Source organism: Malus domestica, chromosome 02 (genome assembly GCF_042453785.1).
Source record: "Malus domestica chromosome 02, GDT2T_hap1".
NCBI lineage: Eukaryota > Viridiplantae > Streptophyta > Magnoliopsida > Rosales > Rosaceae > Malus > Malus domestica.
This window is the reverse complement of record NC_091662.1, coordinates 10,202,956-10,274,826: the sequence shown is the minus strand read 5'-3', so window position 1 is coordinate 10,274,826 and position 71,871 is coordinate 10,202,956. Positions and strand designations below refer to the sequence as shown.

At 38.5% G+C, this 71,871-nt stretch overlaps 4 protein-coding genes across 6 annotated transcripts; 3 read left to right on the top strand and 1 right to left on the bottom strand.

The window, feature by feature from the left end:
- Positions 1 to 36,499: 36,499 nt before the first annotated feature.
- LOC103400016 (calcium-dependent protein kinase 28-like) lies at positions 36,500 to 41,025 on the top strand. Its single transcript, XM_008338699.4, has 12 exons — positions 36,500 to 37,271; positions 37,898 to 38,028; positions 38,217 to 38,258; positions 38,373 to 38,484; positions 38,584 to 38,662; positions 38,802 to 38,971; positions 39,128 to 39,254; positions 39,503 to 39,618; positions 39,714 to 39,821; positions 39,930 to 39,992; positions 40,249 to 40,422; positions 40,557 to 41,025. Exons 1-12 carry the CDS (start codon positions 36,900 to 36,902, stop codon positions 40,731 to 40,733), a joined length of 1,671 nt encoding a protein of 556 aa, XP_008336921.3. The 5' UTR covers positions 36,500 to 36,899; the 3' UTR covers positions 40,734 to 41,025.
- An 8,486-nt stretch (positions 41,026 to 49,511) lies between these two features.
- On the bottom strand, positions 49,512 to 51,672 carry LOC103400005 (transcription factor bHLH121-like). Of its 3 annotated transcripts, none has more exons than XM_008338688.4 (5): positions 51,315 to 51,672; positions 51,026 to 51,147; positions 50,660 to 50,787; positions 50,093 to 50,560; positions 49,512 to 50,007 (listed from the first exon to the last, which is right to left on the bottom strand). In XM_008338688.4, exons 1-5 carry the CDS (start codon positions 51,413 to 51,415, stop codon positions 49,855 to 49,857), a joined length of 972 nt encoding a protein of 323 aa, XP_008336910.1. In that variant the 5' UTR covers positions 51,416 to 51,672; the 3' UTR covers positions 49,512 to 49,854. The 3 variants fall into 3 exon arrangements, with proteins under 3 accessions (XP_008336910.1, XP_028946410.1, XP_070664284.1); XM_029090577.2 differs by having other exon boundaries at positions 50,660 to 50,850; positions 51,315 to 51,632; XM_070808183.1 differs by having other exon boundaries at positions 49,512 to 49,991; positions 50,660 to 50,850; positions 51,315 to 51,632.
- A 629-nt stretch (positions 51,673 to 52,301) lies between these two features.
- On the top strand, positions 52,302 to 56,712 carry LOC103456392 (DNA-(apurinic or apyrimidinic site) endonuclease 2). The gene is made up of 9 exons (XM_008338677.4): positions 52,302 to 52,577; positions 52,698 to 52,907; positions 53,005 to 53,090; positions 53,219 to 53,334; positions 53,445 to 53,525; positions 54,010 to 54,210; positions 54,401 to 54,552; positions 55,111 to 55,790; positions 56,388 to 56,712. Exons 1-9 carry the CDS (start codon positions 52,358 to 52,360, stop codon positions 56,457 to 56,459), a joined length of 1,818 nt encoding a protein of 605 aa, XP_008336899.3. The 5' UTR covers positions 52,302 to 52,357; the 3' UTR covers positions 56,460 to 56,712.
- A 7,294-nt stretch (positions 56,713 to 64,006) lies between these two features.
- LOC103456382 (chaperone protein dnaJ 11, chloroplastic-like) lies at positions 64,007 to 65,033 on the top strand. The gene has a single exon (XM_008396099.4). It carries the CDS (start codon positions 64,114 to 64,116, stop codon positions 64,579 to 64,581), a length of 468 nt encoding a protein of 155 aa, XP_008394321.1. The 5' UTR covers positions 64,007 to 64,113; the 3' UTR covers positions 64,582 to 65,033.
- The last annotated feature ends 6,838 nt before the right edge of the window (positions 65,034 to 71,871 follow it).

Genomic DNA, 71,871 nt, shown 5'->3' with positions numbered 1-71,871 from the left:
CTTTGGAAACATTATAATCCCTCGCCGTAAAACATGTATAGTTTCCAAAATATACATACTACGTATAGTATGAAAATATTTACCGTAGCCTGCAAAACGTAAATAAGGCATGACATCCCAAAATTACAAAACCTCAACAGTAACATACGTAAAATCATGTGCTCAACAAACTATGCTAGCACACGAGTTGGAGTCGCCTAATGCGACCCGTACGACAGGACTGGGTGTAATCATAATATACGCTCTAGTGCTACGATCACATGAAGATTGACGATTATTGCGGTTACCTACGAGTCGGAATCGCCTAATGTGACTTGTACAACAAGAATGACACCTACTTGGATCCAAGGCGAACATGTGGTACAGAGGTGAGCATACATGTGAAAGACTGACTCTGGCCCTAGGCGAGCACTAACACCCAGGTGCAGCAATGATGAGCAGACTTCATAAATATAAGCATGCCATAATAATTCAATAATTCTAATCAACATAATAAACTTACATGTGCATCCCGTAGGATTATTTTGGCATTTCACAACAGTGCAACATTTCTTATAACGTTATTTAATCATGGCATCAAAGATTATAAGCATACATATGCATCCCGTAGGATTTATGATATCTTCATAATTTTTCGTTATTTCACTAATTCTTATAAACTTTAGCCTAAACCAGGCGTACGTAAGAATTTTTTTTCCAAATGCATAAATGGAAACTATCAATCATATATATAAAATATAAAAAAAGAAAAGACCCACTCACCTGAAGTCCACGTTATAACTCCCTAGCACAAATATCAAGGTGTCACTAACGATCGTCGCCTAGAACAAATATCAAATCATGTCTCATAATTCTTATTGATAGAACATGTAACTTACATAAAACACATCCCCAATGACGTTCTAAAATGATTTGAAACCCATTGACCAAAAGTCAATCGTCGGTCGAATGTCGATAGTAGGGCCCACAACCCTACGTAACTCAAACCGGAAGATCCGCACCTCGGATTTCTGATCCGAAACTTCCAAAGATCTAAATTATACTCTAGAACAACATACTAAAATTTCATTACGATCCAACAGTTGGATCTCCACCAACTGCAAATTCAAGTGGCGGTCAACGTTTTAGATTTACAAACTTAGAAAATCCATCCGGGAAGATTCATACGTCAGATTCCCGATCCATCCATTCCTAACATCCTTAAATATTATATACTACAATGTATTAAAGTTTGGTGACAATCCAATGGTCGGATAGTCGAATCATATAATAACCAAGTGGCGGCCCTTAACTGAAATACAACCAAACAACATAATTTCATCAATTGGATGTCTAATATGGAAATCGGGGCACCCATTTTAGCCTAGGGAGGTCAAGTGGTGTGTCTGCCTGTGTGCCGCCGCTCGGGCCGTTGGCCGTCCCGACTCGCCGGAAAAATAAACTATTTCTGAAAATTACCAAATTTCACAGAAATGAAGATCTCAACGATTTGAGCAAGTTTTATACTTGTGGCCAAGTCGAATTTGGCCGGGAAAGGCCTCAAATCGTCCTCGAACCGCCGGAAACCCGAGAAATGGTGGGATTCGATTCGACTCCATTGATGTTCCGATGCCTCTGCTAGTGCTTGGGCCTTGCTCCTGGGCTCAATGGGAGTCAATTGGAGGTGGTGGTTGAAGGAAATCGTTGCAGAAAATGCGGATTCGCCGCCATGCACCCGCGAACCCGTACGATTCTTTCTTTGCGATATGGGGTCAAAACCCCACCAATCTTGGGTTTAAAATGGAGAGGGGATGATGGTGATTGATTTATAGGTGGTGGCGAACCTTAGATCGCCGAAAAAAGGCCAGAAAAAATGATGGAAAAGTCGCCGGGTTCCATGGGTCAGTGGGGAAGAAACAGGTCATGACCCGGGTCAAAGGGATCTGGTTCCTCTACTTTCTCCTTTCCCCTCCTTTCTCTCTTCTTTGGTTGGTCACTCTCTCTTACTCTTCTTTCTAGTTGGGCAGCAGCCGCCTCTGCTTTCTCCGTTTTTTTCTTCTTCTTTTTTTCGGTCCAATAATCTCTCTTCCCTCATTTCTCACAAATCCATTTTTAAAATAATAATATAACAAATAGGAGAAATATATCAAATAACAAATAGTAATCTTTACAAAAGTACTTTTCGGATTTGTGGTTCCGTAAAACCTTTGTCGTAGTTCCGATTTCAATTCTGCTTGCGTCTACACATTCTCACCGTCGAGTACTTCTGGAATACGGTAAAGTAATAGTTCATACACGTCATGAACTAACGGTCAACGAAAGTTAATATCCTCGCACCGCCACATACGATGGTTAATCAAGGTGGTTCTTGGGTGGGTTTTGTAAAGGGGAGTGAGAGCTTTAAATGGTGGTGGTGGTGTCGAAAAACTCCACCGTAGTTGGTTGGAATCTGCGTCGGAAAATGGGAGGTTGCTGGGGTCAATTGGGTGGGTTTCTGGGCTTTTGGGTCAGGTTTCCAAAAATGGAAATTTGCTACTTTTGGCAGATTAGGCTTTGGCAACTTATTACTAATAGTAAGTCCACATGTCTAAAAGGTCTCGCTACTTTCGAGGCTAGTAGCTTCTCTGTAAAAATTTATCGAGACGGGTTGTCACACTCCTCAAAATACTTTGTTGCTTGCTCACAAATTTTTGTGTTTATGATTGAAACCGTTTATATTATAAGACACTATGTAAAGATCATCTTTATAAAAAATCAATTAAAACTAAGATCATTTGGTCAATCTTTAAAGAGTTCTGATTATAAATACGAAGTTCTGTGAATAAGTCACGTGGTATCTTAAGCGGGAGTTGCTCCTCAATTCTTAAGGAGCCAAGTCTTTCTTTTTAAAAAATACATTTTCTTATTTTTGGTTTAAATTTTTATTTTATCCCTCAACTTAATTGAAAAGTTGACGGAGTTAACGAAAATGACTACTTGTGGAATAAATGACATAGTTCGAGAACGAGAGAAACTATTAGTAGATTCATATTATTCATCCCTTATCTTGTTCTCTAAAACTACTAAAAATGCAAACCAATAGGCCTATATTCAGATTAAAAAACCTAAATCAAATTTACTTAATACCATTCATCATCTAACGGTTAAGTATGCAAACTAACGATGAATGTATAAAATAAAAGGAAAACTAATGAAAATGGCTTGAAAACTTTGAGTTTTAATGATAAGGACAAAATAAAGGGTAAAGTGAATAGTACCAGGATTGATTTTTTAATGTAAAAATGTGGTTTTTCGTTAAAGTGAACAGTATCATGTGTTTTTCGTTAAAGTTCCCTAAAATAAATGCATGCATGTGTACAGTAACCAGTTTTCTAATGTAAAACGTTTTATGACTACAGTCGAGGTTATTTGTTCGACTCTCTTGGTTCGTTGTACAAAGAAAGGGCAATAATATCCAAAAACCCATCAAACTAACTCTAAAGTCTAGAAAATTTGATGAAGTGGTACTGTTGACAATTTAGAGTGGAAGCAAAGTTGAGTCAAGATTACTCATCAGCCCAATCCCAGTCTTGTAGGGCTTAGGAGCTTAATTATGGACTGGACACGAGTCATCTCCAAATTCACAAAACCTGAAGCAAAAGGACCAAAAAAAAAAAATAGAGAGAAGAAAAGTGTTTCGGACCTCTCTGAGTTTCTTGTCAAGTCTTGAAAGCAGGTTAATCTTTGAAAAGTGACAAGATAAAACCTTTTTTTGGGACCCTAGAGCACTAATTGTTGTTTAAAGTTTAAACACATGCTAAATTTGTGAAGCACGCATAACACACAAGTCATAACTCAATCTCTTTCTCTCTTTTAGATATTTTATCAAAATTAGTTACAAGAACTCTGCTTTCAGCCTAGTTGAATTTCAAAGCTTATACATAAAATTCATTTCTCAATAAGGATATGGGGTATGCCATCCTACCTTTATCAAAGAACGGATAGAACTTGCTATAACGGATGCAGGAAAACCCTAGCTTCTGATATGAAATTCAGATTAAAAGTTGTTGTTAGGACAAGTAAATGAGGCAAACCCTAGTTTTTTCTAAAGCTATACAGAGTATTTAAGAATAGGATTCGATAAAGTGTGCAAGAGCTTTCACTTTCTACTTAATTAATAACGCGCTTCCATTGTTTGTTTTTAATGTGAAGTAATGGTGTAAAAATAAAGTAGATGAGATGAGATGAGTAGTAGGGCAAAATCTTCAATAAAGTCATCTCACGACATGAATGATCTTAACAACCTCACAAAAGTATGTGACCCTAACTTATATAATTTATCTCATCAACCCTAGCTTATATATTTTATTTTATCAATTAGTTTCACGATGATTCCACTCATATAAAAAAGATGATGTGTGCAAGAACCCTACCAAGGTTGGTGAGGATCCTCTCCTGAGCTCAGGATGGGGATTCTCCAGACCAGCCCATTTGGGATGTTCAAATTTAATCCAACGGCTCCAAACAAGGATGCCTTTAAAAGTTATAATAATTGCAACCATTAGATTAAATTTGAATGATCCAGATAGGTTGGTCAGGAGGATCCCCATCCTGAGCTCAGGAGGATCATCTTCCTATAGAATCATTACACAAGTGACATGTTCCAATCTCTTTTCCCAAATCACACTCAAAAGCTATGTGAAAGAAGAGGAGAATATTACATCCATCACATGTTTATAATGTGTGTGCATCTATAATCTATTGCTGCAAATTCTGCGAGATTGAGAATAAGAGGTTGATTTATTTATTTATTTTTGGTCAAGGAGGTTGATTTGTTAATGTTTAGGTTCCAACACCCAAGTGCAACTTTTGCAGCAGAACCGGAACCTGCTAACTTATCTGAACGTACAGAATCGGCACCAGACAACTGCATTGGTCTGTGTGTCCAGGTGTAAAAATAATGTTGGCAGGCTAGTCCACTTCCAATAAAACGTGATTCTCACCTTTACAATATTGTGATTGTGAAAGCCACCTAATTGTGTTCATACTGCATAACAATTCTTACTTCTGTGTTTCTGAAGTTAACCATAATCACACAATTTCATCTCTTAACTTTGCGAATATTTACTTTTTGATACAATGAAATATTCTTATACTAAATTAACTTAAACTGCAAAAAGAGCGACGCAAACTCGAGTACAAAATGAAACTTTCAAAATCATTAACATAATAAGTATGAAAAACCAAAGTAGTAGCACAAAAGCATTTAGTTCAAGAAGACAAGTAAATTTCAGAAAATTATCAATATAAAATTATTATGAAGAAACCCACAGTTAGATATCACAATTTCAAAGTATCTTGTTGTAATTCCATAACAAGTACAAAATATCATGGCATCAATGAAAAACAAGTATAATTGGAAAAGTGGGTATAACACATAAATTCTCAATAAATCAGGTGTGGTATGCTCATCAATAATGCAGATAAACGAATCCATGCAAAGAGACTCTAACATGAACATGCTCTATGTTTATATAAGTTACATTCATATACCACAATCACATGAAACTAGCGCTCAGAGCATCACACCAAGTCCTAATTGCCTAACAAAACTAGTACAGGCTCACACTAAGTGGATTCATTATGAGTGTAAATGCAATGTGAACATACATATGAAACTTGTTTCGACTGTAAAACAGGTACTAACACAAATGTAAGCATCCTAGATGAGTCGGTATATCAAATGAAAACATGTCATGGCTAGTCTCCCGAATCTCATATAACAAATCAAGTAATTGCACAAAACATTGCATTTCTAAGAAATGCATAGCCATAAATCGTTCGATAGATTAGTTCACAATGCTCATAAATCACATCATCAACGCATAAAACATTTGAATTTCTAAAACAGGGCATGATACACAATTTCATCTCATCCCTTTGCAATTGGTTTATATATGTTTTGAGGATTTTTTTTTTTGGATACAATGAATATTCTATACTATATTTATTTAAACTGCGAGAAGAACGATTCAAACTCGTGTACAAAAAGAGAAGCACAATACTTTAATCAACTTTTTCTTAAAGTAGAAAATTAAATTAAACAAAAACCCATTGGGCAATCAGTACAACTGATGAGAATGAATTTCATATTGATGAGAAAATGAACCTTACAAGGGCTTGTAAGTAAGTTCGACTCCTATATTGCCAATTGGTTTTATGATAGAACCTCAACTTTATTCGTGGTATCAGAGCACTCATGTGTTGAATTGAATTGTACCAATCTCTACTGGTGGTTATTACTCATTTTTGTACTTGCTGTTATATTTTCCAATTATTTCTTTAATTAAAATAAAAAAGAAAGAATAGATAGTAGAAATTAAACTGTCACATGTGCTCCACATCACCATATTTGTGTTATATATGTGTTACGCTTAAAATTTCATCACGCATGAGAGATCATATTAAGAATGAACCCACAATGATTGGAGAAGGCACATTGCAACCCACATTTATGGTGAAGTCTCAACTTTCTTCCTGCAACAATTGTCAAAGTGTAAAGCATTCCTTACACTATTACTGATAGAATCAAACCAAATACAATTTGAAGAATTAGAGTGCCCTGTAACAACTAATTTATCCATCGTGCTCTAATCATCCCGATACCAAATCCACAAGTTTTTTTTTTAATACATTGATATTTTTACATTAGGGGAATGAGGAATTCGGTTAAACTACACAATGGGCAGCCTAATTTGGTGTCAAATTCACCGCCTACGAAATTCGAACCTAAGACCTCTCACTTTTAAACGAAGAAGAATACTATCATACCGTAGTACTGAGTAACCCAAATCCACAAGTTTTGGAGTGAAATCTTAATCCGAGAGAAAGATTAGCGCAAAGAAAAAGGGAAAAATCAATAGAAAATTATTTTACGAATATTGGATGGATTGGTTTGAACTTTAAAGCATACGCTTCACCATCATGGACATAGGTAGTGTAAACAAGATTGGTTAACGGTGGTCGTCCATGTGCACGTGATGCTGTTGATTGATGTAGAACAAGGGTTGCCCTCGGATTATTTGATCGATGAAAAACTAATTTTAATGGCCAAAATCCAAGTTGGAAGTGTAATTCATCACTCACCATCACAAATCCAAATTTAAAAACATGGCTGTGTCAGGCATGTGTCCGGCGGCTTCTCTTAATTAATTACTCAAAGTTGATTATTTTTTTTTTATTGTTCTTTAAGATTTGTTTTTTCTAAAGTAATAAACTCCATGCGACCTGTTCAATTGTTTATGTTATTAAATTTCTTATAACATAATAAAACCTTTCTACAAAGAAATATATTCTTTGTAATCATAAAAAATTTCGGTCTTAATTTTAGTTAGTTATGTATAAGAATAAATTTCATTTTTAATTAGGATGAAGTGTTGATTTAGTCCATGAACTATCACCTCAATGAAAATTAGGTTCCAGAATTATTTTTTTGATAAAATGTCCCTAAATTCATTAAAAATTGCTAATTTCATCCCTACTATTATATTCAAAGCTATTTTATCTAACTTTTCGTTAACTTAGGTCACTTCACACACTATAAAGTGTAATACTGTCATTTTCTTGCTTATAAGCCCTTAACTTTTTGTTTGAAAAATTAGAGTCTACTTGCTATATTAAATCACATATAAAATCAAGAAATAATTCATGCAATTATATATCACAATAATGCATGCACATGAGTAACCAATGTTAAATGAACATGACATAATGGATTAGAAAAACCTAGAAAATACGGTCGAGGCAAGTGTTGGACACTTTGTCCTTAAGACAAGTTTATGCCCCACTACGGTGCTCATGATTGATCGGCGCATGTCTCCCAAGATACAATGACCCCATCCTTGTAATAGTAGCACTCCAAATCACAAGGCTCCACGAACCACGATTATGTTGAAAACTCTCTCATATGGACTCAATGAGACTCTCTAATATTTGATACACTCTATGTATGATTATGTAAAACAATGAACAATTATTTTGTGATTATATGGGGCTTCCCTATTTATAGAATGTGAGATATCTCTTTGGAAAAGGTACACTTTTCATATAAGTAGCAAATCTAACGTCTAGTTTACTCTCTAAAGTTAACTTCATACACTATTTATTTATGATAAAATTATCAATTTACCCTCCAATGTGTATCACATGCAAGCAACGTGACTTAAATTGATGGAAAATTGAAAATATTAACTTCAAATCTAATAATAAGGATGTAATTGGCAGATTTTATAATTCAATGAATGATTTTTCTGGAAAAAAAAAAAGTTTAGGAATCTAATTTTCACTCAAGTGATAATATAGAGACTAAATTGGCAATTCATCATTTTAATTAAATTATAAAATTCCTCTGCTCCTTTTAAGAAAACCCTCATCCACATGATAATAATTGTCCATCAGTATAATTTTGTTTCGGACAACCCTTTAATTTTTAGAGTTAATACTACGCTTTAAGTTTGGGGGTACGTAATACCTCATCAACATAGACATCTTCTTGTTGAAGTCAAAACATTTCTCATTTCTCAAGCATGTTTACAGCTTCTTGGCATGAAACTTTTGGTAGTTATGTACTGTCTCCTTCCCCTTCTTGCCTAATTGCAACAATGATTTCTTCTTGAGTTAAAGCATACACAGCTTCTTGCATAACTCAACATGAATATTTTCAGTTAGATGACTTCACATATTGACCTTGAGTGTCATGGCTGATTTGGTAGAGGAGAAGGAAAAGTATTCACTTGAATTAGTTGAAGATTGCATTGGATGTATAATATGTATTATAAAATTTACTTAGTAATAGAAGAATTAAAGAGAGCATTGCATACATATATACACTAGCCTTTAAATTTTGGGAGATTTTTGCTCACCATAATAAATTTTGGTGTATGATCACATATAATTATCTGTCACGTGTCTTTTCACTTAACTTTGGTTGATTTTTTTTTAAATTGAAAAAGTAAAATTTACTGTGAAAGTTAACTAGAGTTGAGTGAAATGACACGTAACAGATACACCATAATTATGTAGTGAGCAAAATTGCATCACTAATGTTGGAAATTAGCAAACTCCATCACTAATGTTGTTCTTTGTATCCATACAACTTTTATTAAGGATAACTAAGTCAAAAGTAATATTAACATTTTGACTATGTAGACGTTTTACATGGCTCGTTTGAAAGTGATTTTAAAATGACTGAAAGCACTTTTAGTGAAAATATTTTTGGAGCCAATCGTTAGTAAAAATGCAAGTGAATCTTAAAAAAAAATACTTGAAGTGCTTCTTGCAAGATGCATCTTGCAAGAAATACTTTTAAGTGTTTTTAGATCCCAGAACTATTTTCTTTATTTTATAGTAACAGCACATAATACAGTAGGAGGATTCGAGCATATAATCTTTTGTAATAATACGAAGAGAAATACCTCTAAATTATCACGGATTAGGTTGATTTAATTACTTTATTAGAAGAATGGACTAGAAAATTAGAAATGATGGAGATAAAGCCATAGTTGACAGGCCACTGTCTATTGTTTCCCATTTTGTTTATTACATTAGTCAAGCCAAAGGTTTATTCTCTCTTTTTTTTATTTTTGTTCTGTCTCCATTCTTTCCTACCAGTTTCCTGGAACTTAAACTCAACATTGGGCTTATTCTAATTCCAATAAAGCATTCCTTTTAAAAAAAATTCAGCAGCCTATATTGCACAATTCATTATCTTTTTCAAATTTTAATACCATTATATTATGAGAAATGCTAAGAAGGCTTTTCTCAAAAGTGAGATCTCTATTATCTCATGTTTTTTACACAATGTTTTATGATGTTGGCGCATAAATTAACATTAATGAAGTGGAAGAGAGTTCATGGAGAGTCTCACTTCGAGCGAGTCTCCTTAGCGTTTATCATATATTATTTACACCATGCTAAGTCACACATTAAACCAACCATATTAATATAGTACTAAACTTGTTATCTACAAAAATTAAACGAAAGACTTTCTATACTCACAAGTGGAGAGAAAAATGAAGACCCAGTTTTAAGAATATTGAACATTCATAATAATTTTCACAAGGTTAAGACCTTTAAATAAAGTATATTTAGGATTTAAGTATCTAGGGGTTTTTTTTATATTTTTTAAGGGACTAAGTGGTGACTTTGTCACGGTAATCCTTTTTTTTTAGTCGAAAAGACTCACAAAGACATTTCAATCTCTCCATAATCACTATCATGTAATTCACCATCACCATAAACTCTTCTCTTTCGTAACTTTTTATTTTGCCAGTGGCAAGAGGGTAGAGCACTAAATCATTCATTTCATTGACTAAGTCATGCACCAAATACAATTTAAAACCAGAAGATAATTCTCCAACCAAGCAAAAAACGTCACTTTGTTATCCAATGTAATCTGACTTTTTGTTTCTTATGAAAAGAAAAATGCAAGCAAAAAAGTCACTTTATTATCCAATGTAATCTGACTTTTTGTTTCTTATGAAAAGAAAAATGATTGTTTACTGGTTAAGTTGGAGAACTAAATTGTAGATGCATATATGAGTCATGACAATATATCACACAAGTATAGAACAAAATAGTGAACATAAATAACAGAGAAAAGTGTTTCCACAAAATTATTTCATTGCCTACTGTCAGGCATCGGCTATGATTTAAAAAAAAAAAAAATTGTAGTGGCTTCGGGGACGAGGACACAAGTTGCGCATGGTTGTCGTCAACCAATGAACATGAGTGGGATAAAATGTTAGATATAGATAGGTCTTTATTTTGATTGAAGATTAAGATCGCAACGTCTTACAGTTTAAACAAAAAAAAATCTACACGTTTTGATAATTGAAATAAATTTTCCAAAAGTTGACAAATTCCTTTTTCCTTAGAAAAAAAAACAAATTGGAAAAATTCTTAAAGCAAGAAAGATAGAAACGTGTTATGGTAGTTGTGACAAAATGAATATCAAATGATTGAGATTGAAGCATTATTATAAAAATAATGTGAATGTACAAATATGATGTAAAAAAAAACAAAATTAGTTACGTGTCCAGGGCATGCTAAAATTGCTAATAATAACAAAGAAAAAAAAAATCAATAAATAGCTGGTTTGCATAGCACATTGACATTTGACTTTATCGAGGATATCCAAAGAACAAGCCAACATTCCGCACGTCCAGGAAGAAGTCGGACGCGGACTATGTGAAATCTCCATGCAGCTCATGACAGTCACAGACCTTGACACCATTGCTAATTACAATTTAGCCTAAGATATTATGATTAATTTAGCCAAAATAGTCTTTAAGATTGGTATAACTTTGCACTTTGGCTTTTAAGATTTAAAATTGATAGAAATGATCTCCGAAATTGTCCACCGCCAATCATTTTGGTCATTCCGTAAAAATCTCCGTTAAATTGAGGTTATTTTTGTCAAATCAACCTCTCAACTTGAACTTGTGGTTTCTTCAATTTAACGTAGATTTTCCACAAATGACAAAAATGATTAACAGTGCACAATCTTAAAGACCACTTATATTGAATTTAAAATACAGAGACCAAAGTAAAAGTTATACTAATCTCATAAACTATTTTAGCTAAAAAAAGCTTTTTCTTTTTGTGTTTTGTTATGAAACGTTGTCTCGATTAGGATGGAAAATGTTTACACTAGTTCTATCTTTTTGTTGTTAAATTATGTTAAATTATTGTAACTTTATACTTTTCACAAGTAATATGTCAAACCACTTTTTGAAAATTGCTGGCTTAATCCAATTTTTCCCAACACATGCTTAAGAATGTTAATGACAGTGTGGATGCAAATTTCTTCCTTCTTGATATTGGACAAAATTGTACCTACAAAACAAATAACATCTTAGGTCAAGGCCAAGAGCCTCACGCACCCACGATAAATGGGGAGGGGGACTTTGGCCGAAGAACCTCTGATGCCAAAGTTAGAATTTTGAGAGAAAAATGTTTGAAAGCTTTGGAGAATTTTAGCATGAGTGAGGACCTAGGTTTTTGGTGAGAATGAGAGCCTATTTATAGGGATAGAGTTCTTGATTTAGGTTGAATTTAAGAGTTATGGGAATAGTTGACTAATTAATTTAGCAAATAAAATTATTGCCAAATTAACTAGCTAATTAATGTGATAAAATAGGTAAATATGATGAGATCAACAAGGGTGGCCGGCCCTTTGGGATTTTTGGGTATATTTTGTGAGTGATTTAATTGGTGATTAATGGATTAATTAGGAATTAATCCATTAATTAGCCAATTAACCTCCACTTAAATGTAATGTTATGTGGGTTATAAAATAATTACCTAAGATGAGGATGGATGAGAATATCTTTGAATTGGTTACCTATTTTGGACACTTTTGACTTGGTTGACGGATGATTGTCCGCTGCTCGTGCGTAAGAAGCCCGGTATGCCTCAAGGGTATTTTTGTCATCTTTTACCCAAAAATCCACGTGTCGCCTTGTGTTTATTTTTGGCTCCACAAATGCCTCCACACCTGTTGGGCTGCTCGTAGGAAAGGGCAGCATGTGTAGAGATCATCTTGCTTTAGGAAACATATAACTGCTTCCTATTTTGATGTAGATTCTCTGTTTAATAGGAAATTATGTCATTCTAGGAAAGGGAAATAAATTTCTCTCAAAGCCTATTTAAGTCCACCTTAAGTGGGTTATTAAATCAACTTGGGAAAGTGATTTATTCTACCCTACAAGAGAGAGAGAGCTTAGAGGATATTTGTTCCCTCTCCTTTAGCAATCTTCTACATCTTGCCCGTGCAAATGACCGTCTTTCATTGATTTCTTTGTCTTCTCCGTGCCGCTCCGATGTAAGAAAACTTTAATTTTTCTTGTCTTCTTCTTGGATAGTGCTATTGCGGGGTAGTCATCGGGGTGGTGCAGCACGTCGGCTGGCAGGGGCCAAGAGTCGACTCGACATGGGCTGAGAATGCGTCATGGCAGGGGCCACTGCTTGGGCTGTTTGGCTTGGCTAAAGCCAAAGGCAAATTGTGCGGTCGGGGCCGCGAATTGTAGTGTTGGGGCCCAGTGCTAAGCGAGCCACATGGCTCATGTCTTTTGGGCTCTTAGACCTTACTTGGGCCAGGCTGGCGACTGAAAGAAATGAAGAGGTCGTGGGCCTCATGGGTTGCTGGAATGCTGGGCATGTAGGCCTTCTGCCTGCTGAGTACCGTGAATGTCGTTGGTTGCTTAGTTCTCTTCGCTGGAAGTAAGGTGGACTGCTCCCAAATATGATTTAAAGAGGATCAAGGCGGATGCATTGGCTCATCTGATCGTTGTCGTGGAGCTTACTATGAATAAAGGTGGAAATAATAGATCTTTCTCGCCTACTCAAGAGATGTCGGTTGAGAAAAAATTGAAGATTTCCTCCGCTGCTCATGATGATCTGTCTGCTGTCGAGAGGCCTGTGATTGGCATAACTTCTTCCAATGGGAAGAAAAATGAGGCTGCTAGATCTGAGCATGTGGCGCCTTCCATGTTGAGAATAGCTAGTACAATTGTTGATAAGATTGCTCAGTGTAAATGTTTTATAATGCCCCCAATGCCGAAGTCTGTACCAGGACGTTCGTTGGGAGCCAAGTTTGGTTCACCTTTGGAGATACTTGCTATTATGAAGAGTGGTAAGGTGGACTCTGCTGCTAAAATGGTGCCAAGGCCTACTCCCTTTACTGCTGAAACTGATTTGCCTGCTAGGAAGGAAGATATTGCTTGCATGGGCAGCTGTGAGAAATCCACTAAGCCTGTTTCTGGGGAAGCTGTTAAGATTTGTGTGCTTTTAAAACTAGATCTGCTTGAAGTCATGGACACTTGTGCCAAGTTTGTTGATAGCAGTATAAAGGTTGTTTGCCCAAGTTCCTTTGCGAAGCATACAACCCAATATAGAATGACTGCTCTACTTGCTATGATGCATATATAGCAAGGCTGTCAAGGAGGTGGCGAAGATTATGGCAGCTGAAGCTTATTCCTCAGCCGAAGAGATCAAGAGGTTGGATTTTGAGCTTGTTGCTTTGAAGAGGTCTAATATTTCTGCCCCCACTTCTTTGCAGCTTGAGACCGCTCACCACAAGATCTTTGACTTGAAGACTAGGCTTGACGCAATCCAAGTTAGGTATGAAAGTGCAGAGAAGGAGATTGAATGTTATATACCTCAGATTCAAGATCTTGAGTTTGCAGTTTCTGAGCTTTGTTTCGCTGCTTATGCAAAGGATGAAGAGTTGATTTTTGTTTATGCTAAGAAGTGAGTGGATGAGCTGTAGCGCGTCCGTGTTAATCTTCTTGAGAAAAATGAGCAGCTGAAGGGTGAGAAGGATGGGCTTGAGGTTTCGAGACCTTCTCTATTTCTCTGGAAGACTTGCTTGCTTTTACTTTTGAGGCTTCCATTGGTGAAGTAGTTGGAGAAGTTAGTGCCCATGTTGGGGCAACCGGAGGTGAAGCGGTGGATGATAACGCTGCTAAGAGCATTATGGCTGCTGAAGGTGTGGCGACCGAGTAGTCGTAGGATGTCCAAGCTGATGTAGTGTAGTATTCTAGGTAGCCTTTAGGATTTTCTTTGTTTTTCCTTGTAGCTCTTGTTTTGCTTGAACTCATTCGGCCTTTGCTAGTTGTTTATAAACATGTTTTCCTTCATTTTTCTTCATCTTTGCTTCTTTTGTTCAGACCCTAACCTTTAGACTTGATAGACCAGTGGTAGGCATGCTATTTTTTTATAAGCAGATAAGCTCGCATAGCCTATGCAGCCGTAGGTGTTGGTGTAGAACTTTGCAAAGTTGTTAGCCATAGGGTTGGCAGCCGGATGCCTTACTTACAGAAGCAGACAAGTCCGCGTAACCACTAGGCTGTTAACCTTGACTTTTTCCAATTCGGTAGGTTGCGTAGCAAGTATCATAACATTTTAGGACTTGGTGTAGGCTGTTCCGCGCTTGGTAGAGGTGAAGCTTATCGACTATGTAACATGTCAGCAGTGGATAAAACTTTGTATATGCGTGCTAGCTTGTTTAACCTTTCACAAGAATGTGCGGTTGTATAAGTTTAGCGTGGCTTTACTGCTCGAAGGGCAAGCAGTAGGTAGTCTTTCGGAATCTGTAGGCTACCTTAGTGCACTCGGTAGCAGCTTTATGGTTCCAAGGCAGCCGTCTGTAGGGCGTACTGTGTAATGTGCCCCCTCCGTCTCTAGGGCCTGGTTCCCCGCGGATTAGGCCAAGAGACCTAAAATCCTTCAGTTAGCTAAGCCTTGAAAAAGACCATTGTGGCTACTTCTAGGAATCCCGATGCAAGTCATCGTGCATCTAGTTATACTAGGGCAGCCAGACTCATCCACGTCTGGATATTCGGAGTGTAAAGTTTATCCTCTAGTCTTGGAGAGCTGACCCATATGGGTGTTGGGAAATTGGTTTACCCTCTTGCACTGGAGAGCAATTAGTTTATTCTTTCGCACTGGAGAACATGGTTGGTCCCTTGGGGGGTGCAATTTTTGCGATGAATCCCTAAGAAGAGCGCAATCTTCTTTTGAAGTGCCGGAGTGATAAGTTGTTCTAAGCATGCAGCCGAGCCAAGTTGTGATTGCTTCTGAATTTCTCATTGAAAAACGAGTGAAACGAACGAGAACTTAGCTGTAAGGTAGGAACTGCATAATAACTGGATAGTCATCGACTTGTGAGGTGGTGCCTGTCAAGCTTCTTGAGTCTTCGGGCTTTGATGTAGTGGGAGGTCACATATGTTACTTCTTCATATTGTAGGCGCTCTACTACTTTTCGATCTTTTTATCGTTTCATGGTGGCAAGGGTGTAATTACTCTTGCCACCTATTCTGCTGATCTTGTACGGACCTTCCCAGATGAGATCCATCTTTTTGGAGCCTTCTTTGTGGGCAATGATGAAGGCTTTTCTTAGGACTAGATCTCTGCGCTGGAACTGCCATATCTTAGCCCTTTTGTTGTAGCTGGAAAAAAACTACTGCTAGTAAGCTGCGATGCAGGTGATAGTCTGCTCGCATTTCTCCTCTGCCAGATTTAAGCTTGTGGCCATCTTCTTTCGGTTGCTCGTCTTTTGGTGGTGCGATATGCCCAGAGACATCCAGGGAGTTCGTCTGGCCATTTTTTTTTTCTTACTGGTAAGGGATTTCTTATGGCAGTCGAGGATCATCCTGGTGGATACTTTGACCCGCCTATTACCTTGAGAATATCTTGGCGTAGACATGTACTGCTTGATGCCATATTTTTTTAAGAACTTCGCCAAATCTTTGCCCACGAATTGCAGCCCATTGTCGGTGATGATGGATTAAGGGATGCCAAATCAAAAAATGATGTTCCTCCATATGAATTGTTCCATGTCCGTCTAAATTGTGGTCGTCATGGGCTCTGCTTCTACCTATTTGGTGAAGTAGTCGGTTGCCAAGATCATCATGCCTTTGCCCCTAGTAGTCTGGTTGGTGATTAGCTGGGAATCGGAATGAATTGAAAGTTTTTTCACCGCCACGTCTTTTGTCATTCGAAGGCCTGTTAGTGGGGCTTCGTACTCTGCTTCGTTGTTAGATGCTTTAAAACCTAGAATGATCGCCTGCTTGGGCATCGAATCGTCTGGGGTGACAAGGACCACGTCTGCTCCTGAACCTTTGTAGTTGGATGCGCCGTTGACATGCAAATGCCAGAAGTCTCCATTAGGTGGAGTAGGCACGGCTAGAGTGTGCTTGGCTACTTTCGGGGCATCGTTGGGCCGTTCTGTTGCGTCATAAATGCGTGGTAGGGAGCTGTGGAGCTAGAGCCATGTTACACGAAGCAGAAGATGCTCAACTGCTGGTGTTGGACCACTCTAAAGTTGAATTATGGAGCAAGGGTCGGCTAGGACCGTGTGACACGTACTAGGAATTGGTGTTCGATTGCCAGTACATGTTGCTCATATGTAGAATCTTTTGGGGGCGACGAGGACAAAACTTGCTTCTAAGTGTGTCCTTCTAGTGTTCGTTTACCCTTGTCGTGTCTTTTGGGTCGAGTTGTTGTGTTCGTTAGAAAACTTTACATTCGTCAGGATTTTACGCCTTTATCTTCGCGTGTCTGGATTGGGCGAAATAGTGCGTCATGAGGATAACTGCATGCATTTGAAGGTAAAACTTGAGCTTCTAGGTTACAACAACTATCGTCAAAGTTAGCTTTTGAATTTTTAATAGCATCGAGGAAAGTTTTTGAACTGTAGAATATAGGTAGTCGGGCCCTCAGCTCTTTTCGTATGATGGTAGAGCTTATTACTGCTTCAGATGCAACTATTCATCCAGTCAGACTTTGAATATTCTTCAGAGTAGTGGGGAACTTCATATTCAAGATCGCTCGGATTTGCCTTAAATGGGCATAGGCGAACTTTGTCCCAAAGTGCATGCTTTTCTGCCAGAGCGAAAAAGTTTGCCAGAGTTTGATCTTCTTTCATTATCAGTTTTTTGAACAGTGGGTGGTTTGCTGGAAGTCCTTTTTGGAAGGCTGCTCTAGCTATCGAGTCGTTGCATCCAACTATCTTTGCCTTCTCTGCTTTGAACCTCCTCATATAGTCACGAAGCGACTTTTTTGGGTTCTTCTTGACGTCAAACAAATGGTCGGACTTCTTTTTTATAGAGCGATAGGATGAATATTCTTTGGTGAAAACCAGAGAGAGTTCGTCAAAATTTTGGATAGATTGTGGCGGCAGGGTGTAGAACCAATCTTGCGCCTCGCCTTGTAGAGTAGTGGCGAATATTTTGCACATGAGATCATCGTTGTTTCGATAAAGGATCATTGCGCTTCGGTAGTGCTTTAAGTGTCTCTCCGGGTCTTTATCCCCTTTGAAAGATGTGAAATGTGGCATGTTGAACTCGCGTGAAGGCTCTGCCTGCTCGATCTCGTCTGTGAAGGATGACCTGTTTATGTTGGTCATGTTCCATCGTAGTGCCTCGTCAATGACCTCGTTGCGTTGGAAAGTGGGCAATCGCTTGGTCAATAGTCTTTATACTTTTTCTAAATTTGTCTTTGTTAAGGTAGCGGAGCTCTTGGCTGCCCCAACCGTGACTTGCTGGTCTAGGCTGCTCTTCCATGTGTTTGGCTCGTCTATGCCGTGGATGCGGTGAGTGTAGCGCGTTCCTAGCAAGCGAGCGAGTTCTTCGTAGGCTGCCGGTTGAACTTGAACCGTATTGAGTAACTGTTTCTCTTCGTCCGTCGTGTTGCCTACTCCGATGTGAGGTGGATGATGCTCCTTGTGAGCTTAGCCGCGAATGAACACTTCGCCTGGAAGGTTGCTTATGTTGACTATCAGAGTGTGACTCTAACCGTGAATGTATGCTCGTTTATGGGCTTAGTAGAGAGTGCACGCTCATTCGCGCTCTAAGACGGGAGTATATGCTATCTCGGGGGCCCAATCGGGAGTGTAAACTGCCATAACGCTCAAATCGTGGCTGGTTGATGGGCTGCTTGCCGGGACGCTGGTGGAAAGGTTTATCTGCCCTTGTTCTAGTTCGAGACACCTTGTCCGAGGCATGTTGGATCTTGGTGCGTTATAAGAGTTGATTCACCAAGGTTGTCTGTTGTGCAAGGATGTTCGTCAACTCTATGACTTGTCGAGACAAGTGTTGTTCGTCATTTAGATTGGAAACGCTTGGAAGGAATGTGCCTCATTGAGCAGTGGAATTGTGGTAGGCTCCGGGCGCGAGATTTAAGTTGGGAAATATCAAATCCGCGAAGAAATGTGGTGAAAATACCCCTGGCTTGATGGTAGGTCCGGATAGTTGAGATAGTCTTAGGTCGACTTGGGCTGCTTGGAAAGCTACGTGAGCAGGCTGGGCCACGAGAACAGGCTGGGCCGCGAGAGTGGGCTGCTCAACGGGAGCAGGCTGGGCCGCGAGAGCAGGTTGGGCCACGATAGTGGGTTGCTCGGCGGGAGCAGGCTGCTCAGTGCATGATGCATGCGAATGCGAGGCTTGGGCTCGGGCCCATGCAAGCTTGGATGGCACGGCTTGGGCCATGATGGAACCTCGTAGTGGTGGTACCACTCCGCCTATGACCACATTTAGCCTTGTGGATCGCCACGGTCCCATTTCTTAAGTATTAGAATTTTCACTTGTGGAATTTTCTAAATTTCTAGCCATTATATTTTTCTTATACGTTTTATCAAAGAACCTTTGCAAATAAAAAAATCTAATAATAAGAACGTATGAAAAATATTCAAATGGACTAGAAAATAAAGAAAAACCTTTTTATGCGAGAGTCTTCTACGAGTATGGATCTCACCTCTCAATGAAAGCACCAATTTGTGGATGCAAATTTCTTCCTTCTTGATCTTGGACAAAATTGCACCTACAAAATAAATAACACCTTAGGTCAAGGCCAAGAGCCCCTCGCACCCACGATGAATTAGGGGGGACTTTGGCCGAAGAACCTTCGATGCCAAAGTTAGAATTTTGAGAGAAAAGTGTTTGAAAGCTTTGGAGAATTTTAGCAAGAGTGAGGACCTAGGTTTTTGGTGAGAATGAGAGCCTATTTATAGGGATAGGGTTCTTGATTTAGGTTGAATTTAGGAGTTATGGGAATAATTGACTAATTAATTTAGCAAATAAAATTATTGCCAAATTAACTAGCTAATTAATGTGATAAAATAGGTAAATATGATGAGATCAACAAGGGTGGCCGACCCTTTGGGATTTTTGGGTATATTTTGTGGGTGATTTAATTGCTGATTAATGGATTAGGAATTAATCCATTAATTAGCCAATTAACCTCCACTTAAATGTAATGTTATGTGGGTTATAAAATAATTACCTATGATGAGGATGGATGAGAATATATTTGAATTGGTTACCTATTTTGGATACTTTTGACTTGATTAACGGATCATTGTTCGCTGCTCGCGTGTAGGAATCCCGGTATGCCTCAAGGGTATTTTTGTCATCTTTTACCCAAAAATCCACGTGTCGCCTTGTGATTATATTTGACTCCACAGACAGCACGTAAAATAATCTCGTAATTATGCCTATAGACTCTTTTCTCTAAGTCTGCCATTGTGGCATTTTCGTTGATTGACAACGTCGCATTGTATTATTGATTTATATATTATAATATGAACAAACTACAATGTTAATATTTCGTTGAATAGTATAATACTGATAGACAAAAACATGTCATTTGCTTGTGTGATTGTCACATTGAAAGCCTACTCCTTATCAAAAAGCAGAATATAAATTCAAGAACGACATCTTTATTTAGAGCAACAGATATTAAATATATGGGTCATATATATTTGGCAAAAAGTAGATTATAACATCAAACTACCCATGTTTGCAGTACACGTATGCCATCATCAATTGCTGGTCCATATAAACACAGTTACACAGTTGCCATTTTGGAGGGAAATGGATCTTCTTCGGATCCATTCCATCAAATCCACCCAATCAATTAATCCGGACTCTTAAAATTTGATCTAACGGCTACAAATATGAAGCTCCTTTAAAAGTTATAATAACTTTAGTCGTTAGATCAAATTTCAAAAGCTTGGATAGGTGATTGGGTGGATTTGATGGAAGGGCTCCAGAGATGATCCCTTTCCATTTTGGAGCATGTAAGATTGTGCTATTAATTGCATGAAATAGTATATAATTGTCTTCAACAAATTTATGGTTCAAATATTAATTATTGAGGGTATAGACCTACAACCAATCAAGGTATAAAATATCGATAATATCGGAAATATCGGTAGTCCAAAAACATGGAAATATCGATGGAAATATCGGGATATTATTGATATCGATAAAAATTAAATAAAAACCACGGAAATTGTAAGAAAAACTTGGAAATTTTTATTGAAACTTTGCAGGATGTTTATTTAGTCAATTATCTATTAGTTTATCACAAAAAAATTGGAAGGAAATACATTACATGATGGATTTAACTGATTTAACTTGATTATACAACGAGCTGACAAACACTGTGAGTGTAGAAAATATGTAGTAATTAATGAAAAAAAGATTAAACACACCATAATCATTTATATATAATGATTTACTACAACTTTCGAGTAAAACTCATATTTTAGTTTTTAAATCTACCCTAATCCTGACATACTGCCGCACCCCTCATTTCTCTACTACCTTTCTTCCCTCTTCACGTGGGATGTACCTCCCTCATTTTCTATTATTTCTTTCCTTTCCACACACACACACACGCACAGACACACCCCACTCCCTCATTTTCTATTATTTCTTTCCTTTCCACACACACACGCACAGACACACCCCACTTCCACACACACACACGCACAGACCACTTCCTTCTCCCTCATTCCTCTCCTCATTCATCTCCGGTTCTCCCCCCATCTCTTCTCTGCAAGTCTTATTCCCAGAGCAGACAAACACACACACACCCCACTTCCCCGTGTTTCCCCCTTCCCCAATCCTTCGAACCTTCTCCCTCATTCATGTCCTTGTTTCTTCTCCCCTGGTGCACAGACCACCACACCCACACCTGCCAAGCACCACAGTGGCGCACACTCCGGCGAGCACCATCACCACCTGTGGACCATTCCTCCTCCATTTCCCACCTCCCGGCGACCACCATCAGGCAAGGGGATCCATCAAAGGGTTTGATTCAAACCCGAGCGGGTTTTGGGATCCGGAGAAAATGGATTTTTCATTTCCGACGACAGAGGCGCAGATCTTGGGTCTGAGCTTGGATTGCAGAGAGAGATATGGGCAGCTGCGACGATGCAGCCTCGGCTGCCTTTCCGACGACGGAGGCACGACGATGTTTCGATAATATCGAATATATTGCGATATTATCGATAATATCAAATATATTGCGATATTATCGATAATATCGCAATATTTTGACGACAATTAGGAGGATACGTTGGAAAATATCGGTCTTTCTGAAAAACGATAATATCGGCGATATCGATATTTTAGTCATTGCAACCAATCGACTTTGTTAGAAAAAAATACTCTTATTTTTTTTATTATTTTTTTTTATTTTAACAAACAACATTACCTACATTAGGGGTAAACTTAGTCTCACAATGAACTAACAATAATATGGTTTAAATTCGTCTTTGGCGAAAATCAAACCTAAAACCTCTCACTTATAAGTGAAGAGGAATACCATTAGACTGTAGTACTAAGTAGCAAAAGAAAAAAAAAAAAACTTAGGTCTTTGTGATAACCACGTTTGAAATCCTGCATTTCAACTTTAAGATTCAATTACCAATTTTATATTGGAAATCTAAATCTTAGAATAGGTCCCTAATCTATACCACGAATTTAGTTTTCATCTCTGAACTCTACTAATAGTTTCTCTTGTTCTTGAATTATGTCATTTGTTGCACTAGTAGTCCTTTACATTAACTCCGTTAACGTTTTCGTTAAGTTGAGGGATAAAACAAAAAAAATCATCTAAAAAATAAGAAAATAAAATTCTTATAGAGAAAGACTTTATTCCTCAACGATTAAGGAGGAACTTCCTCTTAAAATACCTCATGATTTGTTCACATAGTTTCATACTTATGATCGGAATTCTTTAAGGATTTGACTAAATGATATTAGTTTTAATTGATTGTTTGAAGAGATGATCTTTGTTTATACCATATTTAGGGCCTCGTATATTTGGGCCTTGGGCCTTGTATTTAGGCCTCACACTAAAGCCCATACTTTGTAAAGGAGGAGGAGCCCCTTATTCTATAAAAGGGGACTCCTACCCTCATTCTAGAGAAGCAAAAGAGCCAAGCCTAAGAAGGCTAAGAGAAGCTATCATTACATTCAGGAGAGACCTCACACCACCGAGGCTCTCCTCTCCCTTCTCTTCTTTCTCCGGGGACTTCCCCCAAACACTTGTATCCATACACTTACAGAGAAACATAATCAACTATCAGTGTGGACGTAGCCCAAACCTTGGGGTGAACCACGATAACTCTTGTGTCATTTACATTACTTGCAGATTCACAGTCGGATTTACGTTGTTCCAAGACCATCCGGTTTTGTGCATCAACATTTGGCGCCGTCTGTGGGAATCGATACAAAAAACTATGTCGGTTCTCTTTCATTTTTTCATCAAATCTCACCACTTTGAATCTGCAAAATCCACCCAAAAACCCAGAAACAGAAAGATCCAAATCTCTGTCTCCTCCCTTCACTCTCTCTCTTTCTCTCTCTCTCTCTAATTCACAATTAATCTCTCTGCAACTACTACTTCCTAGATCTGAAAACTAGAGATGGAGAAAACAAACAGCCCTTGTTAAATGGGTAACTTGTCAGAGAGGTTCTGAAAAACGTCATTACAAAAGATTGAAAGAGAAAGAGCTAATGGAAAAAGAAAAGAAGGAAGAGAACAGAAGAAAAAGGAATCGATCAGGTGAATATGATGATACTGATTGTGAGGGGAGCAAAACAAGGAGAAAAGAATCCCTATCCGAATCAGCTGCACCTCCGATTTCTCCACCGAACCATTGCTTTGCACTCTTCGCTGTCTCCGTCTCTGTTCTCATCGCCAGTCATCTTCTCTCATTCTTTAAACCTGCAAAATTTCCAAATTTCAGCTTCCGCCTGCAAATCGCTAGGGTTTCCATTGATTTCGCTGCAGAAGGAGGTTTCTGGTTCCCCGATCGTCCCCTTCCTCTTTTTCTCCCTCCCGCGAGATTTTCAATTTTTCAGATCGGGCAGTGGCAGATCGCGTAATTTTTTCGAAATTTCGGCGAAAGTGTACGGATGAGCAAGGGAAGAGGAATCAAATCTTTCCTCTCTCTATCTTGATCGGTGAGCGAGTGATCATCGCCTCTCTTCTCTGACTTTTACCTTCTTTCTTCGACACTACAGAGAGTTGACCTTCATCGGAGGAGAAGAGCTTTGCCAGTGCTCCCTCTTGTGCTTGCTTATGTTGCTCGTCAGATTTCTAGTCGCCGACTTCAAGTTTATTGCATACAGCACTTCCCAAGGCATAGTCCCCGACCAAATCAATGTCCATTTGGGTTTTGGATCCAATAGTTTGTTCAGCGATGGCAGGATTCCAGTTGGGACCAAATGCATCGGGCGGTCACTGAAGAGTCCCCACGGCGATGTCTCTCGACTCACCCAGTCACTCATTCTATCACCGAGTCACTCACTCACGGTGCGTTGGGAGATCTGCGAAATTTTGGTTTTCTGCGGAGTCGTGGTGGATAAAGATATTGAGAGAGAAAGAACGAGAAAGAGGAGCGACACGACGCCATAAATGACATGGAGAGAAACCTATAGGAGCTGCACCAGGTGTTCCTGGACATGGCAGTGCAAGCGCAAGGAGCAACAGATCTCGAACACGTGGACTGCAATCCAACCCAGATCGCCGAGTCGGGTTTCATGGGGGCTTCACAGAAGGTCCAATAACCGGGAACCACCCAAAGATGGGTCTCTCCAGGGGTGATTTTTCTCGGCTGGGATTTTGGCGTTTTCGAGGATCTCGGCGCCGAAGACGTCTTGATCTTTGACCTGAAACCCGAGGTTAGTCACGGATGAGCCAGCGGGATAAAGAAATGTTCATTCCACTGCGGATTCTGGGAGTTCCGCATGGCACGTGTCCGGGCAACGTGCCCCTTCATTTTTCACCTCAACAAAGGCAAGCGCACCAGAAGATGCCCCATCATTTTGTCGGCACCAAACGTCTCCACTTTCCAGTGTGGGAGAATATTATGGAGCCTTGGGGTGGATTCGTGGACCATGCAGCAAAAAAAAAAAAAGAAAGTGGAAAGCAAAAGCAAAGCAAAGTAAAAGAGCAAAGCAGAAAGCATGGCTACCCTTTCAACATGAGATTTGCGGTGGAAAAGAGCAAAGCAGAAAATATGGCTACCCACTGAGATAATTACAAAAGAAAAGTAGAAAAGAAAGAGAAAAACAAAAGTAAGGAATAAACATTCTACCAGAATGATGTAATTTATTATCTTTCGGAGACATATGTATAAACCCCATCCGAGGGTAATATGTATAAACCCCATCAGAGGGTAAAAAAAAAAAAAAAAAAAAAAAAAAAAAAAAAAAAAACAACGACAAGCCCAAAATAAATGGGTTGGACTGGAATGTTGTGGAGGGCGAAGGCCCATAAGCCCAAAATCGCTCCAACCAGGCGATCAAAAGTACGCCCAGTATTCCAAATTATACATGAGCATTACTCATGTCATTCATACATAAACATTCATGAGCATCACTCATGACAATCATACATAAACACTCATGACCATCATTCATGTCAACATTCATGAGCATCACTCATGTTAACATTCACGAGCATCACTCATGACAACATTCATGAGCATCACTCATGTCAATCAACATAAACATTCATGAGCATCACTCATGTCAATCAACTTCAAAAGCTTCATTTACAGAGCTCTAGCTTCAAAGTTTCACCTGCAAAGCTTCACCTACAAAGCTTCAGTGCAGGGTATACAAATACCGCCTTCGAACAACCGCCACTTCGGCCCATACATGGATTCAAATTGAAGTCTCCAGCCAACAGACTCTATTGACTAAAGACTTGGGGGACTACATTATGTACCATATATTGGGCCTCAACTGGGCCTCATAAAAAATACTTGGGGGACTCTAGCCCATCACTTATGTATTGAGGAGTGAGCCCTTATTCTATAAAAGGGACTCCCTCACCTTCATTAGAGAGAAACGCCGCCAGCTGAGCAACCGCCTCGCCGCGAGCATCAACTCTAGCCCATCATTTATGTATTGAGGAACGAGCCCTTATTCTATAAAAGGGACTCCCTCACCTTCAACGCCGCAAACCGAGCTAGCCAAGGCAACATAAGCCACGAGCCGAGCAGTCTCGCAGCGTGTGCTACTTCTAGTTGAGCGTCATTTCAGATTGAGCACTGCCTCATATCGAGCATCAGTTCAAGACAACATTTAGTTACTTCGGCCCACACATGGACTGAATTTCAAGTCTCCAGCCAAAAGACTCTCTTGACTGAAGACTTGGGGGACTACTGTTTATACCATATTTAGGGCCTCGTATATTTGGGCCTTGGGCCTTGTATTTAGGCCTCACACTAAAGCCCATACTTTGTAAAGGAGGAGGAGCCCCTTATTCTATAAAAGGGGACTCATACCCTCATTCTAGAGAAGCAAAAGAGCCAAGCCTAAGAAGGCTAAGAGAAGCTATCATTACATTCAGGAGAGACCTCACACCACCGAGGCTCTCCTCTCCCTTCTCTTCTTTCTCCGGGGACTTCCCCCAAACACTTGTATCCATACACTTACAGAGAAACATAATCAACTATCAGTGTGGACGTAGCCCAAACCTTGGGGTGAACCACGATAACTCTTGTGTCATTTACATTACTTGCAGATTCACAGTCGGATTTACGTTGTTCCAAGACCATCCGGTTTTGTGCATCAACAATCTTTACATAGTGATTTATAATATGAACGGTTTCAATCATAAACACGAAATTATGTGAATAGGCCACAAAATATTTTAAGGAGGAACTCCTCCTTAACCTCAAAGAGTCGAACTCTTCTCTTTTTTAAATTATTAGATTTTTTTTTGTATGAAAAACAACTATACTTTTAAATTTAACGGAAAAGAAGACAAATTTAATGAAAGGACCACTCATGCAATGCAAAGTTAAGTTAGAGGATGAGATAAACTAATATGAGAGTTTAGAGACAAACACTAAACATGGGGTAAAGTTCGGGGACCTTTGCTACCACGCAGTCTTATTGCAATTATACCGTTAAGAATAACATATAGATGATGACATATAAAAAATTTGGTCATGTGTGAAGAAAGTTAAGGTTTCATCGTAAAATTAATGGGCTATATGGAAAGTAATCCAATTACTTATAAGCACATACTATGGAGCCAAAAATAATCACAAGGCGACACGTGGATTCTTGGGTAAAAGAGGACAAAAATACCCTTGAGGCATACTGGGATTCCTACGCGCGAGCAGCGGGCAATCATCCCTAAACCAAGTCAAAAGTGCCCAAAATAGGTAACAATTTAAAACCTATTTCATCAAATCCTTTCTATAAGGTAATTCCTAAAACCTAATTTATTCTATATATTTTGTATTCCATTATTTAGCTAATCAATTAGCTAAATGATATTTTCCTTTCATATTCCCTAAAAATTGATTAATTAAGGGATTAATTACCTAATCAATCCCTTAATTATCAAATAAAACACCCATTCACACCTAAAACTACTAAGAGGCCAGCCACCTCCCTTTTCCTAACCTTTTTCACTTTTCTCCATTTTATTACCCCATTTATACAAATAATCAATTTTGTAACTCCTAATTAAACCTAAATTAAACCCAAAAAACCCTAGCCACCTCCTATCCCTATAAATATACTCTCATTCTCACCAAAAAAGCCAATTCCAACACTTTGGCAAAAATCCCAAAATTCTCTAAACACTTTTTCTCTCTAAATTCTAACTTTGGCATCAGAGGTTCTTCGGCCAAAGCCCCCCTCATTCATCGTGGGCGCGTGAGGCTCTTGGCCTTAACCTAAGGTGTTAATTGTTTTGTAGGTGCAAAATTGTCCAAGATCAAGGAGGAAGAAATTTGCATCCACAAATTGGTGCTTTCATTGAGAGTTGAAATCCATACTCGTACAAGACTCTCGCACAAAAAGGTTTTTTCTTTATTTTCTAGTCCATTTGAATATTTTTCACACATTTTTATTATTAGAATTTTTTACTTGCAAAGGTTCTTTGATAAAACGTATAAGCAAAATATAATGGCTAGAAATTTAGAAAATTCCACAAGTGAAAATTCTAATGTTCAAGAAATGGGATTGCGGAGATCCGTGAGGCTAAATGCGACAATAAGTGGAGCAGCACCACCACCACGAGTTTCCACCATGGGAACCACCACGGTGGCTACCTCGGTAGCCATCCGTGGCGAGGTCCATGGTGCATTCATCACAGTTCGAGCAGTGTCATCCAAGGCTCACGACACCAAGGCCACGACCCAAGTCGTGCCATCCAAGTTTGCACGGGCCCGGGCCCAAGTCGTGCTATCGAAGTTTGCACGGGCCCGGGCCCAAGCCTCGCATTCGCTTGCATCACATACTAAGCAGCTTGCTCCCGCCAAGCAACCTACTCTAGCGGCCCAGCCTGCTCCCGCCAAACAACCTGTTCTCGCGGCCCAGCCTGCTTCTGCAAAGCAGCCTGCTCTCGTGACCCAGCTTGCTCCCGACGAGCAGCCCATTCCCGTGGTCCAGCCTGCTCCTGCCAAGCAGCCTGCTCTTGTGACCCAGCCTGCTCCCGACGAGCAGTCCACTCCCGTGGTCCAGCCTGCTTCCGTCGAGCAGCCCACTCCCGTGGCCCAGCCTGCTTCCGTCGAGCAGCCCACTTCCGTGACCCAACCTGCTCCTGCCAAACAGCCTGCTCTCGTGACCCAGCCTGCTCCCGACGAGCAGCCTACTCCCGTGGTCCAACCAACTCCAGTCGAGCAGCCCACTCCCGTGGCCCAGCCAGCTCTAGTTGAGCAGCCATTCTCACGGCCCAGCCTGCTCTCATGGCTTTCCAAGCAGCCCAAGTCGACCCAAGACTATCTCAACCATCCGGACCTACCATCGAGCCAGGGGCATTCTCACCATATTTTTTCACGGATTTGACATTTCCCAACTCAAATCTCGTGCCCGGAGTCTACCACCCTTCCACTGCCCGAGAAGGCGCATTCATTCCAAGCTTTTCCAATCCAAATGGCGAACAACACTTGTCTCGACAAGTCATAGAGTTGATGAGCGTCCTTGCACAACAGACAACCTTGGTGAATCAACTTTTGCAACGCATCGGGATCCAACGTGCCCCGGACGAGGTATCCCGAAGTAGGACAAGGGCATACAGACCTTTCCAGCAACGTCTCAATAAGCAGCCACTCGACCAGCCACGAGCTGAACGTTTGGGCAGTGTACATTCCCGTCTTAGCGCGCGGAGGAGCATGCACTCTCGACTAGGCCCACGGATGAGCATACATTCACGGTTGGGGTCATACTCTGATAGTCAACATGAGCAACCTTCCGGGCAAAATGTCCATTCGCGGCTAAGCCCATAAGGAGCATCATCCACCTCACATCAGAGTAGGCAGCATGACGGACGGAAAGAAGCAGTCACTCAATCCCGCTCAAGTTCAATCAGCAGCCTGCGAAGAACTCGCTCGCCTGCTAGGAACGCACCACATGCACTGTATCCGCGACATAGACGAGCCAAACACATGGAAGAGTAGCCTAGACCAGCAAGTCATGGCTAGGGGCAGCCGAGAGTTCCGCTACCCCAACAAAGGCAAATTCAGGAAGAAGTAGAGAGACTATTGACCAAATGATTGCATGATTTCCAACGCAACGAGGTCACCGACGAGGCATTACGACGAAACATGACCAACATAAGCAGGTCACCCTTCACGGACGAGATCAAGCAGGCAGAGCCTCCACGCGAGTTCAGCATGCCACATTTCACATCTTTCAAAGGGGATGAAGACCCGGAGAGACACTTAAAGCTCTATCGAAGCGCAATGATCCTTTATCGAAACAACGATGATCTCATGGGCAAGATATTCACCACCACTCTACAAGGCGAGGCGCAAGATTGGTTCTACACCTTGCTGCCACAATCCATCCGGAATTTTTACGAACTTTCTTTGGTTTTCACCAAAGAATATTCATCTTATCGCTCGATCAAAACGAAGTCTGACCATTTGTTCGACGTCAAGAAGAACCCAAAGGAGTCGCTTCGCGACTATGTAAGGAGGTTCAAAGTAGAGAAGGCAAAAACAGTCGAATGCAACGACTCGATAGCTAGAGCAGCCTTCTAAAAAGGACTTCCAGCAGACCACCCGCTATTCAGAAAATTGATCATGAAATAATATCTAACTTTGGCAGACTCTTTTGCTTTGGCAGAAAAGCATGCACTTTGGGATGAGGCTCGCCAATGCACATTCAAGGACTTGAAGAAGTACCCGACATCACCTCTCTAGAAGCAGCGGAGGATTTATTCGCATGTTTAACAGTATCTAAAGTAGCAATAAGCTCTACCATAATGCGAGAAGAGATGGGGGCCAGACTACCTGTATTCTACAGTTCAAAAGCTCATCTCACTGCTATTAAAAATTCAAAAGCTAACTTTGGCGATAATTGTTGTAACCCAAAAGCTTAAGTTTTACCTTTAAACAGAAGCAGTCATCATCATGACGCACTATTCCGTCGAATCCAAACCTGCGACAATAAAGGCATAGACCCTGGCAGATGCAAAGTTTTCTGACGAACGCAACAACTCGGCCCAACGACGGCCCGAAGGCAGCCGAGCACACTTTAGCCACACCTGCTTCCTCAATGGAGATTTCTGGCATTTGCATGTCGACGACGCATCCAACTACGAAGGCTCGTGAGCAGCCGTGGTTCTTGCCACCCCAGACGTTTCAATGCTCAAGCAGGCGATTATTCTAAGCTTCAAAGCATCTAACAACAAAGCAGAGTACGAAGCCCCACTAGCAGGCCTTCGAATGACAAAAGACTTGGTGGTGAAAAAACTTTCCATTCATTCCGAGTCCTAGCTAATCACCAGCCAGACTACCAGGGGCAAAGGCATGATGATCATGGCAACCGATTACTTCACCAAATAAGTAGAAGCAGAGCCCATGACGATCATGGTTCAGACGGACATAGAGTGCTTCATATGAAGGAGTATCATTTGCCGATTTGGCATCCCTTAATCCATCGTCATCGACAACGGCCCGCAATTCATGGGCAAAGATTTAGCGAAGTTCTTCCAAAAATATGGCATCAAGCAGCACATGTCTACGCCAAGATATCCTCAAGGCAATAGGCAGGCCAAAGCATCCACTAAGATGATCCTCGACTGCCACAAGAAATCCCTCACCAATAAGAAAAGAAAATGGCCAGACAAACTCCAAGGATGTCTATGGGCATATTGCACAACCAAAAGACGAGCAACCGAAAGGAGATGGCCACAAGCTTAGATCTGGCAGAAGAAAGGCGCGAATAGACTATCACTCGCATTGCAGCCTAACAGCATCAACTCCTCTCCAGCTACAACAAAAGGGCCAAGATCCGGCAGTTCCAGCCCGGAGATCTGGTCATAAGAAAAACCTTCATCACTGCCAGCAGAAAAGGCTAAAAAAATATGGATCCCATATGGGAAAGTCCGTACAAGATCAGCAGAATAGGTGGGAAGAACAATTACACCATCGCCACCATAAAACGACAAAAAGATCGAAAAACAGTGGAACGCCTACAATATGAGGAAGTACTATGTGTGACCTCTCGCTACATCAAAGCCCGAAGACTCAAGCAGCTTGACGGACACTACCTCACCAATCGAGGATTATCCAGTTGTTATGCAGTTCTTACCTTACATCTAAGTTCTCGTTCGTTTAACTCGTTTTTCAATGAGGAATTCAGAAGTAATCACGACTTGGCTTGGCTGTATGCTTACAACAACTGATCACTCCTGCACTTCAAAAGAAGGCTGTGCCATTCTTAGGGACTTACCGCAGGAATTGCGCCCCCCGAGGGACCAACCATGCTCTCCAGTGCAAGAGGGTAAACTAATTGCTCTCCAACACGAGAGGGTAAACCAATTCCCTGACACCCACATAGGTCAGCTCTCAGAGAACGGGAGGAGAAACTCTACACTCCGAATATCCAGATGTGGATGAGCTGGGCTGCCCTAGTATAACTAGATGCACGATGGCTTGCACCGGGATTCCTAGAAGTAGCCGCAATGGTCTTTTTCAAGGCTTAGCTAACTGAAGGATTTTAGGTCTCTTGGCCTAATCCGTGGGGAACGGGGCCCTAGAGACGGAGAGGGCACATTACGCAGTACATCCGATGGACGGCTGCCCTGGAATCCTAATGCTGCTATCGAGTGCACTAAGGTAGCCTACGGACTCCGGAAGACTGCCTACGGCTTGCCCTTCAAGCAGTAAAGCCGCACTACACTTATACAACCGCACATTCTTGTGAAAGGTTAAACAAGCTAGCACGCATATACGAAATTTTATCCACTGCCGACATGTTACGTAGTCAATAAGCTTCACCTCTGCCAAGCGCGGAACAACCTACACCAAGTCCTAAAGTGTTGTGATACTTGCTACGCAACCTACGGAATTTGAGAAAGTCAAGGTTAACAGCCTAGTGGTTACGCGGACTTGTCTGCTTCTGTAAGTAAGGCATCCGGTTGCCAACCCAATGGCTAACAACTTTGCAAAGTTCTACACCAACACCTACGGCTGCATAGGCTACGCGAGCTTGTTTGCTTATAAAAAGTAGCATGCTTGCCACTGGTCTATCAAGTCTAAAGGTTAGGGCATGAACAAAAAAAGCAAAAATGAAGAAAAGCTAAGGAAAACATGTTTATAAACGACTGGCAAAGGCCAAAGGAGTTCAAGCAAAACAAGAGCTACAAGGAAAAACAAAGAAAATCATAAAGGCTACCTAGATGACTACACTTTAGCAGCCTGGACATCCTACGACTATTCAGTTGCCACACCTTCAGCAGCCGCGAAGCTCTTAGCAGCGGCATCACCCTCGACTGCTCCAGCCTGGGCACCAACTTCTCTAACTACTTCACCAATACCAACATGGACGCGCTGTAGCTCATCCACTTCTTTCTTCAAACTTTCGTTGATCTTTAGTACACCTTGAAGTTCCAACACTTGGGGTTCAAGCCTATCGACGATTCTCTTGAAGTGGATCACTTGATTATAAGCAGCAATCAACTTTTCATCCTTTGCATAAGCAGCGAAAGAAGTCTTTTGTTTTTTCCTCAGCCGGCATCTCTTGAGCAGGCAGGGAAGATCCCTTTTCCCACCTTCACTTGCAGCAGGATCTACAATGGTGATTGGACGAGCCAATGCATCCGCCTTGATCCTATTCACCTATTATTTTGGGAGCCACCCACGTTTCTCCTGATGAAGAGAGTTAAAATAGCCAACGCCATTTGTGGTACCCAGCATGGGAGTTCAACCCAACATTCCAGCAGCTCATGAGGCCAGCAACCTCTTCATTTCTCTCAATCACCTGCCTAGCTCGCGTCATGTCCAAAAGCCCAAAAAGACATGAGCCATGTGACTTGCCTAGCACTGCGCCACATCGCTACAATCCGTGGCCCCAGCCATACAAGCTGCCTTTGGTTCTAGCCAAGTCGAGCAGCTTAAAGCAGTGGTCCCTGCCACAATACCTCATCGGCCCATGCTGAGCCGACTCCTGGCCCATGCCAGCCGACATGCCGCACCACTCCGACGGCTGCCCCGAGGTAGCCCCATCCAAGAAGAAGACAAGGAAAATTAATTTTTTCTTACCTCAGTGCGGCATGAAGAAGACGAAGAAAGCAACGAAAGACAGTCCTTTGCACGGGCAAGATGTAGAAAATTGCTAGAGGAGGGGGAACAAATATCCTCTAAGCTATCTCTCTCTTGTAGGGTAGAATAAATCGCTTTCCAAAGTTGATTTAATAACCCACTTAAGGTGGACTTAAATAGGCTTTGAGAGAAATTTATTTCCCTTTCCTATAAGGATCTAATTTTCTATTAAAGAGAGAATCTACATCAAAATAAGAAGCAATCCCACGTTTCCTAAAGCAAGATGATCTCTACACCTGCTGCCCTTTCCTACGAGCAGCCCAACAGGTGTGGGGGCATTTATGGAGCCAAAAATAATCACAAGGCGACACGTGGATTCTTGGGTAAAAGAGGACAAAAATACCCTTGAGGCATACTGGGATTCCTATGCGCGAGCAGCGGGCAATCATCCCTAAACCAAGTCAAAAGTGCCCAAAATAGGTAACAATTTAAAGCCTATTTCATCAAATCCTTTCTATAAGGTAATTCCTAAAACCTAATGTATTCTATATATTTTGTATTCCATTATTTAGATAATCAATTAGCTAAATGATATTTTCCTTTCATATTCCCTAAAAATTGATTAATTAAAGGATTAATTACCTAATCAATCCCTTAATTATCAAATAAAACACCCATTCACACCTAAAACTACTAAGAGGCCGGCCACCTCCCTTTTCCTAACCTTTTTCATTTTTCTCCATTTTATTACCCCATTTATACAAATAATCAATTTTGTAACTCCTAATTAAACCTAAATTAAACCCAAAAAATCCTAGCCACCTCCTATCCCTATAAATATACTCTCATTCTCACCAAAAAAGCCAATTCCAACACTTTGGCAAAAATCCCAAAATTCTCTAAACACTCTTTCTCTCTAAATTCTAACTTTGGCATCGGAGGTTCTTCGGCCAAAGCCCCCCCATTCATCGTGGGCGTGTGAGGCTCTTGGCCTTAACCTAAGGTGTTAATTGTTTTGTAGGTGCAAAATTGTCCAAGATCAAGGAGGAAGAAATTTGCATCCACACATACAAAATCTCTTTTTTTCTCGATGAGATTAGTACTCTCAACAAGGTTACTTCTTGGTCATACACTTAAAGTTAAAATTTCTCTTTCCTGCACACATCATTTATCAAAACAATGTTGTTTCTAAACTTATATTGGAACTAGTTTGGCTAACTTTATATAGTTTTTCTTTTGGTCTAATAAATTGAGCTAGTTAACTTAAGATGAAACATTTCCATGAGCTTCATCATTTCTGCCGTAAAGTTAACACGGTGTATTACTTCTATAGTAAAGTTAAGGTTTTTTACATTGACATAACTCCTTATTTTGATTTATAACAATGAAAATCGATAGAAGTTATTTCTGAGTTTGTCCACCATAAATTATTTTAATCATTCCGTGAAAAATCTGTCGATATTTTTGTTATATTGAGGAATTAGTTTGACAAAAACATCCAAAAGATGGTCGCGTAATCGTTTACGTGAAAATTTAGCAACGATACAACGATCATTCACGTTTACGCAACCACCTCTATCGATTTTGATTATGTATGGTTGAGTGTATACAACGGTTGGCACCCAATCGAACCACCACCTAGGTACACTCGCTCGAAATCATAATTTCTTAATCATTTGATTGCCCGCATACTGAGGGAACCTAGCTAAGGTGGGCTAAATTAATGATTGTGGAGTTCCTTGGTAAATTTCCCCATCTGCATTGATTGATATCACGAAAAGATTACTTGTGTTTAGCTACTGCAACCTACTAGGTTTGGATGGAGAGAAACAACGCACGAATCTTTAGAAATAAAAGAATTGAACTTCTCCAAAACTTGCCACCACCACTATTAAAGGTAAATTAAACTTCTGTGTTCCATACTGTTTATTATTGTTGTTCCTATCTTTCTTATCTCGTAAGTCGTGATTATAACACGTGAATAAAAAGATAAATACAAGAGTAAGATACTTCGGCCCTTCGTAAGTTATTACGTACTAAAAGGTGATGTCTCTTCCTTGAAAGTAGTTGAGAACTTTATGATTTATTTGGAAGTGTTTTTAAAACGACTGAAAACACTTTTAGAGAAAATGTCCGTCTTCCAGGAAGCAATTCAAATGTTTTTCCAGGATTCATTTCTATTTTCACTAAATGATTGGTAAACATTTTCATCAAAAACACTTTCAATCATTTTAAAAGTACTTCGATACAAGTCCTTAAACATTCTGGGACCCTACCTTCAAATTGTTATGTTGTTTGCCCTTATAGTGTAGTTATTGTTTTGCCAGCCTTGGACTAGTTGGTGTATAGTTGTCGTTGTGGCGTTTGGTTTTGAGGTAGGATCACGATTCAAAATCTACCCAACAAAATTAGGAAAAATCAAGAAAAAGATAACATCAGCAAAACCTAATCCCTGCAGTAACAAAAAATAAGCAACACATAATATACTTCCAAGATTTATTTATTTATTTATTTTGTGAAAGATTTAATTGTTTTTCATTACGAAAGAAAATTGTTATTAGCACTTCAAAAATCTTATTTTATACTTTTAATATATTTTTCTTTTTAATAATAGAAAATTTAGAGTATCAAATAAGATTTTTAGAATGCTAATAACAATTCTCATTACAAAATTACGATTATTACCTACAATTGCGAACTCACAATTTGCTATTTTCATTGTTTCACCCCTCACTCGATAAATTCACTTTCCTCTTCTATCTTTATTCTCTTTTCTTATTTTGAAACTCTTGCCGCGTTATTACGTGTGCTTATATTATAAGGAAAACTAATGAAAAGGGTTTGAAAACTTTGAGTTTTAATGATAAGGACAAAATAAAGGGTAAAGTGAATAGTACCATGATTGACTTTTTAGTGTAAAAATGTGGTTTTTCGTTAAAGTGAACAGTACCAGGTGCTTTTCGTTAAAGTTCCACTCTTATATCTTTTATTCCCAACTATTGATCTCTTTTTAACTGTTAACGCAATACTTAAGACCGCGTTGCACATACATCCCGTGTGTATATATATCTTCTCGAATTTTCCAAAAAAAAAAAAAAATAATTGTTTTTTTTTTTTTTTTTTCAATCAAAGACATAAAAGGGAAGGAAATTCCCAAAATTTATCTTGAAAGTAAATAATAATAACGCTCTCCTCCCAACGAAAAACTGAAAAACGGTGGAGCTTCCGCTCCACCACCGCCCTCCGCAGGCCCGTTCTCTCTCTCTCTCTCTCTCTCTTTGTATTTTTATTTAATTTAATTTTTTTTCCCTTTGGCTTGTCAAAAAAACCCTCTTTTGACCATCCCCCTCCGTCTGCTCCCTCTCTTTCTTCTCTTCTTCCACCTATCTGCTCCAATCTTTCCTAATCCCATCTCGTTATATTTATATATCTCTGTATCTATATGTCTCTCTGATCCTTTCTATGAATGATCGATTTCCTTCTCCGCCAGCATTGGTTTTCGATCAAAACCTCTGAAAAGTAAAACCCCTCTTCCTTTCTCTGTTTTCTATCTTCTGGGTCAACCATGGGAATTTGCTTCTCCGCCGTCAAGGTCAGTGGCTCAAATAGCAACAACAACGCCCACGGCACCGCCGCCTCCAATCACAACCGGAAACAGAGGACAACAGCCGGGAAGCAGGAACAGAGACCCACCCACAGACCCAATGAGCCGCCCAAGAGGCAGGCTGTTCATAAACCTAAAACCAAGCTCAACTCCAGGAGCCGGAAGGGGGCCGTTCCCTGCGGAAAGCGGACCGATTTCGGGTACGATAAGAATTTCGATAAGCGGTACACGATCGGGAAGTTGTTGGGTCATGGGCAATTTGGGTACACGTATGTTGCAACCGATAGGGCAAATGGGGATCGAGTTGCGGTCAAGAGGATTGATAAGAACAAGGTATTGGATTGGAATCTCAAATTTATGAATTGGGTTTTGTATTTTTTTGGGATCATTGATAGGAAAGTTGCTATTCTTGATCTCATTTGGTTGTATGACAATTTGGGGCTGATAAGTTTTTCCCATTTCTTCATTTTCCTTTTGATGAATTGTGAAAGATTCTATTTGGGTGGAGTTCAATTGTTAAATAAGATATGAAATGTTGTTGAGCAGTCTTTTGTGTGGGTCTTTCTGAGGAGTGGAGAGTTAAAGCTTCCCACTTTTTGGGGTTCAGTTGTGGTTTCTGAAAGTTTGATCACTTTGAGCACCTCTTCATTCAATTGTTAGTTTAGCTGATTGCATATATATAGTTGCAGGTAGCAACTAACAATTACTCTTAAGTTTTGTGGGGTCATGCCTTTGATTTTATAGCAGGCATCGTTAGCAAAGTCATTGTTTGTTTGAGCTTTCTGTTCATGCCACAAGTGTTGAAATATGTATTTCATTTTGTTTCTTTTCAGCCAGTTTTCCTGAACATGTAGCTGTTAATCACGAGTATTACTGCGTTCATTGGCGAGATAAATATTTTTCCTTCGTCTTTGTTAATTGTTCTATTAGTGCTTGAATGATCTTTGGTTTGGCGGCAGATGATTCTACCTATTGCTGTTGAAGATGTTAAGCGAGAGGTCAGGATATTACAGGAGCTTGCAGGCCATGAGAATGTGGTCCATTTTTATGATGCATTTGAAGATGAATCTTATGTTTATATAGTTATGGAGTAAGTTTCCTTTTTATATTCTTTTCAGATTATCCATTGTTTTCCTTTTTTTGATTGATATACACTCCTTTTCTGGTTATGGGATCTTCGTCATTTCTGAGACATTATTTTTTATAATAATGTAAGTGGATGTTTCATCATCCTATTGATATCTTGCTCATATTGTCTTCAATTTTCTGCCCTTTCAGGTTATGTGAAGGTGGTGAGTTGCTGGATCGGATTTTAGAGAAGTAAGATTCCTTTAGTCCTGGATAAATACTAATCTGATTTCTGGTTGACCATGAAAGTTGTTCTGTGATATCTTTTGTAACATTGCAATTATATCCTTGTTCTTGGTTAATCAGGAAGGACAGCCGTTACACTGAAAAAGATGCTGCAGTAGTTGTAAGGCAGATGCTCAAGGTTGCAGCTGAGTGTCATTTACATGGTCTGGTGCACCGTGACATGAAGCCTGAGGTATAAACAAGTTCATTAACACGAATTCATCAACTGTTATGTTCTAGATATTTGTAACCTCTAGATTGTTGTAACCTTACCTTTATTCTTTGCTTGTAGAATTTTCTTTTCAAGTCAAAATCCTTAGACTCACCTTTGAAGGCCACAGACTTTGGTTTGTCTGACTTCATAAAACCAGGTATGCATACTTGCAGTCCTAGAAATATTTGATCAAGAGATTTACAAGTTCCTGTCAGTGTTGTTCATCTATTTCTTGTGACGAGGTTTCTGGCCATTTGTATTTGAAAACTATAAAGTTGTTTAAACTGAAAATGCAGGAAAGAAGTTTCAAGATATTGTTGGCAGTGCTTACTATGTTGCTCCTGAAGTATTGAGACGCAAGTCAGGGCCTGAGTCAGATGTTTGGAGTATTGGCGTTATTACCTACATTTTGCTTTGTGGGAGGCGTCCATTTTGGGATAAGACCGAAGATGGTATATTTAAGGAGGTGTAGTACATTCTTAATTTTGTATACTAATAAACTTCTCTGTTGGATTTTACTTTTTGTTTTTTGGGGGCAAGAATTGTGTGCCATTTCATTATTTGCATAGTGGCACCCTCCCCGCCATTTTCTGTTAGTAGACTTACCTCTCCTTTATTGCAGGTCTTAAGGAACAAGCCTGATTTTCGTCGCAAACCATGGCCAAGCATAAGTAACAGTGCTAAAGATTTTGTTAAGAAGTTACTTGTGAAGGATCCTCGGGCGAGGCTAACTGCTGCTCAGGCACTATGTATGTCCCTAGATCTTATTCTGGTAGAAATAATGCTGATTACACTAGCACTGGAAAGGCTAATGTATTTGTGAAAGTTCAAGTTAGTGGGCTTGGAAATGATTTTCCAATGTTTTCTTTCTTTGCAATTGAGTTGTTGGTGTCAATAGTCAAATACCCAGAGACCGTTATTAGTTTATTTCACGGCAATTATTGAAGTGATAAAAGATTAGCTCTTTTGGGGGATTAACAGTTCGTTCTATTTTCAGCACACCCGTGGGTTAGAGAAGGGGGGAATGCATCAGAGATTCCTATCGATATATCCGTTCTCAACAACATGCGCCAGTTCGTGAAATATAGTCGTTTGAAACAGTTTGCTCTAAGGGTAAGAAAGATTTCCTTCTGTTGGAGTTTCCAATGCATCAAAGACAAGTGTGTTTTGTATTTAATATCTGTTACTCAAAATTTATATCCTTGCAGGCATTAGCTAGCACACTTAATCCCGAGGAGCTGTCTGATCTCAAAGATCAATTTGATGCAATTGACGTGGATAAGAATGGTTCTATTAGTCTTGAAGAAATGAGACAGGTAAACCTTTATCCCATTAAGTTCAATGATGTCTTTATTGATACCTATTTCTTTATGGAATGTAGAATTTGATACCTCTCTAACTTCTAAATGATGTCTTTATTGCAGGCGCTTGCTAAAGATGTCCCTTGGAAATTGAAAGATTCGCGTGTTCTTGAGATACTGGAAGCGGTATGCCAACCCCACAACTTTTTCCTTTTTCTTTTTTCCTTCTCTCTACAAGGGGAAAACCCTGCCTCTGTATTATGTTCTTCTTTATGCCAGTCTCTTAGGGTCTTCTTCCCCTTATGATTCTTTCTCGTTGGAATCCCTCTTACCCTTACTCCACCCAAGGCGATGTGAATCTAACATTGATCTTTATATCAGTGTTTTTTGTGTTGCTTTCTCTGTACGGTTTGAAATATGGTTGTTTACTTGCTTGATTCAGATTGACATCAACACCGACGGGCTTGTGGACTTCACTGAGTTTGTCGCGGCTACTCTACATGTGCATCAATTGGAGGAACATGACTCAGAGAAGTGGCTGCAGCGCTCACGGACAGCTTTTGAGAAATTCGACATAGATAAAGATGGGTTCATAACTCCGGAGGAACTTAGAATGGTTAGTATTAGTTCCATGCATTGACTATCCCCCTTCCTTCTCAGATGACACGGATACATGGCACACCGAATTGGTTCGAGCGGTGGTCTTGTTAATTTTGCTAATATACGATATTGCTTTCTTTTCTTTTGCAGCACACTGGTCTAAAAGGTTCTATTGATCCACTTCTTGAAGAGGCGGACATCGACAAAGATGGGAGGATCAGCCTATCAGAATTCCGCAGACTTCTAAGAACTGCAAGCATTAGCGCGAGAATTGTGACTAGCCCACCTGGTCACCGGAATGATAGGAAGGTACAAGATTGGAAGTAAGAGAGGTGTATGAAAGGTGTTCTGGTTTTCTAGTTTATAACCATCTCGGACCACTTTTGAACTCAAGTATTCAGCAATTGTATTCTGCATAGGATTTGGTTTAAACGTTCACCGAGACGTGTGATGTTAGAGTTGGTGTGGATCTGAAAGGGTGGCGGCTCCGGCTACACTACGATGGTTGTTCTAAGTGTACATCGTTTTGCAGGTCTTGGGGATTTATTGGTTGTGCTATACAATTTATGATGTGTGACAAAAATAAGTTTTAATGAAGTATAGCAGATTACAACCACAACTGGGTTCATGCAATAGAGAAAAACTACCAAGGGCTTGACGGTTCAATCAAGTTACATTAGGGTCCGTTTACTAATTCGTAATCAAAATAGATGGAATTGGATCGAGGGGGAATTGAATTGAGGAGGAATTGAAATCCAGATTTCCATTAAAGCTGTTTACTACAGTTTTCTGGAATCGGAGTATAAATGGTCTTGTTTGAATATAAGTTGTTTACTAATTCACTTGAATCGGAATGAAAATTTGTATGATTACTAGAATGCCCTTTATTATAAATAAATATTTTATAAGAACTTATAGGAAATCTAGTCAATTGATATAAAATAAAAAATAAAAAACTAACCAACCAAACCCCAACCCAACCGTTCTCTCTATCTCTGCCTCAATCATCTTTCAACGATTTGAAATTCACAGTGGGTTTGAGGCCTATGGGAAGTGCTGGTTGTGGTAATGTAATTTCTTTGAAGTTTAGTTTACGGGGTATATCATGTTGATTTGAATGTGAGGAGTTTGGTTTTTAGCATTGTGTTAAAAAGAAATAACTAAAATGGGTTCTTCTTCAGCTTTCGCTTGATCTTGTTTTCTGGTTGTCGTTGTTGTCTAGGAATATGATGGTGGGTATGTGGCCTTTGGAAGACAGGAAGGGGGCGGTAGTGAGGGAGAAGCAGACAAACTAGCGCTAGGCACGGGAGCTGGTTTTATCATTGGAATTTCAGCAATTATGTGAAGGCATTATGGGTATGAAAAATGGATTCCCCATTCCCTCATTCTTCAGGAACTCAAATACCACTTACTATCAAGGGATCCAATTCCTCCAAAGTGAGGAATTGAATTCCAAACTTTGTGTGGATCCCACCATATTTTTTATTCCTTAAAATTTAGTAAACACAGGAGTGGTCCGTAATCGGAATACGATTCCATGTTTTGATTCCCATTACGTGTACGTAAACGCGCTCTTAAAGGACAAAACATGTGTGTATATGACCTAGCAGAAATAGGTCTTTTTACAAAGTAATTAACTAGCTCCTCAAACGATGAGGACGAGTTTCTCCTCAAAATACTTTGAGATCAACTTGAGGAAACTTGTGTTTATGATTGAAATCTCGTAATATTAACTTATTTAAAGTTCATTTCTATATAAAATCAATAAAATATGAGATTATTAAGTCATCGAACTGTATAAAAACAAATGAATGAATTCGATAAAATCACTGCGTACTGTCTATTTATTTGCTATAGTTGATTGACTAAACGATCTTATTTCTAATTGATTTTTTGCATATGTGATACTTACAAAGTAATTTATCATATGAATAGTTTCAATCATAAACATGAAGTATTGTAAATCGGTCACAAAGTGTTTTGAGAGGAACTGAGGAACTTCTTTTGCCAAAGTCTCAAATTAGTAAACAATTAGAAACAATTGCGCTGACATGGGTTGGAAACTTGGAACCCAATCCACCTTTTCTTTTTTGTGATCAACAACCAAATCCACATTTAGGTTTTGTTCGGTGTAGATGATGAGATTTACTAGATAAAACATTATTTTCAAAGTTGTTGCGAAGAAATGAAAAAACGGTGACTAAGTTGAAGCTAACAGGTTTTCTTCATGTCTAAACCCTTCTAATCCTCTTAAATTGAAAAAATCATTCTCTCTTGCCTTCAATATGCATTGAACTTAAAAGAAGGTTACAGACCAGTCCAACAAACTCAAAAGAGAGTGTCTTCTGAGACAAAAGTAAAGGATAAGGAAGAGTTTACGAGGTTACTAGCATGTTTTCTAAGGCGTACATCGGCATTGGTTACTCATACTTTGGATGGCCTTAGAAAACATGATTTAAGTAACCGACACAAACCCTAAACGCTAAACCCTAAATCATCAGAGTAATGAGGATCTGTGTAGATTACAAGAATCTAAATCAAGCAACTCTAAAAGTATGAGTAACCAATACCAATGCCGATTCAGGATTTGCTTATATATGCAGTTTTCAGGCATCAAATCCTGTCATTCATGGCTGGGAGAGTACAACCAGATCAAATTAGCATTAGAAGACAACTTATATGTGGTCAAGAGCAGTTGGTGCTGTTATGTGGTCATGCCTCTTAGTTTGATGGGTGTATTATAGGGCAACCGGATGCTATCTTTCATAATATGATTGGGCATACTTTGGAGTTTTATATTGATGATCTTGTGGTCAAGTTAAGCTAGATCATATAGCAGCCTTGAGGAAGTTTTCGATAGAAGAGGAAGCACTAGTTAAAGATAAACTCAAAAAAGTGTACTTTCGGAGTGAAAGTTGATAACAACAACAACAAAGTCTTATCCTATTAAATGAGTTCGGCTGTATGAATCCCTAGTACGTGATGAATATGTTTTTAATAAATTTCATATAAAAATATGTGAAACAAAATTTCAGGCTACCAAAAACTACTTTTATTACTTTATAGAAGTTTATTTCTAAGTATTTTGAGTACATACTTTTACATATCGATATTGCCTTATTTTGGTCAGTAGAATTACAATAAGATGTTAAAGTTGAAGATCTTGGTTTATCCTTTCTAAACCTTTGCCTTGTGAGACAAACAACTTGCATGATCATTTATAAAACTAGTTCATATAAGTGATATTATTACTCTAAATTACATTAAAAAGAAAAAAAAGGTCCAAAGCCGGAAAACAAGTTGAAGAGAAAACCCTTAATCTAACAGGGGTTTGGATGTTTAGAAAATCTTGGAGTAACCCTAACCGACAAGCTAATCACTAGTACAAAAAACACTTTGCGCGACGTAGGTCCTTCGTCGCGCAAAGTCAAAAAAGGTCGCGCAAAAATTTGCCCAACGAACCTTTGTCGTGCGAAAACCGTTGCGGCAAGGCAGTGACAGAAGGCTTTGCACGACGAAGGGGTTACATGCGTCGCGCAAAGCCACTTTGTACGACGTAGGTTGCGTCGCGCAAAGTCACGTTGCGCAAAGTCATGTAACCCCCTCGTCGCGGAAAGTGGCTTTGTGCGACGCATCCTATGTCTCGCAAAGGGACTTCGCGCGACGCAACCTACGTCGCGCAAAGCCACTTTGTGCGACGCATGTAACCCCTTCGTCGCGCAAAGTGGATTAGATCACTTTTTGGTTTTGGTCAAAAATATTATTTTCTTAATTTTTTAATAATATTGTAATTAAATTCTAAACAATAATTAATTAACCAAAGAAAAGTATTTAATTATAAAATATATGAAAATGTACATAAAAGATGTCCGAATAAAAAAGAAAATACTAGGTGAAGTGGCTACTGGGTATCGGCAGGGTGAAGTGGCTCAGAGGTCGAAGGTGTAGTAGCAAGATCAGGTACTGGTAGCGAGATTTGGAGGCCGGTCATCTGTATGCGCTCGTACCAGACCTCTCATATGCCCGGCATAGGCCTGCAGCTGCTCGCCCTGGGCCCTTATCTGTTCCCTCATCTACTCGCCCTGGACCTCACGCTGACCCTTTAGGGTTGTCACTTCCTCCTTCAATGAATCGACCTCTGCGATGATCTGACGGAAACATCTAAGTAATCAATTGATTCAATGATCTGACAGAAACAATATGTGGTAGGTAGCAGTTAATTGAAGAGAAAACATCTAAGTAATCAATTGCTTTAGTGAATCTTCTATAGTATGGTTGCACTAAATATGCACATGCATAGAATCTGATGTTAGCAACTCCTCTGACCATATGATTTTTTCGAAATGTTAAATATCAAGGTTTTCAGATAATAGTGTTACGGTGCTCTTGATGCCATGGTGTTCTACTTTTATGTTGCTGATGGTGGTTCAACAGACTAATCAACACGTCCCAAACCCTCGATTAATCAACATATACCTAAGCAGCGATTAATTAACATTTCTATGTCCATACAGATTACAGAGAAGCATCCGAGCTTGTCTGTAATCTGTATGGACACAGAAATGTTGGACTCTCTTGACATGAACACAAAAACGACTTGTTTAATAAGGCTCTACAAGTACGGATAATGTATATTTAGATTGAGCAAGTAACAAATTATATGCAACAACCTTATGAACAACCCTGATCACAAATTTGAATACAATGAACCAATTTGATCGTCAATTTAAAATATTTACACAAGTAGATACCACAAGAAAAGCAAAAGGAGGAAAAAAAAAAACACTTTGCGCGACGTTGGTACACCTGCGTCCCGCAAAACAGCTTTGCGTGACACAGGTGCACCTACGTTGTGCAAAGTGCTTTTTTTTTTTTTTGCCTTTTGCTTCTCTTTTGCCCTTTTGCTAATAAGTACAAAATAAATAAATTAAAATCTACTTACTAAATATGTATACCATTGAACTTGATGGGAAATGTATTGTACGAAATTAGTTTCAACGATCAAACCGTCAAACTTGTTTGTATATACTTTGAGATCACATACGTCAAAAATATCAAAAAACAAACATTCAGAGATCAAGTAACGGGGCAAAACTTTTCGATGGTTATAAACTAAAAATCACGATTTAACGGTTGTTTTAACTCCGATTTTGATGAATTTTTAAAGCTACACTCCTTGACCCTATATGAATACAATGAACTAATTCGATCTTTAATTTAAAATATTTACACTAGTGGATACCACAAAATCTTATGTTATACTTGATGAAAGTATTTAATAAAAGGAAAACTAATGAAAAGGGCTTGAAAACTTTGAGTTTTAATGATAAGAACAAAATAAAGGGTAAAGTGAATAGTACCAGTTTTGACTTTTTAGTGTAAAAATATGGTTTTTCGTTAAGGTGAACAGTACCGTGGGCTTTTCGTTAAAACTCCCTTAAATAAACTCTAAGTGTTAGTGAATGTACCGTTTTGATGGGAAACGCATTGTACGAAACTAGTTTCAACGATCCAACCATCAAAATTGTTTGCATATGCTTCGAGATTGCGTACGCCAAAAATACAAAAAAACAAACATTCAGAGATCAAGTAACGAGACAAAACTTTTCGACGGTTATAAACGAAAAAGCACGATTTAACGATAGTTTTAACTCCGATTTTGTTGATTTTTTAGAGCTACACTCTTTAACCCTATATGAATTCAATGAACCAATTTGATCGTCAATTTAAAACATTTACACAAGTAGATACCACAAAAGAAAAAGGTAATGCAAGAACCCCAAAAGAAAAAGCAAAAGGAGAAAAAAAAAAACACTTTGGGCGACGTAGGTACACCAACGTTGCCCAAAAAAGCTTTGCGCGACGCAGGTGTACCTACGTCGCGCAAAATGTTTTTTTTATTTTTTATTTTTTCCGTTTTGCTTTTCTTTTGCCCTTTTGCTTATAAGTACAAAATAAATAAATTAAAATCTACTTACTAAATATATATACCAATGAACTTGATGGGAAACACATTGTACGAAATTAGTTTCAACGATCAAATCGTCAAACTTGTTTGTATATACTTCGAGATCACATACGTAAAAAATCTCAAAAAAAAAACATTCAGAGATCAAGTAACAGGACAAAAAATTTCGACGGTTATAAACGAAAAATCACGATTTAATGGTAGTTTTAACTCTAATTTTGATGATTTTTTAGAGCTACACTCATTGACCCTATATGAATACAATGAAATGATTTGATCATTAATTTAAAATATTTACACAAGTGAATACCACAAAATCTAATATTTAGAGCTGTAAACTGGCTTCTTCTCTTGGTTTTGCTTCAAAATCTTGCGCGATGTAGCCAAAGTAGTGCAAAGCTATTTTCGCGCAAAACAGCTTTGTGCGACGCATACCTTCGTCGCGCAAGCGTCGCGCAAACATGTTTTTGTACTAGTGTAATGAGGTTCTAAACGCCGGTTCCTAACACAACACCGTTTAAACGTGGAAAAAAACACCCTGGTCAAAGGCTCTAAACCCGTTTTGCTTTATATTTGCAATATCACTCTCTTGCTTCATCTTTCACTTGAGAAGACGACTCATTCTGTAACATGTAAAATAATTTCTTATCGATTTTCCTTCTCTTTTATTTTTTCTTCTTCTTGATTTTTCTTGTTTCGGACACTTTCATTTTTCTTGTTAAAACTTGATTGTATGTTTTAATTTGATTACCATTGCAAACCAACCATGGGGAAGCAAATATTGGCCGAGTCGATCAAACTTGCTGACCAAGTTACAAAGGCGCTGGACAGGGCAATTGTCAGTTCCACGGCGAAAGAGTTGATCCCCGAGCTCAAATCCAAGACTCAAAACCTGGCGGGGCTTCTCCGCCAACTCAGCATATGTGACCTCTCCGATTCCTTCCACGGTTCCTATGACGTCGCAGTACGGCGGATCCTGATCAGCGTCATCGAACGTAAGAGACTACAAGGCATGTGAGGCTGCCATAGAAGCATGCATTGCTCTTAAAAATTTTGCATGCAGAGACAACGATTCTCACGTTGACCATTCTAGGGCAATATTAGGTGCTGGAGTTGCAAAGCACTTAATCCAGTTTGTATATTTTGGGGAACGTATAATTCAGTTTCCTGCTTTGTTTCTCATGTGCTACATTACGCTGCACGTACTACCAGACAGATGTGAAGAACTCGCCACGGTCGAGTGCTCATCATGCTTCACTGGACATCTAGAAAATCTCATATTATTCGAGATAAACTGTTAAACACGTTGTTGCACGAGGCTAAAACTAAGTTAAATCTTTACTGGTCGGGAGATCAAGGCTCCATTTGATATTATCATTTTCTTGAATTTTACATATCATGTCATTTGTAAGTTCCTCAGTCAAATGAAGATCCAATTACTTGATATGTTTTTCTTTCTCCCAACCAATTTATTAATGTTGTTTGAGGGGATTGTTGTTGTCAAGACCACAAATTGATCATGAAAGGAAAGATGAGATGCTATGTTAATAAGTAACTGCAATATAAACCAACCACAAGGCAACGACCTAGTTATTATTCTTTCCATAATTTCTTTCGAATTTTGACACGTACATTTTGTTATTTATCAATTCAGTACAATCATAGTAAGATGTTGGAGAAAGCTGAAAATTTTTACCTTTAATTTTTTTCTGATGTAGGAAAAGATTGGGATGAGTTTTGGAAAAGTAAAGAAAAGGAAGCGCTTTAATTAAAGTTGACAAGGCAAAATGATACAACGGGAATTTACAGGGATTTGGGGTCCAATCTTTGTTTTGGGCGCATAATACTTTCCGGAAAAGAACGTGACCTCCCCTTTCAAACTTATTGTTATTCTATGACCATGATAGATTTTAGCCAACCGATATCGTGTAGGCCTTCAAAAATGTGTTTTAAAATTTGTAATAAATTTCAGACTTTTCAATTTCCATTTGAATTCATGTCGTATAATTTCTGAAAACCCCTGAGCTTCGTCAACGCCTGCGTCGTTTCCAAAGAGCATTGCTCTAGAAGAAGAAGAAAGATGAACATACGTGATCAATCATCTTCTCCGTTGTTGCTTTGTGTCTCTCTTTCGTTTCCTTTGTACTTAACAAGTGTTAACCATTGTTCCACAACCAGTCAGTTTAAATTGAATGTTGACGGGACTTGGATGGAGGAGCTTAAATGGTGGTGTCGGTGCTATTATGATATTATCAAAGATCCCAACCACAGCTTTATTGGTACTATGTAAAAAAATCGGTTTTATTTGAACTCATGCTTTGTATCTCTACCCCCAACTTACTCTTTATGCTCGTATTCTATTTGTTTTAACCACCGTAGTATCTCTACAGCCAACATTAATTCCTAAACTGCCCTCACTAAACACCATTTAGTTTTTTAAACATCTCTTTGCACCCTAATATCAAATTTATTAAAGTAAAATAAAATAGATAGTTAAAAAAATAAGAAAAATTAATGAAAAGAACTTGAAAACTTTGAGTTTTAACGAAAATGACAAAATAAATGGTAAAATAAATAATACCAAAATTGACTTTTTAGTGTAAAAATATGATTTTTTGTTAAAATGAACAGTACCAGATGTTTTTTGTTAAAGTTCCCTAAAAAATACCCACAAATAAAACGCCAAAAGAGCCATCGGAGAAATTCGCCCTCCCAACCAACCACTTCATCTCTGTCAGGAAAGAGAAATATAACAAGAAGAGTTACAAGTGCCCATCTCTAAAGAACATATGTCTACAATATAATGTCATGGCAAGGTTACTCCGCCGATGCAGCAGCTCTCCGCTCGCGGTTCCTACCACCCCTGCCCCACACGTCCGATCGTCAACGACATTGAACAAGTACAGATCTCTGTTCCTTACTCAACCCTATGAAATTGGACAATTGGTATGCCTTCCCAAACATCCTTTTAGTAATGGAAGGAAAACGCTTAACAGCAACATTTTGAAGAAAAACAACCCCTCCACTAACTGTTATTGCACCCGACTGTAATCATCGGGACCAATGATAGGGGCGAAGAGTTTTTTTTCTATAAAACTGTTCCTCACTAACATTAAGGGCTGTCAAAGGGGCTATACTAATCAAGTATATTTTGTAGTGCTCATTTACTTGATAGAGGTGACGATCACAATAATTTACATATAGATAAACCTCTATATTATCAATCAGTGGGTTTGAGTCTGCATGGGATTGGAACAATTAAAAACAGTTTTCAGGCTACCCTAGAAATTACCGAAAGGCAGAATCCAACCTTATGATTGATGATGCTGAGAAAACTTGTGACTAGCCAAAGAAAACCCTTACTTGCTTGGATACTGAAGTCTTCGACTTTGGAGGTGTTGGGTATCCGGGTTTCACAGAAAGAACAGGCTTTTGCAATGTTAGCAGTTCGATGAAGTCAGAAGTACAGACACTGAAACTTCATTTGTTAGGCTTAGGGACGTCACCTACGCTGTTGGAGGAGCTATCCTGAACAACTTGAGATGTAGAATGCCTACTTGATGAGCATCCATCTGTAACACTCCTATCTTTCCTCTGTGATTGCTTGGCCTTTTTAACTGCAGAAGATGAATCCTGTAAAACCCCATTCAGTAAATTTTGCATCTTCTATGCATAAAGCATTTCTGCTGCTTTTATAACTTAAAAAGTTACAACTAACCTGTGGTGTTGAAGATCCTGGCATCTTAAGTTCAAGGTCTGTTGCCACATCGTTGGAGTCATCACACCTTTCGGCAGTGCTACCCCCTTGATGATCTGATGATCTGCTCCTGGAATCTTGCTTGCTTGAAAGGTGGGAGATGGATGCATACAGCGGTGATGGCTGTTGTACAGGAGGATTGGCAGGTGCTGGATACGGCACAAAAGTTGAACAGGGATTGGGCATAGCAGCAGGATTTTGAGCTTGAAAGTAAGGATACGACTGAAGTGATGGGTGCATGGGAATTGGGCCGGAAGGGACAGCCACAGGCATTGGATATGAGTAAGGTGGAGCCATAACAACAGAAGGATCCATGCCAGCCCATGGAAACATCACTCTCAGTCTCTGCTGATACTGAACGTTTAGATTTTCAATATCAGATTTTAAAGATGCCTTCTCCTCTCTTAGCTCGTTCTTCTCCTGCGTTAGCTGCTTGTAATAAACAAGAATTCCGATAACATTAGCATATAATCAGCCTCACAAGTTACAACCACAGGATAATACACATTAACAGTAACATCACCTCACCTCACGGGATTCATCAGTAAGTGCAGAACACTCGGCCTTTAGTTTGTTGACATCAGTGGTTAAATCCTTCAACATTTGAATTGTGTCGGTAAGGATGGTTGCCTTATCGTTCTTGGGCCTATCCGGATCTGCATTTCCAACATAACAAGGGCGTCCATGTTTGTTCAGAATTAGGGCACGTGCACCATGAACTAACTACATAGCGAATTAGCAAGACCGTTGATCAAAATATGTAATCCGAGTTCATGTCAAACTATCTAGCAAGATAACATTGCTTGTCTTCAAACACAAATTGCGATGTTTAAACACGCCATTCCCGGAAAATTATGACAGAAAGAATAGCAGAGAGCAGCAACTAAAATATACCTAATGTGTTGCCCAACTCAAAAAAATGCTCATTGAGTCGATCCCTCCTCAACTTTTCGCGGTCTGCTTTCTGAACTTTTCTGGCAACAATCGGGTCCTTCGTTTCTACATCAAGTCTTTGCCTGCCCACACAAAATCGAACCGTAAAGATCAAAACTTTAACTTCATCTGCTTCATACCCATCAATGATTTTTGTATTTTTTTTCCTAAATTATTCAATCAAACAATCATTCAATTGCTGAATTCAAACAAACCAATCAAATCTACAGAGAGAGAGAGAGAGGGGAACCTGGAATCGGAGTTGGAGTTGTGGGGGCGACCGCAGGGGAGAGGTTGAGTAGAAGAAGGAGCCGAAGCAGCTGAGAAATCGTCGGATTTCCAATGATCCATGATTTTGGGGTCAATTTTTGAGGCTAGGGTTTTGTTCTTCACTGCAAATTGAAGAAATTGGACTGCAAATTGAAGAAATTGGGGGAAGAAAGAGAGAGGAATCACAAAGATACAAAATTGAACACTAATATCAGCTTGCTTTCCACAGCAAAATCCACCACAGGGAGAAATGGATGCCACTCCGATTCGGATAAGGATTTTTTATTTTTTTTCCCCCTTTTTTTATTGAATTTTATATTTCTTATTAAAATTGTTTTAGAGTGAGATAACAAATATACCCTTGATGTTTGGACCTCTTTCACAAAATGACATCACTATTTAACTTTTTTTTGCGTTTCTACTCAAAGAATTAAACTAGTAACAATTGAAACCACTTTTGCCTCAACTCTTATAGGCCCTTTGTTCTCTATTTACGTACCACGTGTCAAACTAAAAAGTTACTTCGAAATGTTGAAATTCTTACGTTTTAAGTGACAAAGACTGATACATTTTGTTTCGTTAAGATATCTCGAAATTGATAATTTTATAAAGACTATTTTGTTGATTTTTCTCTTCAACTTGACATGTTTCTTCCATCTAGTTTTTCCCTTCACGTCATTTTAATGTCAATTTCTTCTAATTTTTGTTTATCTAAGTTGCGATAAAAATTAGCGACACGTTAGTGAATTTTTTTTTACACAAAACAAAAGTTGATGGAATGTGGATGAACATGACGGAAAAGTTATGGGTAAAAATTGGTAATTTAAAGTAATTGATTGAGGAAAATTGGCCAAATAAAATTTTAGGGGCCAAATCGACAATACGGTACAAGCTCGGAGGGAAATCGCTAAAATTACCACGGCTTTTCGGAACGACGTCGCATTAGACGTACCTCCGGTTTCTTTTACCTCCAAATTCTGAAAATTGCCGGTTAAGGGTTTCCAAACAGAAGAGAGGAAGAAGATGAAGATAGTGACGTACAACGTGAACGGTCTGCGGCCGCGCATTGCCCAGTTCGGCTCTCTGCTCAAATTGCTGAATTCATTGGGCGCCGACGTCATCTGCTTCCAGGAAACCAAGCTGCGACGGCAGGAATTGACCGCCGACTTGGTCATGGCGGAGGGCTACGAGTCCTTTTTCTCCTGCACCCGCACCTCCGAAAGAGGCCGCACCGGGTACTCCGGTAATTATTTGTTGAAATTCCTCAACCGCCCACACTACACTCTTCAAATTTTGCACCTTAGTTTCGAATTTTGATTGATTTTTTTTTTTTTTTTTTTGCGTAAAATGTGGTTCGGTGAAGGTGTGGCGACGTTTTGCCGGGTGAATTCGGCGTTCTCGAGTGACGAAGTGGCGTTGCCGGTGGTGGCCGAGGAAGGATTCACTGGGGTTCTTGACAGTGGGAAAGGAGAAATGAATGCGGTTGCGGAGGGGCTTGAGGAGTTTTCGAGAGATGAGCTACTGAAGGTTGATGGCGAGGGGCGTTGTGTTATCACGGATCATGGGCATTTTGGTACGTTTTGCCTTAGCTTCATGCTTTAAGTTCGAGTCTCTGTGATTTCGTTTTGTTGGAGAAAGTTTAAAGCTTTATGATGACAATGGGTGTGTAGTTCTCTTCAATTTGTATGGGCCTCGAGCGGGGGGTGATGATACGGAAAGGATCGAGTTTAAGTTAAAGTTTTTCAAGATCTTAGAGGTAACCAAAATGACCCGTTTAATCTTTTAAGTTGCCATTGTGTTCAGTTTCTTTTTTGTTTTTAGTATGCGAAAGTTAGAATTGTTATTCTCTTTGGGTTTTTTTCTTAATGTTGATTTTTGTTGTAGAAAAGGTGGGAGTCTCTCCTGCGTCAGGGGAGGCGGATATTTGTTGTTGGTGATCTTAACATTGCACCCACTTCATTAGACCGTTGTGATGCGCAACCAGATTTTGAGAACAACCAGTAAGATGCTTGCTTGATCTCTATGGAGTGGTTATCTGTGCATGTAATTTTATGCAAAGTTTCATAAGTGGGGTTCAGTACCTAATATATTGAGAAAATCTACCTTGTAGATTTAGAAGATGGTTTAGATCGATGTTGGTGGAAAATGGAGGCTCCTTCTTTGATGTTTTCAGGGCAAAGAATCCTGATAGGTAAAGCTTATACTCAATAGGAGTTCTAGACTTCTAGTATATTTTACTCGACCAACATCCGTTTGTTTTGTTTTTGTGCAAACTCGAGTTTTGATATCATTAGAGTTATATTTTGCCAGTGGTTACAGATGTATGTTGAGTGATTTGAAGTTATTATTGTACGATATATCCTTCATTATTTATACCGCTTTAGAGTTCGTGAGTACCCATTCAACTTCATGTTTTACTTTTGTGGTTTAATCACATCATCTTTGTCTGAGATCATTAGCTAAAAATGTTTTACTGTATAAAGTAAATTTCTGTCATATGTCAACGTACCATGTTTTCCTCTCTCTATCCTCTTTTCCTCTTTAACTGTCAGAATAACTAAATGACATCATTCTAATGTTTTGGGTCTCGCATTCATTGTTACTTGAAACTTGAAAGTGTTTGTCCATGTTTTGGTGTTACCTTGTCTGAATGTTGTGTTTTTTCTCCCGTACAGAAGAGAAGCATACACATGCTGGTCACAAAGTTCAGGTGCTGAAGAATTTAATTATGGCTCTAGAATCGACCACATTCTGTGTGCAGGGGTATGCTTACACCAAGAGCAGGACTTGCAAAGCCATAACTTTGTAACTTGCCATGTCAAGGAATGTGACATATTGACACAATTTAAACGGTGGAAACCTGGAAATTCACTGAGGTATAGGATACATAGATGCTTGCTTTTTGTGTGTGTGCAGCCCATGAATGGATGTCATCCTGTATTAATTTTGCTTTTGGGATTATGCAACAGTAGGTAATGTTGAAATGCATGCATGTGGTACATGTATGTAGGTGAAACATGTCTGTGGGTGTTAGGATGTTACTTTGACCGCTTTCCCTGCCCGCAGGTGGAAGGGAGGGCAGAACATCAAACTCGAAGGCTCTGATCATGCTCCAGTTTACACAAGTTTACTGGAAATTCCTAGTGTTTCCCAGCATAGCACCCCATCTTTATCTGCTAGATACATTCCAATGGTTCGAGGTCTCCAACAAACCATTGGTATGAAATTATAGTCTCCCTTTTGCTGATTATTTTAGATGTTTCTGTATAAACATTTTTGTGAAATGTGCAAGGACAGAAATGATAAACCCTTTATGCACACTTGAAAATTAGAGGAACTTGGTTCCTTGTTTCAACTTGTGTTTAGTTGTCTATTGAATTTGGTTATATAATAGCATTACTAATTGATCAAATATATTAAGGGTTTGTTGTGTAGCTTGTGTTTAACATGATTTGGGTTAGTGGAATATTGTATCTTCAACTGCTTTTAGATTGGGATAAGTTTGGAACTTTGGTGTTTATTTAGAAAATTGTATCTATGTAAATAGATGTTTAATATTTACGAGTCTCATAATAAAATAGAGAAAACAAAACTACTTGAATTAGATGTTTCTCACTTAATTACTAATATGTCGCAGTTTCATACTTCCCCATGTGGATGCTGTATGGTCTCTTACTCTCACTTCCATCATCTGTCAATTTAATCTAACCTGTTCTCTTGAAGCTACTTGTTCTCTATGCCTACTCAAAGTTGACTGAACCCTTTGTCCTGTGCAGTGTCGTTACTAATTAAAAGACAAGCTGCTGAACAAGTTACTACGGATGAAAATTTCATTAAAGAGAGTTCCACTGAGGGAGAAAGAATATCCCCTGACCAATGTTGCACACCCGGTGCACCTAGTGGCGACTCCTGTTCTTCGAGCCAAAACTCTGAAGTTCTATGTTCAAAAATATACGAGCATTCAAGCACTTTTGCTAATGAGGCCACTTGTAACACCTTGGTAACATTAGGTGGTGAACGTAAAAAAACAATGTGCAGCAATGAAGCTAAGAAAAAAGCAAAAAGGAGCTCCCAACTCTCATTGAGGTCATTTTTCCAGAAAAGTCCGATCACTAGCAACAGTGTGAGCAGCAGTAGTGTTATTTCTAGTAAGGGAAATTTTCCAGATTCTAATCATCTCTCAAATGAAACTCCAGTACCAGAAAATCAAAGTGGCAGTCCCAAGCAGTGTGAACTGAACTCAAGTGCATCAATTCAGGATAGCGATGAAGTAGATGTCTACTCTTTGGACAAAGAGAAGAATAATTTTGCGTTATTGGAGTGGCAAAGGTTACAGCAAGTCATGCAGAATAGCATACCACTTTGCAAGCGTCATAGTGAACCTTGTGTTGCTCGGGTTGTGAGGAAGCGAGGTCCTAATTTTGGACGCAGATTTTATGTCTGTGCACGTGCTGAGGTATGTTTTTGTTAACTTTAATTTGAAAAAGTTTCTAATATACGATATTGGAGTAAGAGTAAAACTGAAAGAAAATGAAATAAAACTTTTGCATGTAATTAAGGAAAACAAAGGTTAAGCATGATTCGATATTATGATGTCTGCTGAAATTATGAATTCAAGTGTATGGCAGTGAAGTATGGACAAAGGACAAGTATCTATAAACGCATTGCTCCTTTCTTTCCATTATTTTGTACGTGTCAGATTCAATTGATGTTATAATAGTGGAAAACATCTGATGATTTTTTTGTAGTTCCATCAACCTTTTAACTAGTTTTCCTTCCATAGTTAGAACCTAGAACTTAGGATGAAAAAGTCATTGGGCATCTGACAGTTGCAAGCTTCATACGAACAACAGATATCACGAAGTTTATATGTGCTCGAGCTAAGTTTGCAGTTGATTAGAAAAGACGATGATATCCAAAATATGTATTTCGAATTCATACCTCCTGTATCTAATTGTCTACTCAAGAGTAATGTTTGTTTATGTGGAATAGCAGAAGGCAAGGTAGATGATATAGGAACTAACTAGTGGCATTCTTTTTGTTCTTCCCACAGGGACCTGCATCTAATCCTGAAGCAAATTGTAATTATTTCAAATGGGCTTCCTCAAAACCTCGACAGAAATGATGGTGGTGATCGGTCATGCCAGGTGATAATGGATGCCGTGCTGTTAGTTTCCGGCCTACTTATTGGGACGATGTAGTGCTGACCATCTCGGTATGGAAAATTTTGTAATTAAAATGATTCTTTTTGAAATATTGTCTCCGGCATAAGCTCCTTTGTTGTATTATGTAGCAGTATTTTCTTGTTAGTGAATTGATTGCAGTGTTACACGAAAGAAATTTGTTTCCAGAATATCAGAATTTTAGTTTCGGGCGCACGTGACGTGTATTTTTAGCTACACCCCCTCGAATTCTATTTTGATTTCACTTTACCCTTTGTAACTCAAAAGTCATCACTTTACTTCCTGAAATTCAAAAATCGTTTCACTTTGACTTGTGAACTCTCTCTTTTCCGTGAAATTTATAAGTCGCCTCTTGAAACACATGTGAGACTCAACACCCATTAAAACTATTCCACATATGTAATAATTTGATTATAGAGGACTCACTTGTTAGTTAGAACCCCCTTGGTTTCAGGGTGCACTTTCACTCTATTTTATTATATATTCAACAATCAGAGAATTTTAAGTTAAAAAAAAATTGAAGAGATGAAAAAAAATAAAAAAGAAATTGATTAGCTTGGCGCACCCAAATCAAACCTACATAAGAAATTAACAGATCTAAGGTAATGTGGGGCGAATTTTGAGCTTTATAGAGACGACTTTAGGTTTTAGGGGGCAACATTGGATCAAAATAAAGTTCCAAGGGGTAAAGTGGAGCGAACTATGAGTTTAAGGGAGTAAAGTGGTAACTTTTGAGTTATAAGGAGTAAAGTGAGATTAAAATTAAGTTCCAAGCAATGACTAAAATATCGATAATATCGGCGATATTATCGTTTTTCAGAGACACCGATATTTTCCCACGTATTCGTCTCATTATCGTCAAAATATCACGATAATATCGCGATATATTCGATATTATCAAAAAAGTCGTTGTAGCTCCGTCATCAGAAAGGCAGCCGAGGCTGCGTCGTCCCAGCTGCCCATATCTCTCTCTGCAATCCAGGCTCAGACCCAAGATCTGCGCCTCAACGACGCCGATTCCTCTGCCGTTGTCGAAGTCGCGGCGAAAGAGCTCTCAGAATGGATTGCAGTTGTAGATCCAGAACCTGTGGTCTGTCCCCACGGTGAAGCAGGCGTGGTCTTGGTTGAAGCAAACGTGGAACAGAGACGGAGGCGAGCGCGGCACCGGCGGGGTAGGCTCCGGAGGGAGGAGGATAATGGATGGTTGTGGAGGTTGAGGTTGGGGTTTGGGGGCGATTGGGGGTCGTGGTGGTCGTCGTTGGAGTCAACGACAGAGGTGGGGTTGTTGTCGGTGGGATCGGTGAGGAAGGCGGAGAAGGATCAAGAGAACTCGCCAGAGAGTTCCTGGGTTCGCCGACGAGGCGGAAGAAGCAGACGAGGAGGAAGGCGAGGGAGGTGGAGAAGGCCATGTGGGAGAAGGGAGAGGGAGAAGAGAAAAGGATCCAGAGACGACTGATGTCTCTGTGTGCGTGTGTTGTTGTGCGTGTGTGGTGTGCGTGTGTGATCCCTGTGTGTGTGTGTGTCGGTGGCGCGTGTGTGTGTGTAGGTGGTGTGTGACGGTGTGAGAAAAGAAAAGCATCTAAATAATTCAACTTTTACAGCTTTTAGGAATGATACAATTTTCTACACTCACAATGTTTGCCAGCTCATTATATAATCAACTTGATAATGTTAAATCCATCATGCAATGCATTTCCTTCCAATTTTTTATGATAAACTAATAGATAATTAACTAAATAAACATCCTGCAAAGTTTCAATAAAAATTTCCAAGTTTTTCTTACAATTTTCGTGGTTTCCATATTATTTTTATCGATATCGATGTTATCCCGATATTTCTATCGATATTTCCGTGTTTTCGGACTACCGATATTTCCGATATCATCGATATTTAATACCTTGGTTCCAAAAAGAATGGCTAAAAATAAGCCATATATAAATGAGAAGGTAAGGAGGAGAAACCAAATGGGGAAGAAGGCTAGCATTTTTCAAAAGATTAATTATGCGTTGCCTCAGTATGTCATGTATCATTGCACTATTCCTTCTTATTTGTCGATAAGAGGGAAGAAAGATCAAATTTGCTAGTTTCTTGTGTTTTTATATTCAATCAGGAGGAGCAGAGATTTGAGTTTGATGTTTCTTCCAACATCTAGAAAGAAAGGTATCACTAGACTCAACACGCATATTAAACGTCGAAATCAACCTCATAAACGAATCATTGCAACCCCATACAATAAAAAATTATTAAACTTCCTCCAATAAAAATTGAAGTTTGATTTCAATTTTTAGTTTTAGACTTCCTCCAACAAAGATTTGAGTTTGATATTCTGATGTTTCTAGAATATTAGAATTTTAGTTTTAGACATATGTGGTATAATTCAAAAGTCATCAATTTACTCTTTAAAACACAAAATTCGTTCCTATAACTCATAAGTCAGTTTGATTTCACTTTGTCCCTAGAACTTCATTTTGATTTCAACCATCCTTGTAACTCAATAGTTACTTTATTCTTTGAGACTCTAAATTTGTTCCACTTTGACTTGTGGACTCTCTTTTCTCTATAAAACTTATAGGTCGCCTCTTGAAACATGTGAGACTTAACACCCAATAAGAATATGTCACATGTGCAATAAATTTGACTATAAATCTCCATTACACCTTAACATTTAACAATCAGATAATATTAAGTTTAAAAGAAGCTGAAGAGATGAAAAAAATAAAAATAAAACTAATTAGCCTAGCGCACCCAAATTAAACCTAGATAAGAAATTAACTGATCTAAGACAATGTGGAGTGAATTTTGAGTTTTATAAAGACAATTTTCAAGTTTGAGGGGGCAACATAAGATCAAAATTGAGTTCCAAGGGGCAAAATTGAGCGAACATTGAGTTTAAGGGAGCAAAGTGGTGACTTTTTAAGTTATAAGGAGCAAAGTGAGAATAAAATTGAGTTAGCTAAAAATAAGCCGTATATAGAAGGTAAAGAGGAGAAATCAAATGGAGGAGATAGCTAGCATTTTTCAAAAGATTAATTATGCATTGCCTCAGTATGTCATGTATTATTGTACTATTCCTTCTTATTTGTCGATAAGAAGGAAGAAAGATCAAATATGTTAGTTTCTTGTGTTTTTATAATCAACCATGAGCAGAGATTCGAGTTTAATGTTTCTTCCAACGTTTAGAAGAAAAGTATCACTAGACTCAAGACGCGTATTAAACGTCGAAATCAACATCACAAACGAATCATTGCAACCCCCATACAATAAAAAATTATTAAACTTCCTCCAACAAAAATTGATTGGGGGGTAAATCAACAAAGTCCAATGATCGTGATCGATAACAAATTATGACAACCTTAGAAGATAATGATATGATAATTCAAAACACATCAGCATGAATTATGATCAAACCCTAAACCCCAAAGATATGTTTTAGATCACTGTCAAGGATCACAGGACTAATTTCTAAGGGCATGCAATAGTTGAATGAGAAGGTTTTTTCTGGCCACAAGAAGTATTGATGTCCTTCTCAAATGATGGCATAAGGGATAGGGATTCCCAAATTGGCTTGAACTTTCAAGGTTTTGGAGTTATCAGGAGAAGAAGAAATATTATTGGATAATTGGAAATTGGATAGGGATATATGCAACTCAATCTTAATTTAATAGGAAAACTAATGAAAATAACTTGAAAACTTTGAGTTTTAACGATAATGACAAAATAAAGAGTAAAGTAAATAGTACTAGGATTGACTTTTTAGTGTAAAAATATGGTTTTTCGTTAAAATGAACAGTACCAATAACTTTTCGTTAAAATTCCCTAATTTAATTGGACCTTAAAAATTTTAGGTACTCGGTTTGGCCATCATGTTGATTTAATTATTGATTTAATTAAGATCTAATTAAGGTCTAGGCCCCATGGGCAGGTTCAACACCCATCAGTTTAGTTTTTTTAATTATTGTTTTTATATAGTATCAAACTATTATTTATGTAAAAAAAAAAAAAAAAAAAAAACTTTGGCAATCTAGATTTTGGACATTATTCCACTTTATTCTTCGAAACTTTGGTTTGGTTTTGGGCCCCTATTAATTGGCAGAATTAACGAAGGGTGTGTGTGTGGATGAGTGTGGGGAGATGTGACACTCATTGAAACTTTTGGCAGGCTAAGAAAGTTCAAAGGATAAGGGGAAAGACGAGGGCTATAATTCATGTGACAGCTAAACTTTTTCCTATATATTTTCGGATGAAAGCAAAGGAGGACATGTGACTCGTACTGATTTGATTTAGCGTGTAACTTTGTTATTGGTTTGTTGTACCGGATGTATGATAATCTGGCAAAATCGTTGAACATATCAATGTCCCATATTCAATGAGAATAACTCATCTACATTCATCAGAACACTGTTGTGGTATCTTGAGCAAATAACACAGCGTCACATGTTTAAGTTTTTCACATAACATCAAATAATTGATTTAAAACGTCGCCTTAACATTTCTGTTATGTAAGTCAGTGTATTCAGTTCCTCATCGCAACCAGTTGTACACAACTTTATCCACAATTTGGAGAAGGGGTCATTATACTCTTTTTTGGATACCATACACTTGGCCCTTGGACTTATGACATAGATATTTTAGGGTTCATGTATGTAGACCGTATACTCAAGCTTGAGACAAGCAAAACAACAGACAATTTGGTCAAGTGGCTCTTCCTAGCAAAAAAGCTACCAAAATTCACATCACTTTTTATTACCTTTGAAATTTATATGGGGTGGGAGGAGCTGCTGAGGCAACTAGCTAGTAAATCTACATGAAAGGTTCTAGATCCTGTGTTGACCGAAATACTCAAAGCCATTTGTAAATGGATTTGGCCTCTTAATTTGTTGATTGCAGCTAGCATTTATCCATTATTCTATGGTTTTGTTTTTGCCACTCAATTACAGCTAATATATGCGAGTGACGGATTACTCTGGTCATTAGAGTTTTTCTCTTTAACTCTCGTGATTCGGGTTTAAAATCCTCTTTTTTTTTCACTTTTAGTGTAGAATAATGCTTGTATTAAAAAAGATAATTAATATATCTAACTAAATTTAACTCCATTGTGTGTCAAACCTTAATTTTCAATTAGGATAATGCTAGGGAGACCAAATTTTAAAATCAAATTTGCAAACCAAATGTCATGGTAGTTTATGATCGAATTATTACTTAAGTGTTGATTAACGTGCTTATTTCCTATTAGTGACACATCATTTCGTTTGCAAATTTAGTCCCTCAAGCATTAGTCATATGCATAGAATTATGACCCAATTGTAAGGGCAACACACTTACAATGAGAAGTGAGGACCCGTGACTACACCACTCACTGAAATTATTTTGTCCAAAAGATTTTTATCTTTTATTTTTGTCAAAATGTTGTCTAGAAGAAAACGTCCTTAATACTTCCGGATCTCTGTGTTCGGAGCACAAAGATTAAAAAATTTGGACTGCTCAATTTCAATTCTATGCCCCCTATTAGTCTATTCTATTGGCCTACTTCACAAAAATTCAAAAACTTGAACAGTTCAAATCTCTTAGTCATTGTGTTCCAGACACAAAGATCCAAAGTTAATCTCGATCCCATTTTGGGGAGGATATTTTGTTTATAGTAGGTAGGAAAGAGATCATGAGCCTTTATTCCATATACTTTTTTATAGTATTTCTTGTGCTTTGGTTTGGAGGACACACATAAGATGCAACCACCATTACTTTCCATTGTCTAATTTTTGTTGTTAGTTCTTTTGGTTGGTGCATTTTATATCCATTCTCTGTTGGTTCTAGAAGGCATGAGCGATCCCCTCACTCTGGCAATGTCACCCAAATTATCAACATTATGGGATTATTAAAGAGAAAGAATAAAAGGATACCCTTTACAACCACTACTTGATGGCTTCTGCTTAAAAGCTAATGGGATACGATAGACTTAGGGTTCGATTTTCTCGAATCTCGTACAGACTTCGTTTAAACGTTAGGCAGCTAGATACTGCCTTGATTAATCTTTAGGCGTTTAATAATTAAGTAAGAGCACCTAGACTTACCTAGGCACTCGCCTAGCCCACCTAGTCTGCCTAGATCACTACTTTTATTTAGACATAAAATAGATAACTTTCAATTTGCATTTTACTTTTTCAATAAATTGAAAGAGACTTGTTGAATACTTGAATGAACACTCATTATACGCCAAGATCTTGCATGCCGCCTGACTAGCGCCCAACACCTTTTAGAATCTTGCCTCTAATGTATAAATAATGATATACGTTGTTATTAAACTTTGAAAGTTTAGAGGGAAGAGGTTAATAAGAGTTTACTTCAATTAGAAAACATTTTATAGGGACAGTGGACAGATTGAGACAATACAGAGGGAAGAACAGTGATAGAAGTAGAAAATTTAAAACTTAATTTAAAACTCATGGAAGGTCAGTTTAGGTTTGCTTTTCTAAATAGATACTTTGCTTCCTTGCATGGTTTAGGTATTTTTTTCTACATCCTTTTGTTTTTTCATAAATAATTAATCTGTTTCTGCACCAAGTAACTATTAGTTATGTGACTAATTAGGTTTAGTTGACTAAGACAGAAGCTAACACTATAATAAACAAGCTTAGTCGAGATTGATCTCAATAATGAATTTATAATTACAAAAGAAATTTCAAAGTCTTTTGTGACGACCAAATGATATTGAATAAATGGCCGAGAAGATTAAAGATGAAATGGTCCAAAGAAAAACAAAAAGACGCAACGGGAATTTATAAATTTGGAGTCCAAGCTATATTTGGGCCCATAAACCTTTCCGAAAAGAGCGCGGCATTTCGATATCAGCTTTCAAATTAGCATTTTAAACTTTGTAATAAAAGCTGAACTTTCGTTTTATGTTGGATTAATGTTGTTTCTAATTCCCAAGACCCATGAGCTTCCCCAAACTTATTTAAGTTGTTTATACTTTTAGCTTTTCTCTCAAAATCTGGTGGACTCAAGCAAACTTAATTTTTCGAGGGCATACGTTTGTAGGCCTCTACGCTTGTATTGCGTCACCAAATAATAAGACTCGTGACATTACAATATCGGACATAAATAAACAAAATTTATAACAAATCTAATTTAATTCGAGTTTTATAATGAAACACAATCACATCAGTCGATAAGAGTTAAATTACAAAGATTGCAAAGGCAGCCTTACCAAATGGAAAAAGGAAGAAAAAAAAAAGCAAAGGAAAAGGGCCAATCAGCTAATTTAGGGAAGGACACCAAATGACCAATACAACTCATCCACTCCCGTTTATTATCAATTTATGACCACCAAAAATAAAATAAAAATCATTTTCCAAAAATAATAAAAAATAAAAAATAGGATAATTATGTTTGACAAGTCAGCATCAATGCCAGCCAAACTGGATAAGCATTAACCAAACACCATATTTAAACCTAGTTATAACTCCGGTCTGGCCCAACCTATATCCGCATCCAAACACCCCCAAACTCCCTCAACATATAAAGCCAAACCACTCTCCCACTTCCCCTCCCTCTCTCCTCAATCAATTTCCATAACCGCGTACCAAAACGCCCCGTATCATGCTTTCTGCTTCATCCTCCACCACATTCCTCACCGCTCCGATTCTCTCCGCCACATCCTGTCCTAAAACGTCGACACGTGTACGATTTCAGCCGATTCGCGCCTTCGCCGCCGGCTCCACTTACGCTTCTGCTGAGGCCGAGACGCCATCGTATCTCCGCCCTCGAACCATGACCTCGCTGTACGAAATCCTCGGCATACCAGCCGTCGCCACGTGTCAGGAGATCAAATCGGCGTACCGAAAATTGGCTCGGGTTTGCCACCCGGACGTGGCGGCGATCGAGCGCAAGGACACGTCGGCCGACGAGTTCATGAAAATTCACGCTGCCTACTCCACGCTATCAGATCCCCAAAAGCGCGCCGATTACGACCGGCAATTTATGCGGCGTAGCCGCCCGTTGTCTTCGGCGTCGGGATATTCCGGGTACTACACCCGCCGGAACTGGGAGACCGATCAGTGCTGGTAGTGAGTTGACTCGCCCGGTGGTGGAACGATTCCGAAATTAAAGCAACTAATCCGCGAGATTACCGGTAATTTTGTAAATATACGAAAGGTGACATAGTGCAATCAGAGCCGTTGATTATATTGATCATATTGATCGGGATGACATCGCTGTTTGTCTGTCGGGCATTAAACAAGAAGAAGAAGAAGTAGCGCCAAAAATTGGGAAGGTCAAAGAGTTGAAAATCTTGTTTAGTGTTTGATAATTACTATAATTATGTAGCATAATTAAGGGGGGCAACATTTTTAATTTTTGTAAAGTTGTGCTTTTATTTTGGATTAATATATACCATAAGTACAGTATATAGATAGTAATTTACATGTAGAGATTGGAGCTCAGTATTTTGATGGGTAATCAATTTTGTATTACTATTGGTATTGATGATAAGTTTTGAAGTGTTTGTTCGTAATGTTAAATTATGAAATCTAGATTGTGCTTGGAGATACGTTACTTGTGGGATCATGATTTTTTAAAATCGGAGTAGGCGAATCAGAATATGCCTACTTTTGAAGTCTGGTTATAGACTTATTATGTCACCATCACCATTTTTTCGGAATCAATGGGCGAAGTCGGCTAACTTCGCTAACATGCTTATTTCGGGAACCTAATCCAAGGGAATCAACGCAAGATTTTTAGAGTTCTTACCGTTTAAGAATTAACGTTATTCTTTTATTTTAATAAGAATTCTATTATCCTAAAAAATCTTTCTCTTGACTAATATATATTCCCTTTCATCACTGGCACCGCAATCCTCGCATGGCCTTCGTTTTTGGACGGGAAGATTGGATACTATGATATATGGAAGTCGGCGATCATTGAAAAATGTTACAAACTGGCTGTCGGCTATCACTGTTGTTTTGTATAACTCGGCCATTACAAGATAAGAACCATAAGAAAAAAGTTAAAAAGTTGAAAGTGGAATCTGGCATGTAATTGAGGGATTTGGATCCTATCCGGATCAAATTCTAGAAATTCTATGAATCTTCATATCTTAGTTATTCATTATACATCGTGCGATCATAAATTATTTAAATTATTTATTTAAAATTAAACACAAATACTACCTAACGAAAACTGATCATACAATATACGATGAACGGTTATGATTTGAGGATACTCACAAAGAGAATCCATAGAGAATCCTCATCCGTAATTGAGGGGTGTAATGGCAGTGGAAAATCACTGCTTTATGTTTTCAATTGAATTTTATTGGTGCCACTTAGTACTACGGTCTAGTAGTATTCCTCTTTCCTTATAAGTAATGTAGTTCAAATTCGCATTTGATGAGAATGGTACCAAAGACCTCTTACTTATATATTAAGAAGAGACTGATAAAAAAAATATCAAAAAGAGAATGAATAATTTTTTGGTAAAAAATGAATGGAGAATCTAACATAAAATGTGACATCCCACATCGCCTAGGGGAGTGATCCTTAAATATATATTCTCATCCCTATCTAGCACGAGGCCTTTTGGGAGCTCATTGGCTACGGGTTTCGTAGGAACTCCGAAGTTAAGCAAGAAAGAGGCCAAATCACTTCTAGGATGGGGGACCCACTGGGAAGTTGCTCGTGAGTTCCCAAAAACAAAACCGTGAGGGAATGGTAAGCCCAAAGTGGACAATATACAGTGGTGGAACGGGCTTGGGATGTGGTGGACCCCGGCCGGGATGTGACAAATGGTATCAGAGCCAATCCCTGACCGGAAGTATGTCGACGATGACGTTGGGCCCCTAAAATGGGTGGATTGTAACATCCCACATCGCCTATGGGAGTGATCCTTAAATGTATATTCCTATCCCTACCTAGCACGAGGCATTTTGGGAGCTCACTGGCTTCGATTCAGTAGGAACTCCGAAGTTAAGCGAGAAGGAGGCCAGAGCACTCCCACAATGGGTGACCCACTAGGAAGTTGCTCGTGAGTTCCTAGAAACAAAATCGTGAGGGCGTGGTTGGGGTTTAAAGCGGACAATGTCATGCTACGGTGGTGGAACGACCCCGGGATGTGATGGACTCAGGTCGGGATGTGACAAAATGGTATTAGAGCCAATCCATGGTCAGAAGTGTGCCGACGAGGACGTCAGGCCCCTAAAAGCAAGTCCACCGGTGGTGGATTAGGCCAGCACTCAGCACAAAAAATAGGCTGGGATCCTGTCCATTCACTCCAGCCCACAAAACAGACTGGCACCCAGCCCAAAATGGTCTCTGGGCCAGCACAAAACAGGCTGACCAAGAAGCTGGGCCATTTGCTGGCGTTGGCCACGTGGCCGATCCTGGGCTATTGGATTTGAATATTTTTCAAATCCAACGGTCCAGATTAATTAACTACATTAAAATTAATTAAAAATATAAAAAAATACATATTTTTTTTTTAAATACAGTAAAATTTAAAAAAAAGTTATTATTTTTTTTCTATAAATACCTAACTCTCATCTTCCACCTTACACCACATTTCAATATTTTCTAGACCTTCTACCAAAGCTTTCATATACTTTTTGTGTGAAAAAAAAATACCAAAAAGCTCATCCTTAATTTATTTGATGAATTTATGTAATTTTATTTTAGTGTGTTTTTTTTAAGTTTATTTGATGAGTATGTAATTTTATTTTAGAGTGTATTTTTTTTTAAGTTTATTTGAAATTTTATCCGAAATTGGTTAAAAATCTTATCCGAAATAAACTTAAAAAAAAAAAACACACCAAATAAATGCGCTAGGTGCCAGCGCATTTTTTTAGGGGTGGAGATGCCTTGGCCTATTACTGTTCACTCCAGTCTATTACTGTTCACTTGAGTCAATAAATGCGCTGGGTGCTGGCGCAAAGTCCTTAGGGGTGGACTTGCTCTAAAGGGGATGGATTGTAACATCCCACTTCGCCCAGGGAAGTGATCCTTAAATGTATATTATCATCCCTATCTAGTACGAGGCATTTTGGGAGCTCACTGGCTTCGGGTTCCATAGGAACTCTGAAGTTAAGCGAGAAGGAGGTCAGAGCACTCCCAGGATGGGTGACCCACTGGGAAGTTGCTCGTGAGTTCCCAAAAACAAAACCGTGAGGGAATAGTAAGCCTAAAGCGGGCAATATCGTGCTACAGTGGTGGAGTGGACCCGGGAAGTGGTCCGCCCTTCAGTTATTTTAAAAATACTTTCAAATGAGCCCTAAAGATGTCCGAGTGCATTAAACAAGTATACATGGCCAATCTTTTGTATAAGGGCTAAGAGGAGAAATAAATTAGAGATCTGAACGTTTTCTAGTTTTACCAAGCGAAATTATTACTTTCTTTTTTTCATGATATACCTGGCTTTTTATTCATACTGTGACAAATCATTGTTTGACATGTATATAACATTTTTACTTTTAGCGTTCTAATATACGAGGTATAACGAGACCTACAAATGTAGGATGAAATCTCATTACTTGCTGAAGTACTTACTATTTTTATCATTGATAAAATTCCAAATACAATTAAGAAAGATCTATATACTTGTTTCATGTATCTGTTAAAGTTCCTGTTATATTCCGCCCCTAAATTCACATTCCGAGCAATTACGTATAATTGTAACTAGCTTTGTGGATTGTCGAGTTTGGTATCTTGAGTTTATAAATAAGCAGAATATTAAAGTGATTGACTAATGATTAAGCTTAAGCAAATTGGAAATCGGTGTTTGAATACGTTCACCATCATTTGATGTGTGAGGTCACCTGCATCGATCATTTATGCACGTCGAAAACGTTGATCTGGGAGTGCATTACTTTTACTCTACATAAATCTTGTACTAATACCCCTTGCTAATTGGCGCTGGAAATATATTTTATTTCTGTGTGATGCTTAGTCCAAATTGATGTCTTCAAACCTCTTCAGGTTTTTTCTTATAAGGCTTTTAAAATATTTTTTTAATTAATTATATTTGAACTTAAGACACCCGCGCACTGATTAATTTGCAATAATTTATAATTAATTCAGGCCCTAATGAAGGAGAGATCCCCCGTAGATGACAGATTAACAAATAAATAAAAATTAGTGATCCAATTTGTGTAGATTCATATTATATATTCAAAGTGTTCATCCATACAAAACAAAGATGTTCGATCTCTTGAGTTAGCTTATGTGACGATAATAGTTAGGATTAAGATAAATCAAATTTTCCATTCCTTCCATTGTTCGTAAAATCACTAGATTTCGAGCCTCTTTAGAAGTGCTTCAGATGAATAAATCTATAAGAGACTAGAAGAACCATAGAAACCATATCTTAGGAATTAGGTGCCCGGACATCTTATTGTTTCCAAAAATTCCATGCTAGTTTTGGTTTTAGACTAGACTGGTAGATAATGGTGGTGGACCGGAAGGTATGATGGAGATGGGTGTAAACTAGCCCTGTGAGTATATACAACTTATGCGCTTTTCACATTCTGTTTTGCTTTTCACACATTTTATAACAATTTATGTTGATTAATGCTCATCAATTTATTCGATCTGATGAACGAAAATTGAGAGAACTTTTCAGATACACCCTGTTAATTTTTATTGTTTGATTCTTTTCAATTCATTTAATCAGATGGCCAAAAATTAAGATAAATGTGTGAAAGATAAAAATGTCTAGATAGCACCACTATATAAAGGGACAATTGTTCAATGGGCTTCCTACCTAGATTTAATCCCCATCTCCTACAACAATGTTCGACCTCTTTGTTGTGGAACGTACTAGGTGTCAATGGGTAATAAGCTTTGTTGTGGAATGTACTAGGTGTTAATGGGTAATAAGCTAGAATAATACAAACCCGGAATGCATTTCTTTTTCACTTAGCAAAATTCCTATATATATATAGCAGAAAGGTAAAAAGAGTGAAATTTTCGTAATACTTAAATTGTCCTTCTCCTATTAAGAATTCAAAAATTAAATGAATAAAAATTCACAAAAAAAACCCTCACGGGACAGTGGGGATTGGTAAGTTGATTATTATTTTTTAAATATATCATAACAAATAAATAAAACAAAAAAATCAATTGCCACACTGAGTATGCAAAAAAAAAAAAAAGTATGTGATAATTAACAACCATTTACCCACTGGAAGATAAACGAAAGAAAAGAAGGGAGATATGGTAATAAACCTTGATTAGTTTAATCTATCTATTTAAATATGATTTAACTAACAGTGATTCCGAGAACCTGCCGACCCACATACATATAAATTACTTCTGGATCAAGGTCTTTTACTCAGCTAGTTTTCAAAAAACAAAAAAAAAAACGTCTTTTACTCAGCTTCGTACGTATGGCATGAAGTCATATACAATGACTAAAGGCTTCATATGCGGTTCTTCTTCTTCTGGAAAAATTTTAGTACCAATGATTTGAGTAGTTTAAAACGTAAATTATAATAACAACCCACTTTCTTGTTTCTTCAATGGAAAATATATAATTTATTTGGTTTGGAATATTGACCACCTAGGTTAGAAATGACATAAATAATGTACGTAGAAAAGTAAATACATTACGATTTTCCATCTTCTTCTTATTTCTTTGTCAAAAAGTCGTCAAGGAATTCTTGATTCTTCGATGATAAATATGTAATTTAGACTAACTCCAGAGAAACATGTATACAAAAATTCTAGAAACAATTTTCCTTTTTTCTTACAAGAAGAAGTTCTAGAAATAATTAGGAAAGAACTATTGACTAAGTAAACATTCTAATGCTTAGACTTAGTATTCCGGTATCGGGATCTTCTGACTAAGTAATAAGCAATTTTATTGATCATCTATGCACGTCGAAAACAGTGATCTGCATGGCCTTTATTACATTAATCTTTACATCACCGATTAATCTTATACTAATATCCGGCTAATTTGCGTTGAAAATATTTTATTTCTCTAATTGGTTGCAAGAGGTTTCAGACTTTTGAGGTTCTCTAAGGTATGGCGTTTATTTGTTTGCCATAAACAAAATACTTCTTGTTACTCAAAGATCCATTTTATATGACCAATTCATTTCAGATCCAAAGCATTCATCCATACAAAAAATAAAAATAAAAATCATGTTCTTTTGCAGTTAGCTTACGTGGGAGAGCGGGATAACGGTTAGGATAATATATGTAAAAGGTAATTTCTCTAATATTCATATAAATACGTAGATTTCAATTCATTGCTATTTCTTTTTCGATGATTTTTTCAAAATGAATTCTAATTAAACATCATTATTCATGACAGTGTTTGAAGATTTACATGAATTTAAGCCCTTGTATTACAAAACTAATGTATGAAATCTTGTATTTGGTTTTGTTTTACAGGGTGAAACAAAGTAATTTCCATAGAGATATAGATATAGATAGATAGATACACACACACACACATACTTACATACATACATACAAATAGCAATATTGTTGTTAATAGAATTACTAATTAGGAATGTGATTGTATGAACTTAAGGTAAAATTCCAATAGGATTTGGAGACTAAATTCTTTTTTGAACAAATGATATTATCTACACTAATGCGGAGGGGTGAGTTGAACCTTGCTAACAATAATGTGGTTCAAATTTGTCATTGGCAAGAACCGAACCTAAGACCTAAAGCAAGAAAACCTTACAAGAAAACCAATCATAATTAGTATAAAGTACTAAACAAGGGGTGATGACACAATTCTCATACACTTGAGCTCTTCTCTCTCCCATCCTATCTCTCACCCACTTTTATAATTAGTTCCACAATATACACACACACAGACACAGACACATTGTAGTTGTAACTACAATATAGATATGCCACTTAGAAAGACAGAAGAATCTAAAAGCGACTAGAAGCTAGAGAACCATAGAAACCATATCTTTATTTATGTCACATCCCGACCCAAGCCCCACCACATCCCGGGTTCGATTCCGCAGTAGCACGATATTGTCCACTTTAGGCCCCGACCATGCCCTCACGGTTTTGTTTTTAGGAACTCACACGAGAACTTCTGAGTGGGTCACCCATCATGGGATTGCTCTCATGCGAAATCGCTTAACTTTGAAGTTCCGATGAAACCCGAAACCAATGAGTTTCCAAAAGGCCTCGTGCTATATGGAGGTGAGCATGTACATATAAGGCATATATGATTCACTTTCCTAGGAGATGTGAGATGTTACAATCCACCCCCCTTAGGGGCCCAACGTCCTCGTCGGCACACTTCCAGCCAGAGATTGGCTCTAATACCAAATTGTCACATCCCGACCCATGCCTCACCACATCCCGGGTTCGACTCCGCCGTAGCATGATATTG

What these genes read in the sequence shown, in the direction of transcription:
- LOC103456392 (XM_008338677.4), top strand. Translation starts at nt 52,358, where the DNA reads ATGAAGATAGTGACGTACAACGTGAACGGTCTGCGGCCGCGCATTGCC. An exon ending in AGGTCTCCAACAAACCATTG is followed by an intron (nt 54,553 to 55,110) that starts GTATGAAATTAT and finishes TGTCCTGTGCAG; the next exon opens with TGTCGTTACTAATTAAAAGA. An exon ending in ATGTCTGTGCACGTGCTGAG is followed by an intron (nt 55,791 to 56,387) that starts GTATGTTTTTGT and finishes TTCTTCCCACAG; the next exon opens with GGACCTGCATCTAATCCTGA.
- LOC103456382 (XM_008396099.4), top strand. Translation starts at nt 64,114, where the DNA reads ATGCTTTCTGCTTCATCCTCCACCACATTCCTCACCGCTCCGATTCTC.
- LOC103400016 (XM_008338699.4), top strand. Translation starts at nt 36,900, where the DNA reads ATGGGAATTTGCTTCTCCGCCGTCAAGGTCAGTGGCTCAAATAGCAAC. An exon ending in AGAGGATTGATAAGAACAAG is followed by an intron (nt 37,272 to 37,897) that starts GTATTGGATTGG and finishes GTTTGGCGGCAG; the next exon opens with ATGATTCTACCTATTGCTGT. An exon ending in CTCCGGAGGAACTTAGAATG is followed by an intron (nt 40,423 to 40,556) that starts GTTAGTATTAGT and finishes TTTCTTTTGCAG; the next exon opens with CACACTGGTCTAAAAGGTTC.
- LOC103400005 (XM_029090577.2), bottom strand. Translation starts at nt 51,415, where the DNA reads ATGGATCATTGGAAATCCGACGATTTCTCAGCTGCTTCGGCTCCTTCT. An exon ending in TTACTGATGAATCCCGTGAG is followed by an intron (nt 50,561 to 50,659) that starts GTGAGGTGATGT and finishes TATTACAAGCAG; the next exon opens with CTAACGCAGGAGAAGAACGA. An exon ending in CAGGATCTTCAACACCACAG is followed by an intron (nt 50,008 to 50,092) that starts GTTAGTTGTAAC and finishes GGGGTTTTACAG; the next exon opens with GATTCATCTTCTGCAGTTAA.